Source organism: Xyrauchen texanus, chromosome 29, assembly GCF_025860055.1.
Source record: "Xyrauchen texanus isolate HMW12.3.18 chromosome 29, RBS_HiC_50CHRs, whole genome shotgun sequence".
NCBI lineage: Eukaryota > Metazoa > Chordata > Actinopteri > Cypriniformes > Catostomidae > Xyrauchen > Xyrauchen texanus.
Window position 1 is genome coordinate 77,746 of NC_068304.1, and position 72,089 is coordinate 149,834.

The following is a 72,089-nucleotide window of genomic DNA, read 5'->3' on the forward strand; positions in this document are numbered from 1 at the left end:
TATGAAATCTTCAGTTTTCTTGGCAATTTCAAGCATTGTATAGCCCTCATTCCTCAAAACAATAATTGACTGATGCCATTTCTTTTTAGCCATTTTTTACCTAATATTGACCTTAAGACATGCAAGCCTATTGAATACTGTGGCGACTGAAAAACAAACACAAAGACAATGTTAAGCTTAATTTAACAGACCAAATAGTTTTCAACTGTGTTTAATATAAAGTGATTTTCTAACAAATTTGCAATTTAGCATGATTACACAAGGATAAGGTGTTGGAGTGTTGGCTGCTGGAAATGGGGCCTGTCTAGATTTGATCAAAACTGACTTTTTCAAATAGAGATGGCGCTGTTTTTTTTACATCAGTAATGTCTTGACTGTGATCCTTTGAATGCCACTTTGGTGAATTAAAGTACCAATTTTATTCTGAAACAGCTAAATCTGTACATTATTCCAAACTTTTGGCCGCCAATATATATATTGTTACTGTCCGATGAAAAACACAATTTTCTACTTTTGGCAATTTTGACTTTTTACCATAGACGGAATGCACCAAATTACCTCTTCCTACTGTTTTAATTGTGCATCGAAATGACCAATGAAAAGATGTTTAATCAGGCTGTCTGTTTAACAAGTATGTTGTAAGATTGTTTATGGGAAAAACAGTTTTTCAATGCTCTTGAAAAATTAGCTTTTTGGAGATACGTGTTTTTCATCAGACAGTGACGATATATACATTTGTTTCAATCATTTTGTGATTGTCCAAGACAAAGATGAATTACATCAATACTTGTTTGCTCTTCCTTGTATTCCCGGATGTCATCCTTGAATTTTGCCACCTGAATTTCTCAACAACTATTCAACAACCTGAATATTGAGACCTGAATTTCACAACCTGATTTATTTTTAGGTGAATTCACACAAAATATTTTCAAATATTATAAATGATCAGCAACATTCTTCGATAACATCAAATTACACTCAAGTCTTTTTTCAAGATCATGAATTCGGAAGCTTTTTCAAATGATATATTTTTTTCAAGATGATATAAAAAATGACACCATAGAAGTGTCTCAATGGAACCCAGATGAGTTATTTTTTATGAAAAGAAGGGACGAGTTGAAATTATATTTTGTGGTAGGCTAGGAGCAATATGCCACAAACGCTGGAGATTTATCTTAACTTGTTTTGAACCCAGCATATTCCTTGACAGATCGTGGGAAGACGCAGGTTGTGTCTGATTTTTGTCCAAAAATGTAATGCTCTCTCATTTACCTGGCTAATTTGACAGTTTCTTCTTTCGATGCGATCTCTATAATTTTAGGTTATGTTAAGCACAATACAATTTAACAGTTCTATTACTTAAGAGAAGGAAGTAAACACAAAGCAATTCCAGTGTCTCCTGTACAGGCGCTGCGTGGCTCAAACACGCTTCATTTCATATTTCAGGACCTTTTTAAGGTTCCGTAGAGACATTTGTCGCTTCAAATACGTTGTCGTTTAAGTCTATAAATAGCAGCAGTTGGTCATACACATGAATACAAGTCCGCACAAACTTTAAAAAAGGCCGTTGTTTTTGAATAGATGTCCATGGAGGAGATGCTTAAGTGTGCTGAATAAGTTACTTTTGTGAGGAAACAGCTCATCACTTAATGAATTGACCGCCTGTCCGCTAATCTTCAACATGTTTTACACTAAACAATTCCTTTAGAATGTACTAGATGGGGAGTTTACTACGATACAACTGATGTTTTATAAGAGAAGACGCAGATAATTTTACAACAGTTAGGGTCCATTTTACGGCTCTCCCTGTTCATTTTTATGGTATCCGCAAACGGTGGCGTACTGTCGTAACACGCTAGTTAACCGACTCCTTTGACAAAAATCTCAGTAAATAAAATAATGTCTAATATTTTACTCAAGTAGTCTTTAAAATTCACGAAAGTATGCGGATATTACATCCGGTTATATATTATAAAATTCGTATACATTTTATAAGAAACGAGGGGGAAAATGCAACGTATTTGCTCCGCCTACTTCGGAACATCCACTTCCGCCGAAGGTGAACGCGCTTCCTGTGGAAGTTTGTGAATGTTCTCAAGATTGTTATTGATCACTGATCAACTGAGGATCGGTCATGTCAAGTCGCGCTCTGCGCAGGCTGAAAGGCGAGCAACGCGCGCAGGCCGCATTACACCATGATGACGAAGTTCACCGGGAGGAAGAGGATGATGATGATGATGATGAAGAGCAGCAGCAGCAGAAGAAGAACATCTATGAGCTGGTAAAACACCTCACTCACTCTTAACAGTGTCCCAAAACGTGATAACACATGTTCAAAAATAGTCCTTGCCAACAAACATGTGGAACCATGATGTCAAAAATGTATAATGTACACATGTGACTTGTCAGTGATCACACACTAGTGTTGATTCATGTATCGGGGTAATTCATTAATAACATGGACATTAAGATAAGATTATTAACTATAATACAACTATTAACATTAACTAAAAGATTTATAGTTTAAATTTGATCCTCAGGTCCTGTAACTGCTCACCATTTTTTGTTTGAAAACAAAAAGGTTTGAAAAAAAAAAAAAATCAAAAGCACAAATAATTCATATATTCTCTCAAATAATATGAGCTCATAAAACCGCTGGAATACAGATCTTTAATCTAGTCAAGATTTTACGTACCTACACTGGGCATTTTTCACCCTTGAAGGGCACTTCGGGAAGGGAGTCGTTCGAAACAAAACTAAAAGTAAATTTTTTTCCACAAAGGGCCCTTTTACAAGACTTTTGTGAAGGGTACATTCAAACTGTAATGCCATGCTCTTTTTAGAGAGCCCACATCAAGAGCTTTGTCCTTTGTAATGAGTAGGGCATAGGGATGATCACTTTCAATTGGAATTCGCACATTATCTCTGGCCACTCTGCACAAAAGTGATTTTAACTGTATTATTTTCATTTTAATTGTATATGTGCCAGAGAAAAGCATTCATGTGCTGTTTGTGTGTCAGATTGGTGGAGCTGATGTCGCTGAAGGTCCGTCAGATTTGGAGACAGAGAGACCCGAGGAAGGAGTGCCACTGGAGAAACACATTGTGAAGGTGTGTAGAATCATCATCATCGTCATCACACAATAACATGACACTTCTGTTCTCTTCTATTTTCAGAGCGAAAAGTCTAGCAAGAGAAAAAAGAAGAAAAAGAAGAGAAGGGCACCGGTGGAGAATGGAAAGGTGGGATGTATTGGTTTTATTGTCAGGGCTGTGGTGATGTGCTTGAACTGTGCTGCTCTTATGGGCATGCAGGTTTGAATTATATTGCAATTGGTTCAATGGTTGGTGTTAGTCCTGGAATCTGATTGGATGTTTGCCATTCCCAGAGTGCTGATAATCAGTCCAATAACAATTGATAATTCTGTGCTGACGACTTCTGTATTGTGTCAGAAATATGAATGACTAGATCTGTTACAGAAGTGTGAGTGCGTACAGCCCAATCACAGCATGACTGCTCGTGTCATATTGATTATTTATTAGCCTGTTAATGGCTGTAACACCAGTGTGAAGGGCACGTATGTAAGCAGTTTTACACAAGTCTGCTGCCGTACTTTTATTCACAACAACAGCATGACTGTCAGTATGATACTGCTTTTGTGTGTTTTCCTAATGTGCTCTATGACATGACAGATTGATAAAAACTGTAGAAGTGTTTGATGTGTGTGTGTTTGTCAGGAGTCGATGGCTGCAGCAGATGATATCGATGCTTTATTAGAGATGCTGGAGAAAACTAAAGGCCTGTCGCATGCGAGCGCTGATGGCTGCACAGCCGAAAACAGACCTGTGCTGTATGTGGAACACAGGTGAGACAGGAAGTGTTTCTTTGAACTACCAGTGTATGATTTGGTAGTGTTGCCAGATGATCTCACATGATCTCAGTGTTGCACTTTCTCCTCTTGCTCCTGAAGGAATCTGAATCCTGAGACAGAGCTCAAGAGGTATTTTGGAGCACGAGCTGTGCTGGGAGACCAGAGGTTTGTGTTTACATTTCTACTTGTGAAGAAAACGGACTACTACAGTATAAGATTATTTTAAAATTTGATTTTTGTAGGCTGAACAGTGAAAACAATGCCTGAAATCTGCCTGAAAAACATCCAGGTTTCTGGAAATATGTTCCAGTCCGAAGCAATCAGGTCTTAGTCTTTGGCTGGCCATGTCTTTTATTAGATTTTCTTCTCACAATTGTTGGTTTATTTGTGTTTGTGTCCATTCTCAGGCCAAAACAGAGACAGCGGCAGTTTCATCGCTGCACATGGATGACCGTTCCCAAAGACACATGGCCTCGATTCAGTCGACCAGGTCAGAGCTGTTTTCCCAGACTCTTCAGATCACTTTTAACTGCTGCTGTATGTGTTGGGTTTTGGGTGGATGTACAGCGATGCTCTTTTGTATGATCAGATTTTCATCAGCTGATTTAGCCACGAGCATTAGGATCAGGGACTAAAAATGTAATGTTTTTCATTTCGATGCGTTCTAAACAAAAACAAAAAATTTTCATTCCAGTTCAGAAGTTCCGCAGTCTCGTTTCCAAAAAGTTTACCGGTTAGAACAATATAAAAGAACCGTTAATAACATTCTTTAAAAAAAAACAGCACTCTGCGCTAAGGGGTTGGTGAAATACCAATTGCAGTGTTGCCAAACTCCCAAGAGAAACAAGCAACATGGTCTGGAAAAACAAGCCCAAAATAAGCCACTTGCCTCACCAAAATAAGCTAAAATATCCCGGCAGCATCAAATCTGTATTAATGCATCAAATTCTAGCAATATTCAGTGAAGACTTTGAAACAACAGAGAAAAGTACTTTTAACCTCTAATAATGTTTTCCTTGATTTACCGTGCATGAATACTGTATTTAGTATTTATACATGATTGTTTAAAAGGTCTTCATTTAGAGAATTCTTCATCCACAATGGGTGATTAGGCAAAGAAATGTGTGATGCAGCAGTTTCCTTCAGGATCAAAGCACATGTAAATATTTTTTGGTCAACATGAAGTGGTGCATTTCCAAAAATTTACTGTGATTAAACCCTTTGGCCTTTGGTTTCATGAAAATGACTTTGTTCAGGTTTTCGGTTATGTTCTGCTAAACATTTAGTTTGTTTTTTTGGTTACGTTTTCATTCTTTGAACTGTTTTTAGTCTGTTTTTTTTTTTAATCCCAATTTGGAATGCCCAATTCCCACTACTTAGTAGGTCCTCATGGTGGCATGTTTAATCACCTCAATCCGGAAGTCTCAGTGGCTTTCGCTTCTGAGACCGTCAGTCCACGCATCTTATCGCGTGGCTCGTTGTGCATGACACTGTGGAGACTCTGCATGTGGAGGCTCATGTTACTCTCCGCAATCCACGCACAATTTACCACACACTCCATTGAGAGCGATAACCACTAATCGCGACCACGAGAAGGTTGCCCCATGTGACTCTACCCTCCCTAGCAACCGGGCCAATTTGGTTGCTTAGAAGACCTGGCTCGTGACTCCAGGGGTGATAGCCAGCATCAATACTCGCCGAGCTACCCAGGCCCCCCTTTGATATGAAGTGTAATAAAAGCCATGATGTTGGCACTCATGTCAGTGAAGGTGTGGACTAAGGATATGCTTTGAAAGACTCCATTGATGTGGCGTGCACGTGTTTGGATCTCTAGAGTCACAGCTGATACAAATAACAAACATGTCTGCATTTGAGCCTTTGAAACCCATGAAACTAGTTTCCTCATGAATCGCCTCAGACGAGGCCTTTACTGTAAAGGCAGGTACAAGTAATCAGATGTCATTGCATTTGGATCATCTTCAGAGTCATTTTGCTTCCACTAGATTCGCAGGGGGAAAATATCTGGGAATCTCTGGGAATTTTCATATTATGTTTCCAGGCTTGGAGAAGTAATGGATATTGTTGGATATATGATATTGTGAGTCGATCTGAAAGATTCGTTAGGGAATCAGTCTGAACTTGATTGGTTTTTAATAATCCTGATGAAAAGCGCTGTGAGAATGTCTGTGTCTCTCTCAGGTGTCTCCATGTGTCTCGTGGAGTCTAACGACTGTCTTCAGCACTTCACCTTTGAACACAGTCGAGACTATCAGCAGGTCCAGTTCAAGTTCTTTGATGCGGTTGAGTCTATGGACCCCAATAACATTGTGGTAATTTAATTCTACTGTGTTACTGATCATATTTGACTTGTTTCATTCACACATGAGTGACAGGTGTCTCTGCGTTCCTTCAGGTCCTCTTGCAGCTCAACCCGTATCACATTGATTCTCTGCTGCAGCTCTCTGATGTGTGTCGCATGCAGGAAGATCAAGAGACTGCCAGAGACCTCATCGGTGAGAGAACGCACTTTATAATAAGAACTTAACACTCTGAGGGTCGTTAATAGACCCTCAGACGGATCAAATCAAACTACCATGACTCGTGTTGTCTCATCTATCTCTGACTGTGTCCACAATAGGGATGTGCACGGAGAGTCAACATTCGGTTAACTACTCGACACGGCACTATTAGAATATCAAAATTACTATTCGGTTATTCTTTTTTTTTGTTTTTATATTTATTTTTTCTTGATGTTGCAAGACATAAATATACATTTGGTGATATTATACAACATTTTTATCTTGTCCTACTACATCTTTTTCCCATAAAACAAAAAGATAAATAAATAAATGAAAATAATAATAATAAAACAAAAACAAAGCAAGCAAGCAAACAAACAAACTGGTAGCAAGAACAAAAACAGGGGAGAGCCTCAGGTATTATGTTTCACACAAAGTCTGATCTTATTGGCCGAATAAATTTCAAGAATCCATTCCACAACCTCTCGAATTTATCCATTTCAAATCTACAAGTGGAAGTCAGTTTCTCCATAACGTATATATCGTGCATCACATCAACCCAATTTTCCTTTCTTGGCGCTTCCACCTTAAGCCATTTCCTAGTAATTCCCTTTTTTCCTGCTAGTAACATGATTTTAAAAATGTTACAATTCAGATTCTTTTTACCTTGCATATTAAGTCTTCCCAAATAAAGTGTGTCAAAAGTGAGTAAATTATCTCTGCTTTTTTCTTCCTAATTTCCTGATAAGTTTTGTCATTCGGCCTTTCTTTATGTTCCTGTTCTAATTTCTGTAGGTCCAATTGTAATGCATCAAGATTCCTTTGCCTCAATTTTTTTAAATAAGCAGATTTGGCAATTATTTTCCCTCTTAACACCGCCTTACACGCGTCCCATAGTACTGGTGGGGACACTTCCCCATTATCATTCTCCTCCAAATATCTTTGAATTTCCGATTCTATTTCTTCCTTAATACTTCCTTTTAATATACTGGCATTAAGTCCCCAGAATGTTGTTCTTTTTTCAGGTGTCAAAGCCAAAGTTGCATAAACCGGACTATGATCAGATAAGTCAGCCACCCCAATCTCACAATTCCCCACCATATATCTATCTTTATTGTACATTAGGATGTAATCTATTCTTGAATATATTTTGTGCGGAGAAGAGTAAAAAGTGTAGTCCTTGGTTGTAGGATTCAATTCTCTCCATACATCCATGATACCTAATTCCCCCATCATATTTCAAATTTTATTTGGAATCACATTCTTTTTTACTCCCCTCCCTGAGGTGTCTAATTGAGGGTCCAACCTTTGGTTCAAATCCCCTCCTGCGATTAAAACCCCCTCCCCCTCTGATGCCATCAAATCAAACAATTTTCTATAAAACGTCCAATCTGAGCCAGGGGGTGCATATATATTCAGAAGACTAATTAATACTCCCTCTACTCTTCCTTTAACCCAGACATATCTTCCATCTTTATCGCTTATCACTGACTGTTTCTGAAATGGGATTTGATTCGATATTAAAACCGCTACCCCTCTCCTATGGCCTGATTTATATGAAGCAGCATAATACCTGGTTATAGCCATTTCTCTTCAGTTTTTCATGTTCTTTTTCTGTCAGATTGGTTTCCTGCAGGAAAACTATCCCCGCCCTATCTTTCTTCAGTTTACTTAGAATTTTACTTCTTTTAATTGGGTTGAGAACACCATTCACGTTATAGGAAACCACTTTAATTAAGTTTTTTTTGTATAGCCATATTTTAGGTCTAATTGTTCTTATTACTATCCCCAGTACTCCCCCTATGCCACCGTAAAAACACACAACCATGAGCCTAACAGAACAAGCTCTAGAACAATTTTGTATCAAATCACTAAAAAACAAAAAGACTTCCAATATTAAGGTCGTTCTCTCGACATTATCTGAGACTAGATAAGACTCGGAGGGATAGCCTCTGGCCCTAATGGCCAGAGGGCCCTCTCTGCAACAAGAATCTAACCAAAAATACATACCATAACGACAACTCGGAGAATACAGTACCGACAATTGTACCTTAATTTGAGGGCGTTCTTCTTATACATCTCACCCTAAAACACTGAAAGAAAAGAAGGGAAAAAAAAGAAAGAAAAAAGTCCTGAAAACTTCTGGATCAGTCATTTGCCTCCGGCATCCTCCTAAAAGCCTGCAGTCTCTGCTTATACCCGGGTCTAGCATCTGCCTGTCGTCCACCGTTCGCGGCTCCGTCACGGCGCCACGTCAGGTGCTTTATCTTCTCCATTACGTCCTCCGTGGGCTCCACGACCTTCACCTGGAAGCCCCTGTCAGCCATATCTTTCGTCGCCTCCTCCGCTGACTCATACGTGCATGTCCCACCATTGTAAAATACCCGGAGACGTGCAGGAAATGGCGTTTGGAAACGTATCTTCTTATCCCTAAGCACTTTCTTTGCCTCCCCATATTTTTTCCGCTGTTTCAAAATCTCTGGTGCATAGTCATGATCTATAATTATCTTCCTGCCTTCGTACTCAAATCCCTTTTTCTGCCACACCGTCTTCATGATTTCTTCTTTGCATCTGTAACTGAGAAACTTCACCACTACTGATCTCGGTGGAGCGTCATTTGGGGGTGGCGCAGCCAACGACCGGTGAGCTCGTTCAATGGTGAGTTCTAGGGACGGCGGTAATTCAAGCTTCTCTCTCAGGAGGGACTCGATGAATGCGACCATCGACTGGGCCTAGGGCTGGGATAAACGATTATTTTTTAAACGATTAATCTAAAGATTCGTTTTTTTCAGTCCAATTCGATTTCGATTAATTGACTTGTGACAACACTGGTAATACCGGTTTCATCGGGGGTGGGGGTGTATTAAATGTAAAAAAAAAAACATTTGCCGGGAGTTTGATTGACTGGCGATCTGATCAATCAGTCAGAATACTCAATTTGTGTCCGATAAAGTAGTCAGGAGAGAGAAGATTAACGTCGGTGGATTTGAATTTGAATAATGGATTGTAGGCTACTGTACTGACGTCTTTCCGCGGTTAAAACAACAGTCCTTCTGATGTAGGCTACATTCATGTTTAGCCTATTTGATGCTATAAATTAACCAAGGAAAAGATGATCGGTTCACGAGCAGCTTTAACTGAGGCAATCTGTCATGACACATTAAAGAGCCACAAAATAGTAGGCCTATTTCTGGTTTCATTTTCTTTGAATGACCAAATTTGAAAGTTGAGACTTTATTAAATGTTACCTGCTTGGTCCTGTCTGTCAGCGCGTTGTCGGTGTCCTCTATGTATTTTTCTCGACATTCATAGCTATAAGCGCATTATTAATAGCTATAAGCGAAAACTTTAGGTGTCGACAACGTATTATAGCCTACTCCAACATCGAGTGCAAAGTGGGGAGTTGAAAAAAAACTTGCGGTGCTCTGTCATCTGCAGCTGCAACCGGGTGGCGCCTCTTAAGGTGCTGGTGCATTGCCGTGGTGCTAGAATGGAAGGCCATCTCCATTTTGCAAACACGACATATCACGGAATTGTTTCCTTTTAAATTAAAGAATTCCCATACTTTAGAGGAACGAGTGCATGCTGCCTTGCGCTTCTGATAGTCTGAGGAGCCACTCGTGTTGCTACTACTTGCCGGCGCCGCCATCTTTGTTTTGGGTCCGACGAATCGACGCGCATATTTTGTGTCGATGTCAATGATGACGTCGACGCGTTGTCCCAGCCCTAACTGGGCCCCATCTTCTGCTCCTTTTAAGCCGTGAATCCTGATATTGTCCCGTCTTAAGCGACCCTCTTGATCCGTCAATTTAGCTGCAACTTGATTTTGTAACTCCAAAAGTTCCAAAGTGGCGTCTTCAATATTTTGAATCCGGTCTTCTGACTCCATTATGCACCGCTCAGCCTCGTCCAACCTGCTATCTATTTTTTGAATGTCCTCCTGAATTACTTTGAGGCATTCCCCGTTCTCACTGCGAAAATCTCTGAGCTCTTGCAGCACAATGTCCAAAGTTGCCATCTTTTTAGATGAATCGTCTGCTTCGTCCTCGGCTAACATTGGCTTCACTGCTAGTCCTGACTGACTTTCGACGTCTTGCAAATTTCCAGTGTTGTTTCCAGTTTTCTTTGCTTTCCCTCTTGTCATGATACCCCCTTACTATAATGTCCTAATTTTGATGCTTACAATCCGAGAAAAGGGAAATTTTAAAACTTTAGTTGGGGAGCTGTTCCTCTATGCTGCCATCATTATCAGCGTCCAACCGGAAGTCCTACTATTCGGTTATTCTACACGTGCAATAAAGGTCTGCAACATGACGAGCTTGACAAGTTCCGACAAACCGTCGAGTTTTCTGGCTGGGTTTGGGTCAGTTTTTCATGTAGGGTGGGTTAGGGGCTTTTCAAACATGCTTTTGTGTGCATCTGCGCTGTTTTTCTGTTATAGATCAGTGCTACTGACATGGGCTGGATGGATGTCTTTGACTTTTGCACTGAATCTCACTGTTTTTTTCTTTCAGCACCTCCCGCAGGATCGTGGCATTTTTAGACACAGTGTAAAGTAAAAAATTATAAAATTTGTATAAATGCATCTCGAAACACCTGCGTTGTGGTTTATTCATTGTGCTGCTTACAGAAGGTTAATATTCTACTAAGTGACTGTAATTAGTGTTATCAAAAAAAATTTTGCGATACCAGAATTACTGAAGGTACCGGGTCTACCCGTTACACATGCAGAGACGTGAACTTCTGAATGCTCACAACAAAGCAAAAGATAGCGACAAGCAAAGCTGCTGCGGTGTCTCAACTGAATCTTGTCGAAAAGAAAAGTGGAAAAAGCCAGGTTTGGAAATTCTTTGTATTTGAGGCTGATGAAAAGGGAAACTTCATAGATCAGCAAAAACTTATTTGTAAACGGTGCTTTGCAATTTTCTGACGAAAAGAGGAAACATATCAAACTTAATAAAGCAACTGAAAGACAAGACACCCGAATTAATTCAAGCAACCAAAGCAGGTTAGTTTAAAAGCATATCATTTGCATTAGGGCTGAAACGATTAGTCAACATTATCGACAACGTCGAAAATAAAAAAAATGACGAGAGACATTTTCATTGTCGAATAGTCGTTTGATCTTATTTAACGTAAAATGAAATTATAACTAATGACGCGCGAGAGCAGCATTGCAGTTCAGAAAAAAATTATAAAAAAAAGTAAATTCAGAAGCAGTCTCGTTGTGGAATAAGCGGAGCCGGAGCTCTTTAAAGGAAACATCCCGGCGATATAAATGCAGTTATATTTAATGTGTTATAGCTTTATTTAAGTTCAAATAATACAGAAGCAGGTCATGTTAATAACTTTAAACTCAGAAACTGGCATTTCTCTGTGTGGTAAGCATCTCTTCAAGGAGTTGTGCGATCTAAGGGGGAGAGATTGAAACTGCACCCGGCTGAGAGAGACTCTGCCTCGGGGACGCTCATCCTTCGAGCGCGCACCCTTAATGCAGCTAGATTAGAACGAGATTGCTCGCGACTTATTTTATCATAATATATGTCAATGTGCATTTCTAATCGTGAAGAAAAATAGCAATATGCAGCTTTATTAATATGAGAGCACTTTGCACATTAGTTTGGAAATAGTTTTTTACTCATTTTATTGTATACTTGTTTATTTAGTTTTTTTTTTTTAGTACTTGGTAAAAATTTTAAGTAAAAGTTTCAAAAGTTTAAGCAAATCTTATATAAGTGTTCAAAAATACTTTAAGCATACATTTGTACAGTTTTGTTATAATTCAAAAATACTATTTAAATAATATATTTAAATGAAAGTGTTGCTCAATGGCATATTTCTGTTCTTAGTTCTGGTGCTAATGTTTTGTTAACTTTGTTAATAAAAGAGTGTTGTTTAGTAACCTGTTTTTGCTTTGGTACCGAAAATGGTATCGAGTACCGTGAAATTTCAATGGTATTGGTACCGACTACTGAAATTTTTGTACCGTGATGACACTAACTGTAATACCATTAAACTTGATTCCAGTTTGTTTTTCACAGAGCAATGTTTCAGCGCTTGATAAACAGTAAGACCTTTTGCTCTGGTGTGCATAATAATTGGACAGGTTTAATTTAATTTGATTTTAAACTTTTAAAAATTCAAAGCACCCTGAAGAGTTTATTTAACCACAGCACTATGACACCACGCACGTGATAATATTTGCGTTTGTTGCCTCACGGATGTGTGAACCTGCCCGGGCAGAGTGCTTATACAGGTAGTGCCAGTTTGATTATTTTGTTTGAATTTCATGTGAGATTTTAGAATTTGAAGATGTATGTATTATGCTATTTAGACTCATAACTCACTGTGCACTTTATTTGCTGTTTGAGTTGTGTTTATGGAAAGTTTATAACAATAAACATCCTTTATTCCCACATCCAGATGAAAAACTGATTAACCATGTCCATTTGTGATCTGATCCACATGTAACCCCATTTAAGCACTTTACAGATATGAATGCATTATATTAACATATTAATGGCTGTCCTGCCATTTACACGTGTATTATTCAGCGAATAGTTCAGTTGAGCAGAGTAATGCTGTCAACTTTTGGCAATTTGTAGAGTTTTCATAAGCAGGATCAAAGATCACTGAGTTAAAGATTTGATTAGTAGGTTAATTTAATAAATATAGCTGAACAGCTCTGATTATAATAAAAGTCAAAGTGATCTTGCTTATTTTCATATCAAACTGCATTAGCATGTTGAATTAATGTTTACATTTGAAACATTGCCTACCGGTAGTTAAATTTAGTATTTTGAGATACTGAGCAGCTCATGATTTCCAGCCATGTGTATAACCAGATTTAACAACGTTTATTGTGTTTCATCAGTACTTCATATCTAAAGGTGGAGAAAAAAAATAGAGCGAAAAAGCGTTTTTATTTTATTTTTTATTATGCATACAAATCTAGCACACGGTGTCTACGCTACATGGATGGAGATCATGAGAGAGAAGGATTTTCAGTCGTATAGAAAGAAGCTATTGATTTCTTGTGTTCCTACAGTATGTGTGCATTACTCATTTTCAACGATATGTTAAAACGAAATATTTGGAAATTTCCCGCACTTTGAACATGGAATATTGAACAGGGATACTTAAAATGTTGCGGGGATAATTAAAATGTGGAAAATTGTGTAAGACGTGCAGTCCAGCTCAGAAATTCATCAAGTTGGTTTTATTGTCTACTCATTGGTAATAGATGTGGCATAGACACTTGGAACAGAGTGAGAACAGTTCTAGTAGAGCACGCTATGCTCTTTCCTGACTGTGTGTGGATGTGTGCGTGTGCTTTAGGACTGCAACTAATGATTATTTTGATAATCGATAATATAACGATTATTAGAGCAATTATTTGACTATTTGGGGGATTATTGCAATGATTAATCATTAGCTTTTAACCGACTATTCAGCTTGTGCTTTGACTTAAAAGGTTGTATTAAATGTGCTTGCAAACAATAAAGAGAACAAAATCATCTTTTAAAAATACCTTTAAATGACATTCACTGAATTAAAGGGAAAAAATACTTTTTCTTTTATATTAAGTTTAATTCCGTAAAGAAATTCACTGCAAAAAATCGAATTGTTATCAAGTGTTTTTGTCTTGTTTACCATTTAAAAGGATCTAAAAATCCTTAAAACAAGATACATTTACTTGAGAAGCAACATATAAAATATTTAGACTTGCTTTCAATGAATATATCTTGAATATAGCTGTATTTAAGTGTATTTCTTTATTTCTTCATACTTCGGCCTGTTCAGTTAAGACAAAATATTCTTATATTCAAGATATATTCTCTTAAAGCAAGTCTAAACATAGTATATGTTGCTTCTTAGGTAAGTGTATCTTGTTTTAAATATTTTTAGATTTAAATTTTTAAATATGAAATATTGTATTCAACATTCTCCAATAATTATTTTTTCTTCTGCAGTATAGCTCCCAAAGTTAATGTACATAAGGATTTTTAGATATTTATATTTGAAACAAACATTTCATTGCATTGTATAATAGGCCAAGACTACACCCACTCACATTTTTGTTCACTTGATTTCGATTTATCTTTAACTCACAAAAAGCAAACTCACTCTTCTCGCATATTATGTTTCACTACATTGTGAGCCATCATGTTATAATCTAGCTACAGCAAGCGTGCATACTTACTAGATTATAACTAGATGAGCATCTCCGCACGAGAAGTGCTCTCTTGCTATGGAGAAATGCCAGTTTCGGAATACTTATGTACATGTGATTTTTTTTTTTTATTTTATTTTTTTTTTCAAACAAACTTCTTTCACCTAGTCATTATGGGGTATTGTTTGTAGAATTTTTAGAAAAATAATGAATTTAATCAATTTTGGAATAAGGCTGTAACATACGAAAATGTCGACGTGCTGTGAATACTTTCCAGATGCTCTGTACTTCCGGAACCAAAATAGCTAAAAAGATTGTTGGGCACTGTTGCGCTCAATTACCCCACTCAAATACATAATACAAGAGATTAATCAATATATCCAGGATGTAATATTACATCTGCACAATGAAGCCAATGACCCGCTGAACTTGAACTAAGGTTCGTCCTAGTCAGATTGTGTAAATTGTATTGTGAATACTTAATTTCTGAAAAACACGCAATGCAGTATTCTGAAGTAGCTAAAAGACAGAAAATTAATAACAGTCTCTGAAGCATGAAGAATTCAGAAATTAAAAAGTAACTTATACGCTTATGTTGATTTTATGCTATTATTTCAGGAGTGCAGGTTTTCACAACAAAAACACTTATATTTTGCTGTCTGTTATATGTCTGTATATCAGTATTAAGACCAGAACTATAATTTTATAATATAATAACAAAATTTGGAAATAAAACGGTACAGTCAGAATTAGATTTGATATCCGATAAATTTGTTAACTGAGGATGAATTGAGAGTGATGTCACCGTTCACATACAGTGAAAGAGAGAACTGATCTCAAACCAGCAATCAAAGCAGATCATTCCCATGTCAAGACTGTAATGACTTCTCAAACTAACTGCAACTAGATGTCTGATCCAACTCCTCTTCTCGCAGCGTCAGCTTTATATCTAATCCGTCACCACATATGAACTTTTACCTGTACTTTGATATGTTAATTTAATATAGTCTTGATGAGAGTGTCTCTTACAAGTGTTTCTGTGTGTGTTTGGACAGTACATCTCTTCTTGTGTTTTAACTTGTATGATGATGGTTTGTGTTGTTGTCTCTGCAGAAAGAGCGTTGTATTGTTTTGAGTGTGCGTTTCACCCTGTGTTCAGCCTGACGTCAGGAACCAGTCGACTGGATTACAGGAGACCAGAGAACAGGTGACACTCATTGCTCATCATCAGATGAAGTCTGAACACAAACAGCCCTGTCACATTATTACACTGAACACGAAAGTTGACTTGGATGCTTGGATCCTCTCAGATGAAGGAATGCTTGTGTGCATACGCAAAACAAGTGAAAATTAAAACAAAATATGTATTAGAATGGTTAGTTAGGGCTGTCTTTTGTTGAAAGGGGTTATGACACGAGTCAAGTGATTTTTATTTGTATAGTGCTTTTCACAACACACAATTTCAAAGCAGCTTTATAGAAAATCATGCTTTAACAGAAAATGAAACTGTAATATCTATGGAGTTATCTAGAGATGTAGTTTGATTAAATACAATTGTAAATTCTGTATAAATTTTTTATAAATAAATAATAATTGTATTTAGAACCACAGTGAGCAAGCTGAAGGAGACTATGGCAAGGAACACTCCATAAGATGTTTGTTAATGGAGAAAAATTACCTTGGGAGAAACCAGACGTGTGGGCCAGTTCCCAGACTAAACAACATGAATATAATATCAATATTAGTTATTTATGTGCAGTGTAAGTCATGGTTTAAAATTAGTAAATTAAGTTTTAAGGGCCAGTGTTTAAACAAAGATTTTGTATGAACTGTAAGATTAATGATTTATGACTTTGAAGTTCATCCTGGATTAACTGCAGAAGTTCACATAGATGCATTGTCCTTTGTTAGTTGGTTGATGAAGGCTTTTGTTGGCCAGTAATTGATAGTCTGTGTATTCCATTTTAAGAGTGTAGTTCATCATTAGACCAAGGTGATGCAGGCAGAGATCAGTGAGGTGCATCACAGTTCAACCGGCAGGTCATTTCGGTGAGGTCTCCTAAGGTTCAGGGAGTGGCATATGAAGTATCCAATGTCTTTGGTTGGAGTTGGCATCAGTTCATCCTCTGAAGTCCATCGTAATAGACTGAAGTGATGTCTGGCTAGCACCAGCTGCATTTTGTCATCATTGCTCAGAGACACATGGCAGTGGAGTCCGACACCAAGCAAGAACGGATCTGGATCTGGCTAGCTCTGGTAAACAAATACAATAATATTGGCATAGATGCCATTCAATTTTATCATGATAAATGTTTATGGTTCTGGCAGACCTAAATAAAGCAGCCTAATTGTAAGTTGATTTATAAATTAGGTGTATGCCTGGCTAAAGACACTTAGGTTGAAGTCATTTAAACACATTTTTTAACCACTCTGCAGATTTCTTATTAGCAAACTATAGTTTTGGCAAGTCGTTTAGTATATCCACTTTTTGCATGACACAAGTCATTTTCCAACAAAGATTGTTTCACTTTTAATTGACTATCACAATTCCAGTGAGTCAGAAGTTCATGGTACATATACTAAGTTAACTGTGCCTATAAGCAGCTTGGACAATTGCAGAAAATGATGTCAAGCCTTTAGACAATTAGCCAATTAGCTTCTGTTAGGCTAATTGGAGTCAATTTGAGGTGTACCTGTGAACTAACTTCAGTGCCTCTTTGTTTGACAACATGGGAAAATCAAAAGAAATCAGCCAAGACCTCAGAAAAAAAATTGTGGACCTCCACAAGTCTGTTTCATCCTTTGGAGCAATTTCCAAACGCCTGAAGGTACCACGTTCATCTGTACAAACAATAATACGCAAGTATAAACACCATGTGACCACACAGCCATCATACCGCTCAGGAAGGAGATGCATTCTGTCTCATAAAGATGAAGGTAGTTTGGTGCGAAAAGTGCAAATCAATCCCAGAACAACAGCATATAGGCTAGTGACAAATGGTCAAAAAGTGCTTTAGTTTTTGAGATACCCCTACCGGAGGTAGAACTAAACCCAACAATGTTTTTCATCATCTCTAAGGTTTCCCATACATGAAATGGATTCTTGGCTCAAAATATTTTACCGCTAAGATTGTTAAATTAACAAATATTCTTATAAACCCCAAAACCAAAAAAGGACTGAAATACAGCCTGTCCGTATGGGAGTTAAGGCATATAAACTAGTGCAGATCAAACACACAAGCTCTAAGAGCTTTGAAACTTGGCATGTTTGTAGTCAGGAAGTTGCTTTAACTACTAGAAAAGACTGAATGTGAATATCTTGATGTATGGAATAAATAGAGACATAGAGACATACCTAAAATAAGCGGACATGCACAAATTGAATATCTATGCAGAATGTTTTAATTTACTTTATGGTTGCTTTGCCAGGGATTATCATAGAAACACATATGATAGCTTGTTGGAAAGGTGGGGTTGTGCTGAATCCAGAAATACCAAATATGTAAATATAGCATGACAAATCAGAGTGTTCTGTTACTCAATGTATGAGGTGTACAAAATGAATGAAAACGAAACACTGACAAAATAGTCTCAAGTCCAAATCACATTATCAGTGGTGAGAAGAATGTTGAGAAATTCAAATATAAGATACATTTAATTATGAAACATTGCATATGGCACCTTGTACTATATGGAAACAAAGATTGAAATCGAAAGATAACACCTTACCATAGCACAAACAGGAGACCAGGAGTCAAGATTGCAGTTTGACCTTAATGAGCCTTTTAATAAAACTATAACTTAACTTCACAAAATACAAATTAAATTACTGTCTTAAATCAAACAAATGGCAATCAAACAAAACAAACACTCTGAGGGGGAATGACCCCTCTCAGGCTGTTTTTTTTTTTTTTGCAGCAACCATTTGGAACATGAACTGCTTTTACTTTGGTAGCCATTCTGTGGTCAGCCCCCCATGATGTTACAACTGCAACACACCACTGTCACTCATCCACATTGTCATCAGTGACAAAGTGGGTCATATTTGGACAGTCTGGGAAAGGGCAAGAGTAAAACTCTGTGCAAGTCAAGCCCACTGAAAGACACTGGCATTTGGTGGCATCGTTGCAGTTTCCGTCTTTACAGTAGAGGTGGGTGATGTCTCTAACTTCTTTAGGTGCTGGTGCCTTCTGGAACATCACAGGTTCAATGCACCCATCTTCTCGGAGCCTCCATCCTCTACCAACCGGGTTCCAGAGAAGAGGTTTGGCCAGGTGGCTGTGACGCCACACTGCTGTTTGGTACAAGGCTCTCAGCACATGTTGCTGGAAGGCATCTTCTGTTGGAGGTAGATTTGCTGCTGACAAATCTGTGGTAGATGCTAGTGTGTACCTCAGCTCATCCAGGTTGGTGAAAGGATGCCCATCCATCTTTTTCTTTTGGCCATACAGGAGGAGGGCATACCTTCTTGCCACAGGCAAAGTCACTTCCAGGCTACCAGAGAGTCCAAATTTGGTCATTTCCTGTAACTCACAAAATGGGTCTTCAGTCTTGTGAGGGCAGTGGCCTTCCCAATTCTGTACAAACTGCTTGTGGTGTCACAACCCGTGAGGGCGTGGCATGCAGGTAAAGACTCACAAAGCACTGCTCCAAGATTCTGAGCGATCAAACAGATAGGGACGAATCTTTCCTTAAGGCCATGTCCAGAGAGCATAAACACTGCTGAGGATCCAAACATCCCTTTGCTTGAATAGTACAGAAGCAAAACTAGTACATCTGTATCATCACATTTGACAATTAGACGAGAATGTGACTGTGCAAGGTGTATTGCATGTAACACCATCCTCGTGTCAGCCTCCTCCTGGTCACTGTAAAGATCTTTCAAGCAGTCAATGCCTGACTTGCTAACTCTCTTAACCTCCTGACCATTTTCAAAGCCACCTGCCAAGATGACATTGTTCTCTGAAGAAATTCTCGTTGGCCCAGTACTGGCGATGTAGGTGCTGACAAAGCTACATAGAGCAGCCTTGTTTCCGCTGATCCTGAGGTATTTTCTGTAGTTTGGAACACTTGTTTCTCCTGTGATGATATGTGTTCGTCTGCTGGTGTGAATGGTGCCTCTTCTTTGTCTTTCAAGATCTTTGACTGAGTGTTGGTGGTCATATCTATCAAACACTATAACGACACAGCTGTTACCTTCCTTTCCCATTAAAGTTGCAATCTTTTTCCAGACACACTCACCCAGGTCATTGAACGTTTGAAAGGCTGAATCATTGAGACTCTGTAGAAGAGCCATGCCATCAATGATATATGCTGATGGTTCTTTTATCATTTGGCAGCTGCTCTGATTCTTCAACAACAGCCTCGAGTTTCTTGGCCAGGTCAGCTTTTGTTGTCTTCCTCATGCTTCCATCCAGTCCATGTGAACCTTTCTAAATATGCTGACTCCAACTGATGTTTTCATGTCCTCGAAGGTTGCACACTGGTTTCTTTTCTCTGGCTTCCAGAAGCTCTTTGTTCTTTTTGATTTTGCCAGACTTTGTTCAATAAAGATGGCTGCTTTGCACCATCTTTGAGGAAGCTTGAGAGCTCTTTTGCAACTTTCTCAGATGCAACCTGACCACTTGCAATGTTGATCAGTTCCTCAGGAATGCTATCAAGATCAAAGGGATTCTGCCTCTGCTCCACAGCTTCCATTATCTTCTGTATGTCTCGGTCCATTCTGGATGCTCCATGCTCCTTGTGTGCTTTCGGGCTCTGATCATCAGTGTCACAAAGCTCTTTCATGGCATCAACATATGCTGTGGTCACATGTCTTGTCATCAACCATCTTGTGAGAGCTCCTTTTCGTAATGTGAAGCCAAAAACTCCACCCTGACTCTTGCCTTCTCGATTAATGGTTTGCTCCAGTGCCTGATCAGTAGCCACACAGTTGAAGCTTCGATGCTCAGACCGTCGAACAACAAACCCACCTTGCTGCATGAATGTGTATGCTTCTGGTTGTTCATGTTCAAGTGCTTTCATTTCTGCAACATAGACTGGCATGTACTTTCCATAATTGGTCCTGCCAGCAGCTCTGAACCAAGGCATCACTTCACACATGCAATTCAGGTGAAGTTGAAAGTCAGCTTCACGCTCCGAACGAAGAATCCTTAGCAATAGATCAGCACCACTGAGGAACATTAACCAGTATCCAAAGGTTGCTGATTGCTTAACTCCCTCATTTATGAACATCTGGATTCTCTTCTGGATCTCAGGAAGTTCAGTGTCCATCTCACTGATGAGCTGTTGAGCAGTGGCCTTGTCATTACCATGAAATGCATGCTGTACATCTTGTAGGATTTGCTCTTGTGCTTCAGTCATTGAACATTGGCCTTGTTTTTCAAGCCATGATTGCATGGCTTGCCAGAGAAGCCTGAACAGAGCCTCAGAGGCTAGCTTTATGCTTCTTACTCCTCTTGCCAGCTGTTTCCCTTGAAGCAACTGTTGAGCTGTTCCCTCTGCATACACATCTGACTCAGTTAGTATGTCAAAGAGTCCACCATCGCCATATAGCTTTCCAATGCTTGCTAGGTAAGCCATCGTGATATGCATACCTCCCAGTCTCATTGTGATCTTTCCTTGTAAGGGCGATGGTTTGCTCCACAAGATTTGTTGTGCTTTACTATAAATAGCAAGGTCTGCTGTTACAAGAATATGGTGCTGTCCCAGTTCTGCAGCAAGCTATACAAGTCGTATCATAGATGTGTAGATGGTGGACAATTCTGAGGGTGATTCTCTTATGAAGGGTAGGTAGAGTACACTGGCTACTGAACAAGCAGTGTCTGACGTGAAGGCATTAAATGCAGACCAAGCAGGGACATGCTGCTGTTTCTCAATTACATTTCGGGACAGCTTCCATACCAGATCTCTGTCTTCAGCTGCTTTAGAGATTGTTGTGTTTGTGTGCAGTAACTCAGGTTGGGCAAGTTCAGGTGGTTCGGGTCGCTTTGTAGATTTGATGTATCTGTAATCACAATTGAAATGAGAGGATAAGCTTATGATCATATGCATTGAATATCAAATCACTTCAAAACCTCACAACATACATTCATATTGAACATTACTTTGTATTAATCTTTAGCAGTTCATGTGACTAAGCGAATACCATAACAAAACAACATAAAAATAGATTTCAGAGAAAAAAGAATGGACAAAATGTACCTGTAAAGTTTATCTCCATTAATATCAAATGTGTTTATGGTGGTGAGGGACCTCTGTGGAACCCGTACTAGGCATGTATCTGCTGTGGAGACTTGGCCTCTCGTGAACACAACAGAGGCCATAGCATGAGTTGTACGCTTCCCATCCAGGGTGTCTTCATTTTGGTCAAAGTTGTCGATGGCTGCATCAACAATTCCATGTTCAGCGACTCCAGTGAGGCCAGTTGGGATGTAGACACCACTCTCTGTGCTTGATATCTGGTCTGCTGCCACAGATGTGAGGAAGTGCCTAACCTCTGTATAGGAAACACAGTGGCCCATTGCACTGATCTCATTGATGAGTGTCTTACTACCAAACTCATGATGTATCAAAATGGCAAGTCCCAGTGTGATTGGCGTATGGATGTGACAGCTCTGTCCAATGAGATAATGACAGATTGCGATAACACACAGATTGTCCTTTGAAGCTGGATCATCATCACATGTTTGGTAATCTCTGTGGGCATGTGAATCAACACACCAGTTGACAAAGTCATACAGGATGTTGGGTACATACTTGCTGCATTGGAGACGTGATAGACGGTCACTGCTGACATATGATTGACTGTCATGCTCTACTTGATCCATGCTATTCCTCAATATGTCTGCAGCCCTGTGTAATATTTGGATTTCGGACTCTGACTTGTCTGTGGAAGTGTTGTCTCAAAGTCTACTGTTATTTTTGTGAGTTTAGCAGCTTCCCTCAGTGCACAACCTATGGTCATACTATCTGAGCAGATCAGATCTGACTGTCCTGGATGTGGAACAAATACAAGCCTGTCTTTGTAATGCTGTATCAGCTTTTCCTTTAGTTTCCAGGATCTATATTTCTTGTGTTGAACTATGGACACACCTTCTTCCTCAGCAATGGTCTTTAGTAAGTTGTCATAGCTATCAGTCAAAGAGTTGAGAGTCCTCACTTTCTAATATTTGAACAATACTGTTTTATCAATGTCTTCAGTGAGCTTAATAAAGTCTTTGTCATAGACATTGGTCTGCTTTTCTGATTCTTTTCTTCGTCTGGCAGCTTCTATATTTCGTTCAGAGATGTAGTTTGCAAGGCACATTTTTATGGTATTTGGCATCATATGCAAAGAGATCTTGGCATGAAAGTATTCAAAGATGAACATCTTCATCAAGCCTTTCAGAAGCTGCCCGAAGGACCTTGTCTCTGGTACTTGTGCCTGTACCAGTCGAAATGGCTGTCAGAGGTTCTGGTCTAGAGCTGGCCTTCCTACAAATTAAACAATTTCTCCGTATTTTAAATGATGTTGTATCAGCCCTACTCAGCCTTCGTGGTGCAGATGCGCTTTCACTCGCAACATATTCAACTTGGTCTTACTGCAGTAATTCGCTCTACATGATACATGATATGAAACTTTGATTTTGGAGGAAAGTATGTCATCTGTATATGGAGCCAGAGTTTTATGGACATCATCTCTCTGCTGAGCAAGAGTGAGTATGCGTTGGAGGCCTTCTACTGTGGGGTTTTGAACATAGGGATCTTTTTTTTTGCCCTTTTCAAAATGTTTCCCACAAATTATACAAAGCTTTGGATCCAATGTCTGTAAGACATTCTCCATAATTCAAGAGACTAGTGAAAAGGAAAAATTATATACATTTCAGAATTTTCATTGAAATGCAAATCAAGTTGAATTACACATGCAGCAACATTAGTCAGAGGGCTAAGTAATTTCTTAAATAGCTTAGTTTCTACAACTAGCTATTTAGCTACTTGTATTAGGCTAGGTCAGCCTTTTCATATGACATAATATTTGTAATGATTTACCTGTCTGGTTAGGAAGATATCAATAAAGACAATTAAGTAGCTAGCTACAGCTGGATCCAACCATTAGCCTAACAGTAGTCAACTCACTAGACCACAATACGCTTATCAAATGAAAAATATCTACTATCTTATTCTTATCTAATAAAAGATCACACCAATGGGGTGAAGTAAGCAGTGTAGGCTCTACTGCCCACTGCTGGTCTTGACAGACAAAAGCTAACAATATTATTTTTCATTATTCAGTAATAACTTGACCAAAACAAAATTCAAGTGGATATACATATTTTAATAAAGGTGTTCCGTTCCAATGCTAACCTGAATCAATTGGATCTGTGTTTAATATGAATTGTAAAGTATAATGTGCCTTAAGAAATGTATGATAAATGTATCATAAATATAGATCAGCACGTACCTAATGTAACTTACTTTCAGTAACTTACTTCAGTAACACTGAATTTCTCAACATTCTTCTCACCACTGATAATGTGATTTGGACTTGAGACTATTTTGTCAGTGTTTCTTTTCATTCATTTTGTACACCTCATACATTGAGTAACAGAACACTCTGATTTGTCATGCTATATTTACATATTTGGTATTTCTGGATTCAGCACAACCCCACCTTTCCAACAAGCCATCATATGTGTTTCTATGATAATCCCTGGCAAAGCAACCATAAAGTAAATTAAAACATTCTGCATAGATATTTAATTTGTGCGTGTCCGCTTATTTTAGGTATGTGTTTATATGTCTCTATTTATTCCATACATCAAGATATTCACATCCAGTCTTTTCTAGTAGTTAAAGCAACTTCCTGACTACAAACATGCCAAGTTTTAAAGCTCTCAGAGCTTGTGTGTTTGATCTGCACTAGTTTATATGCCTTAACTCTCATACGGACAGGCTGTATTTCAGTCCTTTTTTGGTTTTGGGGTTTATAAGAATATTTGTTAATTTAACAATCTTAGCAGTAAAATATTTTGAGCCAAGAATCCATTTCATGTATGGGAGACCTTAGAGATGATGAAAAACATTGTTGGGTTTAGTTCTACCTCTGGTGGGGTATCTCAAAAATTCAGGGGCATTGTCACTAGCCTAATAGGACCTTGTCAAGATTCTGGAGGAAACGGGTAAACAAGTCCTATATCAACATGACTTGAAAGGCTTCTTAGCAAGGAAGCGTTCACTGCTCCAAAACCACCATAAAAAAAACAGACTACGTTTTTCAAGTGCACATGGGGACAAAGATCTTACTTTTTTGAAAAATGTCCTCCGGTCTGATGAAACAAAAATTTAACTGTTTGTCCATAATGACCATCGTTATGTTTGGAGGAAAAAGAGTGAGGCTTGCAAGCCAAAGAACACTATCCCAACCGTGAAGCATGGGGGTGGCCGCATGATGTTGTGAGGGTGCTTTGCTTTAGCAGGGACTGGTGCACTTCACAAAATAGATAGCATCATGAGGAAGGAAAATTATGTGGATATATTTAAGCAACATCGCATGAGGAAGGAAAAGGATGTGGATATATTGAAGCAACATCTCAAGACATCAGCCACAAAGATAAAGCTTGTTCGCAAATGGGTCTTCCAAATGGACAATGACCCCAAGCATGCCTCTAAAGATGTGGCAAAATGGCTTAAGGACAACAAAGTCAAGGTATTGGAGTGGTCATCACAAAGCCCTGACCTCAATCCGATAAAAATTTGTGGGTAGAACTGAAAAAGTGTGTGTGAGCATGGAGGCCTACAAAGCTGACTCCAGTTCTGTCTGGAGGAATTGACCAATATTCCAGCAACTTATTGTGAGAAGCTTGTGGAAGGCTACACAAAATGTTTGACCCAAGTTAAACAATTTAAAGGCAATGCTACCAAATATTAACAAAGTGTGTATGTAAACTTCTGACCCACTGGGAATGTGATGAAAGAAATAAGTTGAAATAAATCATTCTCTCTACTATTATTCTGACATTTCACATTCTTAATATAAAGTAGTGATCCTAACTTGCCTAAGACAGGGAAGGTTTTCTACTGATTAAATGTCAGGATTGTGAAAAACTGAGTTTAAATGTATTTGGCTAAGGTGTATGTAAACTTCTGGCTTCAACTGTAAATTAGTCTTTACTCTAGACTTAAACTGAGTGAGTGTGTCTGCATCCCGAACAGTGTTAGGGAGACTATTCCATTGGTTAGCTGCCAAAGAGGAAAAGGATCTTCCTCCTTTTGTGGATTTTGTTATTCTTGGAACTATTAGAATTTTGCAATTTGTAATGAACGTGATGGAATATGGCATAGTAGAAGGTCACTTAAGTACTGCAAAGCTATATCATTCAAAGCTTTGCACTAGGGATGCAACGATACCACTTTTTCTCTTCCGATTTAGGAAATCTCAGTATCGGCCGATCCGATACCTGTGTAATCAGTTTAGAATATTTTTACATTATTGTGTGGAAATAATTGGGGGTACTATTTAATATGTAACATAACACAAACTTCTAACTACACATTATTTCAATATAAATGTATAGCTTATTAAGAAAATTTTATTTTTAACTAGTTTACTGGATAATGTAGCAGCAAAATTACAGTAATTCCAGTATAAGTCATCAGCAGAAAATATATTTTTTTTTTTGCAAATATTTTTCAACTTGTATCTAGACTTTAACACAAGAAGCGCCGAGCCACTATAACCTACGAATAGTGCGAATTCAGAGGTCAGATGACCGGCTAGTCTTCTGCTACTGACACATAATTATCGCTAGATGGTACCTCTTGCTCGTAGCCAATGGATTTGTCTTAAAAATGTCACTGCGAGTTAGGCAGGAGTTGGCCTATAAATGCTTATAGACTGAATTTACGGTTGATCCAGATCCATTTTTGCTGGCAACATTGTCTTACAATTATTTTAGGATATGCTCCTATATTTAGTTTGTATAATTTCGTTCTCGTTTGGCATAAATTACATTGGGATTGAAGGCTTGTAACTGAAGCGCGAGTTTATGTTTATATTCATTTTTAGCAAAGGCGTGCTTTGTCTTGCTATAAAAATTATTATAATATAATCAATAATAATTGTAGTGTATATAGTATAAATAATAATAATTTTAATGCTGTTATTCGTAATTAAATCATTGAATTCTCGACATCTTAACATGTATTTGCATGGAAATAAGGTGAAATAAATGCTTTCATTTCCGTGCATGTGTTTACATGTGCTATTGAATCAGTAATTTGAACTGTGACTAAAAAAAAATTAAATAAAAAATTGTCCTTGACACCAGGACCTACCGTGGAGCTGATCTGCCCACTGACCATTGACTTGTCATCTGTAAGATGTGCCTGCCATTCTTCCACTCCGGTAGTGGGTGTAAACCCAGGACCCCTTTCAAACCCATAGTGGCCTGGTCTAGGCTAGCTGATGAAAGTTGCAAGCGAGAATTTCAGCATCGCTTGCAGCTGGGGTTGGCATCATCCCCCACTCCTCTGGATGTCGAGGGGAAATGGGCGAGGTTTAGGACTGTGGCTCATGTAACTGCAATGTCAGTTTTGGGCACATGGTCCAGACCTCCTCAGAAACCCTGGCTGGCTGAGAAAAATCGACAGGCCCACTCTCATCGTCTACAGCATCCCACGTCAGAGAATGAGGAGGCTTACCGCAGCCTTCGCTCAGAGGTTTGGAGAGCCGTGAGGCGCTGTAAGGATGGTTGGTGGTTGCGAGTTGCTGAGGAGATGGAGTCTGCCTCAGTGGCCCACGATCACAAATCGCTCTTTAATTCCATCAAAAAAGTTACTTACAGCGCCACACCTATTACCATCATTAGAGGAATGAACGGTGATCCAATATCCGACCCCCAGAAACAGGTTTGCAGATTTGCTGAGCATTTCTGTGAGGTCCTGCTCACAGAAAGGACCGCTCAGATTGTAATAACTATAGGGGCATCTCACTCCTCAGTGTGCCAGGAAAGGTCCTGGCAAGGATTATTCAACATCGCCTTGCCAGGCACGCTGAGGAGAAACTTGCGGAGCCCCAGTGTGGTTTCAGGAAGGGGCGTTCTTGCACAGATGCCATATTCTCTGTCTGTCTGCTACAGCAAAGGTGTAGGGAATTCCAACAAGACCTACATCTCTGCTTTATTGACCTGGTCAAGGCCTATGATACCATCAGTAGGCCTGGGCTCTGGGTTGTTCTTCGTGCTTTCGGAGTCCCAGACCTGCCGCTCGCGATCATTAAGGACCTTCATGATGGCGAGCGGGCCCGGGTAAAACTACGTGGTCGGGAGTCTGAGCCATTCCCTGTTCACCTTGGAGTGGGACAGGGATGTCCTCTGGCTCCCACATTATTTAATATCTATTTCGACCACGTGGTTCATGAAGCCTTTGGCTGTACTGGAGGAATTTCCATCTGGTACAGATATAATGGGAGGTTGATCGATGCCCGGGTGCGGTCAAGGGATGGCTCCCTATTGGTCAACCACATTATGTATGCTGATGATCTGGTGATTGCTGCTCACTCAGAGGAGGAATTGGGGGCGCTGCTGATGAACCTGGAGCTTGCCACTAAGAGATGGGGCCTTACCATCAGCCCAACCAAAACTAAGCACCTTCCTAGGTATTATGTACCATCGGACACTCCACCCCCACAGCTCCCAATTGGTGATGGGGCAGTTGTGAAGAGAGTGGAGTGTTTTCCATACCTGGGAAGTGTGCTTATGACCAGCTCCATTTTGACAGCAGACGTCTCACTCCGAATCATTCGAGCGGCATTATCTTTTCATCGGTTGCGTAACGCTGTGTGGAAGCTACCCGGTTTGTCGCTCCGCACAAAGCTTCAGGTATTCTCGGCCACAGTCATTCCCTCCCTTCTCTATGCTTGCGAAACGTGGACCCCCCCCCCCAATGGAACATCATCGCCGGTTAGAAACATTTAGGCTGGCCTGCCTAAGATCCATCCTGGGTTTAACCAGTCTGGATTGTGTGAGGAGCTCACAAATCTTTGAAAGATGTGGACAAAGTCCCATCGGTGAGCTCCTCCGGCAGGCAAGGTTGCGTTGGCTGGGTCATGTAGCCCGCATGCCTGGCCACCGCATGCCTAAACAGTTTTTTTTCGGCCGGATTGAGGGGGCTAAGCGGGCGCAGCACAGGCTGGAGAAGAGATGGAGTGATGTGGTACAAGAGGATGTAGAGCTGAGTGGACTTGCTGATGACTGGTACCAGCAGTGTCGAGATCGGTCTCTTTGGAGGAGGTTTATGAAGGATGCTGCTTGCTTATAGAATAAATACTTATAGTGCATACACACACACACACACACATAAATATATACATTATATATATATATATATATATATATATATATATATATATATATATATATATATATATATATATATATATATATATATATATATATATACACCCATTATCCCACACATTATTCACAGCTTCACTTTTTCCACGTTTTGTTATGTTACAGCCTTATTCCAAAATTGATTCAATTCATTATTTTCCTCAAAATTCTACAAACAATACCCCATAATGACAATGTGAAAGAAGTTTGTTTGAAATCTTTGCAAATTTATTAAAAATATAAAAAAAAAAAAATCACATGTACATAAGTATTCAAAGCCTTTGCTCAATACCTTGTTGAAGCACATTTGGCACCAATTACAGCCTTAAGTCTTTTTTTGTATGATGCTACAAGCTTAGCACACCTATTTTTGGGCAGTTTCTCCCATTCTTCTTTGCAGGACCTCTCAAGCTCCATCAGGTTGGATGGGGAGCGTCGGTGCACAGCCATTTTCAGATCTCTCCAGAGATGTTCAAGTCTGGGCTCTGGACATTCACGGAGTTGTCCCGTAGCCACTCCTTTGTTATCTTGGCTGTGTGCTTAGGGTTGTTGTCCTGTTGGAAGATGAACCTTCACCCCAGTCTGAGATCCAGAGCGCTCTGGAGCAGGTTTTCATCAAGGGTGTCTCTGTACATTGCTGCATTCAGCTTTCCCTCGATCCTGACTAGTCTCCCTGTTCCTGCCGCTGAAAAACATCCCCACAGCATGATGCTGCCACCACCATGCTTCACTGTAGGGATGGTATTGGCCAGGTGATGAGGTTTCCTTCAGACATGACGCTTGCATTCAAGCCAAAGAGATCAATCTTTGTTTCATCAGACCAGAGAATTTTGTTTCTCATGGTCTGAGAGTCCTTTAAATGCCTTTTTGCAAACTCCAGAAGAGCTGTCGTGTGCCTTTTTTACTGAGGAGTGGCTTCCATCTGGCCACTCTACCATACAGGCCTGATTGGTGGAGTGCTGCAGAGATGGTTGTTCTTCTGGAAGTTTCTCCTATCTCCGCAGAGAAATGCTGGAGCTCTGTCAGAATGACCATCAGGTTCTTGGTCACCTCCCTGACTAAGGCACTTCTTCCTCGATCGCTCAGTTTGGCCGGGCGGCCAGCTCTAGAAAGAGTTCCGGTGGTTCCAAACTTCCATTTACGGATGATGGCGGCGACTGTGCTCAATGGGACCTTCAATGCTGCAGAAATGTTTCTGTACCCTGCCCCAGATTTGTGCCACGATACAATCCTGTCTCGGAGGTCTGCAGACAATTCCTTCGTCTTTATAGCTCTGTTTGTGCTCATGCACTGTTAACTGTGGAAGCTTGTATAGACAGGTGTGTGCCTTTCCAAATCTTGTCCAATCAACTGAATTTACCACAGGTAGACTCCAAGTTGTAGAAACATCTCAAGGATGATCAGTGGAAACAGGATGCACCTGAGCTCAATTTTGAGTGTCATGGCAAAGGCTGTGAATATTATGTACATTTTTTTTTTCTTTTTTTTTTTAACAGATTTGCAAAGATTTCAAACAAACTTCTTTCGAGTTGTCATTATGGGGTGTCGTTTGTAGAATTTTGAGGAAAATAATGAATATAATCCATTTTGGAATGAGGCTTTCAGGATGCATATGAATATTTATCACCATTATACAAGCCACAATATGATTGAGTAAATATTACAATTTCATCATGGAAACTTTTTTATTGAGCACTGAGAAATCTTTCACGATTTCTGCTCATTTATTTGCGTTAACTTAAGCAAATGGGTTGTTTTTCAACTCAAAGAATGGTTACATTTTTACAAAAACCCTGGGTTAATTTTATATAAAAAATGGGTTAATATTTTCAGGGTTATTTTTATCCTTTCAAAATGTCAAATATACCACATTATAAACAAATATGTCAACATGGTATCTCCTTTTATTCTACAACAATTATATTATTAAAATAAAAAGGAGTACTTCTACTGTTATATGACTTCATAACATTTTCAACATGAGATCACATAAAACTAAATTGATGACACGCGAGACGAGAGGAGAGCTGCAGCTCGAGTGTCTGATAGAATCACAGATCGGCGATATATCTTTTATTTCATCCTTCAGTTCATATAATGCGGGAGCGAAAAATGTAAAAAAGCACAAACTCCAAAACTGTCCTTCTCTGCGGTCAGAGCCACACATATGTGTGTGTGTGTGTGTGTGTGTGTGTGTGTGTATATATATATATATATATATATATATATATATATATATATATATATATATATATATATATATATATATATATACTTCCATGTATGTATATGTGTGTGTGTATATATGTATATGTGTGTGTGTGTGTATATATATATATATATATATATATATATATATTACACATATATATAATATATATATACACACATATGTATAATATATATATTACACACACACACACACATACTCACCTAAAGGATTATTAGGAACACCTGTTCAATTTCTCATTAATGCAATTATCTAATCAACCAATTACATGGCAGTTGCTTCAGTGCATTTAGGGGTGTGGTCCTGGTCAAGACAATCTCCTGAACTCCAAACTGAATGTCAGAATGGGAAAGAAAGGTGATTTAAGCAATTTTGAGCGTGGCATGATTGTTGGTGCCAGACGGGCCGGTCTGAGTATTTCACAATCTGCTCCGTTACTAGGATTTTCACGCACAACCATTTCTAGGGTTTACAAAGAATGGTGTGAAAAGGGGAAAACATCCAGAATGCGGCAGTCCTGTGGGCGAAAATGCCTTGTTGATGCTAGAGGTCAGAGGAGAATGGGCCGACTGATTCAAGCTGATAGAAGAGCAACATTGCCTGAAATAACCACTCGTTACAACCGAGGTATGCAGCAAAGCATTTGTGAAGCCACAACACGCACAACCTTGAGGCGGATGGGCTACAACAGCAGAAGACCCCACCGGGTACCACTCATCTCCACTACAAATAGGAAAAAGAGGCTACAATTTGCAAGAGCTCACCAAAATTGGACAGTTGAAGACTGGAAAAATGTTGCCTGGTCTGATGAGTCTCGATTTCTGTTGAGACATTCAGATGGTAGAGTCAGAATTTGGCGTAAACAGAATGAGAACATGGATCCATGCCTTGTTACCACAGTGCAGGCTGGTGGTGGTGGTGTAATGGTGTGGGGGATGTTTTCTTGGCACACTTTAGGACCCTTAGTGCCAATTGGGCATCGTTTAAATGCCACGGCCTACCTGAGCATTGTTTCTGACCATGTCCATCCCTTTATGGCCACCATGTACCCATCCTCTGATGGCTACTTCCAGCAGGATAATGCACCATGTCACAAAGCTCTAATCATTTCAAATTGGTTTCTTGAACATGACAATGAGTTCACTGTACTAAAATGGCCCCCACAGTCACCAGATCTCAACCCAATTGAGCATCTTTGGGATGTGGTGGAACGGGAGCTTCGTGCCCTGGATGTGCATCCCACAAATCTCCATCAACTGCAAGATGCTATCCTATCAATATGGGCCAACATTTCTAAAGAATGCTTTCAGCACCTTGTTGAATCAATGCCACGTAGAATTAAGGCAGTTCTGAAGGCGAAAAGGGGTGAAACACCGTGTTAGTATGGTGTTCCTAATAATCCTTTAGGTGAGTGTGTGTGTGTATATATATATGTGTGTGTGTGTGTGTGTGTGTGTGTGTGTGTGTGTGTGTGTGTGTGTGTATATGTATGTGTGTATATATACACATTATAAACACACACACACACACATATATACATATGTATATATATATATATGTGTGTGTGTCTGTGTTTATAATGTGTGTATATATACACACATACATATACACACACACACACACACACACACACACACATACATATACACACACACACACACACGTGTGTGTGTGTGTATATGTATATATATATATGTATGTATGTGTGTGTGTATATATACACATATACATATGTGTATGTGTGTGTGTGTGTGTGTGTGTAATGTGTATATATATTCTGTGATTACATTAAGTTCTTCTAGACTTTTTGCTTACTGAGTATATGAAATAAATTTGGAAGATTATTAGTGAAGCCAGCTTTAGTGGTTGAAAGAATAGTTCTACCTGAATGATAGTGTGGTGTAGATTTAGTAACATTATCTTATTGCCGCATACAAGAGACGATGTAATGATCTGAGATATCATTGCTCTGTGGCAGAATTTCTATAGTATCAACATCAACTCTGTATGACAGAAATAAATCCATCATATGATTATGGCGATGAGTCGGTCCTGTCACATTTTGTCTGACTCAAAGAGAGTTGAGAATATCGCTAAATGTTAATCCCAATGTGCCATTTTCATGATCTATGTGAATGTTGAAGTCACCAATAATTAAAGATCTATCCACAGAAACTACTAGATCTAGGGCTGGGCGAAATGTCTTTAAAGAAAATTATATCTCTCTATTTTTCAGCCTATTGATGATATTCAATATACAGTACATCATGATATTTATGTATTTGCTCTAAAATAGCTCAAAAGTGGTGTGTTTTTTTTTATTAGAGGTACCATCATTTCATCCAAACAGCCATTGTAGCCAAGTAGATTAAATATTTTAAAGACATTAAATAATAATCTAATAATTCGTTTTTCATTAAATAAACACAAGGGAGAATGAAATTCAATCATTTTAATTGATATGAACTTTATATTTCATACACAATGATGCATAGTAGCTTAATAAAAAGCATTATTTATCTTCAAATGTTTTAACTGTGTAAAGCTTCTTCACTGACTTATTTTTGAAACCCCAGTTTAACATTACATAATACTAAATTATTACTGTGGGACATGGTAATCACAGGTTGATTATTATTATAAATGCTGAATTTTCATTATTATTCTGATTATTAGATTGGCATTATAATATATTAGCATTGTAATATTTCTTTCCTGTTTACTTAATCTTCACCTGGGGGCTTTTATTTTGATACCACAAAGATAATATGTATTTGACAGTTTTTTTTAGTGTTTCAGTTGACAGTGTTCTATATTCTGTGCTGTTTTTGTAGATTTGTAAAATAACTTGTAACTTTTACTAATGTTTGGAATAGCACGAATGCTTGAACCTGCTTTAATCTGATTTCACAATGCACGTGAACTGATCTGAGAGCGCCGCCATGTGCATGCACACAGATCATTGCATCACTGGTTTGTTCTGAATCAAATACAGACCATGTTTATCTGTCTTTAAATCTCAGCCATTTGTGGATTAATAATCACATACGACCAACTCGCCATGTTGATGTTATTTTGATTAATTAGTCTACTGATACGCTCTTTATGAAACTTGATGGCCAAATGAAAGCATATTAAAATCATTGCGATATTCCCGATATTGGTCAATTTTACAAAATTTACAAAATTATCTCAATTATATCGTTAATATTCTATATATTGCCCATCTTAAATAGATCGGATAGAAACTTTGCAAATTAACCAAGGAAATCAGAATACGGCCCTATAATCTATATACTGTAGCAAGTGCAAAATATTAATTTATATCTGATGGTGTCACATTAAGCGTTATTAGTTCAAAAGACTTAGTTCAGTTTTGCCGGAAAAATTCAAAGGATGTGACCTTTTATGCGTGCTCACGAGAGCCTTGCCTCAGTAATAGCTTCTCTTCTGATATTCAACAGTGACAACAGACAGTCTGCAACACTAGGTAATGTTATCTTAGAGATCGAATCCAGCAAGCGTCTGCCTCCCAGCACCACACCGACTCCTACACAAACTCAGAGTAAGCCAAAAAATGTAAATAAAAAATGTTTCTACTGAATCCCGTCTGGCTAAGCGGGAACGTGATCATGGTCGAGTGAAAACTAGAGTGAACATCAGCAGGGATTTTTAATTCCTGGAGGGGCCTTCGTTCAGTTTTGGGGATCAAATCCGACCCTGAATTGGTGTTCTTATTGGATAGGTAAGCTTACATAACTGCAAAGCATGTGAAATATAGTGCCATAAGGATTGATCTGTGTAATTTATCTAACTTGATCTTGCCTGCTAATGCTGACGAATTGCAAGCTACCTTGCTTCATAACGATCTTCTCTTTATACTGAACGTCAGGTATACAGGATAATTTTAAGCAAATACGCTGGTTTCTTGATCGTAGTACAACAGATGACATATAAAACATACAATAGTGCAACATAACAGTGCAGTTCAACAGTAATATGTCTGGTATATTTCGGTAGAATGTTGCTGTATGTGTATCTGTATACTATGTTAGCTGATAAGTAGTTTTAATTTAGTCTCAAAGTTTGTAGTAAAACAATCATAACTGTATAATTTTAATTATGCTACCTCATCTGTCAGCATGATGCCAGTGAATCACATTCAATCTCTTTGTACATTACGTAATTGTTTTGGCCGATGCTCGCTCGCTTGCACGAGCATGAAAAACAGGTAGCTGGCTGCAGTTCACTTAACGGCCACAGGTATCATTACTAACAAGGGTTTCTAAATCTTACATACTGAACCTTTTAATATATATATATTTTTTAATGATTTAGTGAGCGGTTTGTGTTTAGTTCGGGGAACCGGCACCGTCTCTGTGATATCTAGGTTATACAGTGTTGTATTTTATGTGACCTGTGTGATGTCTCAAGGCAGCTAGCAGATGTTCGAATTAGAGGATAGGGTCACATGGGGTAACCTCCTCGTGGTTGCTATAATGTGGTATGATCTCGGTGGTGCGCATGATGATAAGATGCGTGGGTTGACTGTCTCTGACATTTGTCCTCCGCCACCCGGATTGAGGTGGAGTTACTACACCACCACGAGGACTTAGAGCGCATTGGGAATTTGGGAGAAAAGGGGAGAGGAAAAAAAAACATTATCTCTGGTGATCTCCGACTGGCGAAGATGGACATTGTTAGTGCCACAGTATATACTGGCTTCTCTTTCTCACTGACCTCACCAATGTTCGGATGCATGCCTCTAACTCATTAACCTTCTCCATCAGCCTGACTAATTCCTTACAGTTATCACATATCCCTCACTGCTGATGGAAGAATCTGTAGTAAACATGTGGCATGCAATCAGAATCAGTATGAGCTTTATTGCCTAGTATGCTTACACAAGGAAGGATTTTGTCATGGTGACAGAAGCTTCCAGTGCGTAGAGAATGCAACCATATACATTTAAACTTATTTACATATTGTGACATAAAAATTTAAAATAAGATATAATGGATAAATAAAAAGATAAATATACAATACAACAATAATGTTGTTTGAATATTTTATTTACAGATGTACAGTTATGTGCAGGTGATGTAATGTATTGAAGAAGAGGTAGGATATGCTCAGTGCTTTGTAGCGCTAGCCAGAGGACAACAGTTCAAAAAGAAAGTGTGCTGAGCCAGCAGGGTCAAGAGTGATTTCACCTGCACTATTCGTTACTTTAGATGTGTACAGTTCTGGCAGGGTGGGTAGGGGAGCACCAATAATTCTCTCAGTAGTCTGAACTATCCTTTGATATCTTTTGATGTCTGATTTGGTAGCTGAATCTAACAAGACAGTTATAGAAGAGCAGAGGACAGATTAAATGACTGCTGAGTAGAACTGTATCACCGACCTGCTCGATTCTACCGATGGCCAGTCCTCTCCTGATCAGCCCCAAAGTGCGTCAGACCACCGGGAAAATGCCCGGTATGCCAGATTACCAGTCCAGCCTTGCTCGTTTGTCAGGACAGTGCACACACCTGATGATAAAGGTTTTATCTTCTACTCGCAGAGCAAACCAATAGAACAGTGCAATAGGGATGCTTGATTAATTTCTGAAGCAACATCTGCACTATTTAAACCGCTTTGCTATGACCTATGCAGGTGTGGAGAGGAGAAGTTGACAGCTGCACTCTCATCGAAGCAGATATATCTCTCATCCTGGACCAGCAAAATTTATATTAAAATTAATAGCATTGCATAGATTGATTTTAAATAATAATTAAGTTATTTGCAATGCTTAAAATGATAATATTATTATTTTTGTTTAAGTAATAGTATCCAGTGTGTTTTGAGGAGAACCAATATTTTTTTTTGTGTGTGATTTTAAGAATTTTTTTATAAAGAAAGAAACTTAAAAACTGAGAATCTTTTAAACTATAGAACCATTTATTTAATCTTGTAGATGTTCCATGTTTTGTTCACAGCTCGTACTGAATGTAAAAGGCCAGTTTATGTAATGTGACATGTTCTGATTTTTAAAACGGCTGTTAAATAAAAGGCTGAAATGGAAAAAATGGAGAGTAAAAATAAATTGTGAAGAAACTGAAAAGGAAAGATATTGAAGGACAAGATGCATCATGATCCATCGAGAATCGTTTTATAATCGAATTGTTATCGAAAAATGAGGCCAGCAGCCTCAAAAACACTGAAATCAGTGCAGGCTAAACAGGCTTGTAGTTCCAGCTCTGCTTCATTGGTCCATCTTTTTATAGTCTTCACTACAGGTTTAGCTGATTTTAGTTTCTGCCTGTAGATCAGAATGATGATGAACCAGACAGTGATAAGAGTCACAAAGCTGCTCTGGGGACAGGGCGATATGCATCCTTTATTGTTGTGTAGCAGTGATCCAGTGTATTGCTGTCTCTGGTGGGGCATGTAATGTGCTGTCTTTATTTGGGCAGTCAACGTGTGAGATTTGCCTTGTTAAAATCTCCAAGAATAATAAAAAGTGAGTCCGGGTGTTGTTGCTCTGTGTCTGTGATCTGATCAGCCAGCTGTTGCAGTGCTGCGTCACACGCTTGTGAAGGAATATAAACACTCACAAGAATACACGAGGAAACTCCTACAGTGAATAGGTGTACAGTTAATGAAGAGCGCCTCTAAATTAGGACAGCACATCTTCTTCAGCGTTGTTACTTCTGTACACCAACATTCGTTGATGTAAAAACACATTCCACCTCTCGTTTTCCCCATTAACGCCACGATGCTATATGCTCTGAACAGCTGGAAGCCCGGTAGATGTAATGCCCTATCCAGAATGGATCCACTCAGTCAGGCTTCCATGAAGCACTGAGCAGCAGAATTTATTAAGTCCTTGTTTTTGTGGGTGGAGAGAAGTAATTTTTCAGTTTTGTTAGGTAGAGAGCAGAGATTTGCTAGATCAGGGGTGCCCACACTTTTTTGTGTGATGATCTACTTTTAAATGATCAATTCAATAAGATCTACCAACTAAAAAAAACACAGTTTCATTTAAAATAAGAAAATGCTTGTTGGGACTACTGCATGTATCCCTACATGGAATTCATCTTCTAATTAATAAACAAAATGTATAATAATGTTCAATGTTGATATCATTCAGTTTTAAAACTAAACCCAAAACACCTACAGCACAGTAGATTACAATAGCCAGGGCATTTACCTTATTCTGATGACTTGCACTGAATGGAATCAGACAGTTTTGCCTAATCCGGGCAGTAGCATAGCAATTTCGCGCTCTGTTCTCAGAAGTCTTGGAATAAACAAAACCTCGCCTGGTCAATATTTACTCGTCAAGTGCAAGTCAGACAGAAACTAAAAGAAGGAAAGACATTATATTTATTTTTATTAAAATGTATCGAAAGTACATTTAAATTTTGTGCGATCTACCAGCATTGCCTTTGCGATCGACTGGTAGATCGCGATCAACGTATTGGGCACCCCTGTGCTAGATGGATGCTTGGCAGCACAGAACACAGGACAAACAAACAAAATGGCAAAAGAACTGGAGAGCTCCATTCCGAGGCAGCCATCCGTGGTGGCATATTATTTTTAATGCAGGAAGCAATAACATGAGCGGATGCCATGACTTACTGCAATTGTTTGTTGTTGTTATGTTTGTTCTCAAGCGGCGAGGGCTTGAGATCGATGTGAATCCCTCCCGTAATTGTTTGATATTGTTGTGGTGGTTTCTGATCAGCAGAGGATAAGATTGATGCAATAATCTGTGTAAAACAAGGAATAACATTTCTTGATCTTTTGATTTAGAACATATTAAAATTATAAAAAAGGCATGTCATGACCCCTTTAAAATAATGAAGCACAGCAAGTCTTTTTTGAAGTGAACACAGTTCCTTTGAAATAGAACAAAACAGTTTTGTGTTTGACACACTGGTAGGAAATGTTTGTGCATTATTAATATTAAGATGGCAGAAAATGCTGGATTAAAGCAAGAACACTGTTTAGTCATCAAACCTGCAATAATTAAATAATTCAACTAGTGTGTGTGTGTGTGTGTGTGTGTGTGTGTGTGTGTGTGTGTGATCATTAGGGCGTTTTATTTGGCTCTGTTCAAGCATGTGATGTTTCTGGAGAAGAGAGGATGTCCCCGCACGGCTCTGGAGTACTGCAAACTCATCCTGAGGTACCACATGCACACATCGCTTTCAGAATAGTAAATATACAAAGGACATTATGTCAAAAGTACTTAATGTCCAAAAGAAATACAAAATAAGTTTTTTGAAATGGTCTCACTGTGCTTTCTGTGAATTGAACGAGTACACATGACAATGTCCCTGCATGCCTTTGTTTTGACATATACGTTAGACCTGTGAGAGTTTTGCATTCATAATGCACATAATTTTGTTTGCAGTCTAGATCCAGATGATGATCCTCTGTGCATGCTGCTGTTCTTTGACTTCCTGTGTCTGCGCTGTCGCGAGTACAACACCCTCATCAGACTCTATGAGGAATGGGAGGTAAACACTCACCCTCACTATAGTATAGTCACTCATGTTTTTATTGGTATGTGCTCTATTGATTTGCTTGGAAAATTCACAAATCCCAGACTGATCTTGCATCAGCATTCACTTTCATTATATGGAGGACAAAAAACAAAGGAAGTGAATGGTGACTTCGGCTAACATTCTGCATTATTCTCTTGTCGTGTTCCATGAAAGACAGAAAGTGATTTGGGTTTGGATCTACCTGAATGATGGGTAAATAATGAGAGAACTGTGCCTTTAAAGATGACAGGACTTACACATACACTTAGATCTTCACAGAGCACCTGTGTTTCATAATATTAGCAGATGTTTGTGAAAGTGTCTTTGTTTATATTTTAATGTGCATTCATTTGAAGAGGTCTTCTGTTTGAAGCTCTGGATTCATGGGGATCTTTCATGCTTCCGTTTTCCATTTCACAAACATAAATTCAGAATGATTGTGTTCTTACTGCAGTCAACCTCCAAATGTCTCACTTATATTTGTCTCTGTATTTTAACCCAGGTTTGTAGAAATAATTTAAACACTGCAAATACATTCAACTTTAAACTCAATGGCCAAGTTTGGTTTTAATGGGACTATTTTAACAGTACTACGACTGAGTCATAGGATATTAATAAAACCTAAAAGGTCATGAAACTCTTTGCATGAACCCTTCTGTAGATGTTTCTTTGATTACAAGATGACAGGTACATTTGTAAGTAAATAATGTTCTGATTGCCTCTGGTCTCCTCTACAGCTACCACCTGATCTTCATGAAATATCCTCTGAGTTCAAATTCATAAATTGGCATTTAAATATTTGAAAATGAACAGCTTGAGATATTGTGAGGAAATGTAGATCCTTTGGGCTACAAACCAAATACAGAGAAGTTGTGATTTTTTTTAGATAACGTCATCTATAGCTACCTAACAAGAAACGGAATTACAGTGACTAATTGTACATTTGAGTCATCAATAACAGGGAGTGTTTTTGTGTTGATTCAGGTGCATCGTAATCTGTCCCAGCTGCCCAACTTTGCCTTTTCCATTGCTCTGTCCTACTATCAGCTGAGCCAGCAGGAGGATGTCTCACCTGAGGAGCAGCAGCAGCTCAAGCACAAATCTGATGATCTCCTGCAGGACGCTCTCATCATGTTTCCTGGAGGTGAGATTCAGAGCTTTCAGATCCTCTGGCACATTCACAGTAGGAGATGTAATGGAGGAATAGTAATGTAAACTATGAATGTGCTGTTTTAGTTATGGTTTGAATTTAATTTTCGTTTTTCATTTGGAGATCTAATTTGTAATGTTTTACATTATCTATTTAGTGCCAAGTGTCATGTTTCACGTTTCAAGTTGTATTTTCAGTTCTGCTGTGCAAGTATAATAGTATGGATCATACTTTTTCACAAGGTAGGGTTTTATTCTTCCCAAGGGGAGGAATTTTTGAGTTCTTGTAGTGTTTTTATAGTACAATAAGCAATTATATCTCAAAAGATAAAGGATTTTCTCAAGGAAGATTAAAAACATGATTCCTCAAGATATATGTTTTAAATTATAAATATTTATAATAAATAAATATTTGTGAGCTCCGTCGGATTAGTGTGAGCTCCATCGGATTAGTGTTTGAGTTCTGCTAGAGGTGGGCGATATGACCAAAATCTTATATCATGATATGTTTAATTTTATATCATGATAAATAAATATATATATATATATATATATATATATATATATATATATATCTCATGATATAGTACATTTTGGGGGAAAATCAAGAAAAATTGGCTTATGTATTTAAAAAAAATCAATATTGTAAATTCTATTTTGTAATTCTGTCAGTGAATTAAATACTTTCAAATATTTCCTCTTTATTTAGAGCTTGTATTTAAATAATTTTTACCATAACGCTAAAAACATTTTGCAACATTTCAGTTTAATATGTTGAGGACCAATATTATTATAAACTTTCCTCAAGAAACTCTTCCCAAAGCAATGCAGCATGGTGAATGATACATAAGTAAAAAATAATGAAACGAAAATAAACACTTCTTGCAGAAAATAAGTACAAAATAAATATAAACACGTTTAGCAAAAAAAAAAAATATATATATATATATATATATATGTATATATATATATATATATATGTATATATATGTATATATATATATATATATATATATATATATATATATATGTATATGTATATGTATATGTACAAAATCTTTATTGATTGACATTTTGTATCTTCGCCACGATACATATTGTCATATGCCCAGCCATTAAGTCCTGCTTTAGGCTACATATTTCTGTATATTTGAAGTGTACAGTATGTGAGTTTGTGTGTGGATGTGTTTCGCAGCACTGATGCCGCTGTTGGACTTGTGTACTGTGCAGCCTGATGCAGCAGTGTCCTCTCACGCCTTCTTTGGGCCCAAAAGCCAAATTGGGTAATTCTTTCCATCTCTCCCTTACAGACACGCACACACAGGTTTGTTTCACTGTATTAGTGAGGACATTTTCAAATATTTGTCACTCACAAATATAGTGAAACCTGTACACACACACACCAGGGTTGGACACAAGTCTGAATATAAGGATTGACTTTATTCAGTTTCGTGAGTTGTATATAGAGTTGAACTGTGCACAGGATGTTGAATTGCATTGACAGGAAGAGGTTTTTATTGAATTGCCATTCAAAGAAATTTAACAGAATTTAATTAGTTCATTAGTCCAACACAACAACAAAATGTGCAAGAGCTGATCACTGCTTCAGCCCTTTTTACACCTGTATTAACTGAGTTTCAGATGTGTGTCACTGCATGATGATTTCAGACACACTGAAGAAGATCCCTGATTGTGCATGTAAATATATGCACTAATTTCCTTTTAAAGCCGCATTTAACTGGCAAAGTTTAAAACCCTTGTTTTAAGACAGTGTTTGATTGAAGGGTGAGTGGGCAGCACTTCACTGCTGTCTGGTATGCTTCTGGACAGATAAGCGTTGATACTTCAAGTGTGATATTGTCAAATGTGTTTTTGACCACCACCAATCCGATCTTAAAACCCTGTGGATAACGTTTACACCTGTATTTACCACTAAACACCTGTGATCTGATCACCTGTAAACTGGAACTTCAGTTCAAGGATTCCATCTTGCGAGCTGTTTCATGTTGTTTGGCTCCATTTTAAAAACGAAGTTCAAGCGTGCTGGGAAATGTGTGCTTTACTGCCACGATCCATACAATTTTTGTAAAATTTTTCTTTATTATTTTTATATGTACTTAAATTCAAATTACAATATTGCATTCTGTTTTTAACCTCATGCAACCCTGTGTACACATGCGTGTACATATTGTTTTGTCTTCACTATATGCAACACATTATTTAAATTAATTTAAACTGACTGATCTCAGTTCAGAAGACTCTTAAGTTGTCAGTAAAGGGTTAAAGTTTCGACTCACCGAGTTATGTGACAAAACAACTTGTCCCCATCACAGCAGAGTTTGTATTTGGGAGAAATGCCAACAAAACTACATCTGGTAAAAAACCTCATTGAGTTTTTACATTGAAACCTGTTTGAGTCAGGGGTAACAGCTCTAGTTTTGTCCAATATGCAAGTTTTTTTATTTCAGTGATTTATCATGAAGCCACTGTTAAACAAGATGACCTCCTGCAAGGACAATAAGCCTTAGTTACTGAAGAAATTTGTGTTTTCACAATGTGATTCAATGGATGTATCCAAAAGCTGGAAAATTTTGCTTTCAGAGGCTGTATACAGGGTTAGGATGAAAATAAGGTGGTTAAGTCCTTGGAGCAAGGGAACATCCGTAGCTTTCTATGTAGCTAAGCGAATTCACTCCAAAGTTCTGGTCAAAAGTTCAGTTTGAAGTTGCAGATGAAGTTTGTCCACATATATGGACATACATTTTTAGGAAAACTATTTGCTCTAGAAATGTACTATTATTGTTGCATGTTTATTAGGTTCTACTAGTTACATATCAAAAAGGGAAATTCAAAATGGTCTCGGCAGTCACACTCGGGTCTCAGGAAGTTAAACCAGTGAAACTGAGAGATTTGATTGATCTGATTAGTGGTGTATTTGTGTGTGCTCTCAGGCAGCCTCCTGCTCTGTCACAGTTGTTGTGTCTGTATGTGGGCCGCTCTCACACACTGTGGAAAGAGTCTGGACTCATGCTGTGGCTGGAGGAGAACGTCAGGACAGTGCTGAAGAGAGTTGACACGCATGACCCCTATGTGGAGGATTGTCAAAACAAGTAAGTAACGCTTGTTTACTGATGTGTATGTGCGTTGATTCAGCCATTAACACTTCTACAATTGAGTCGCACCTTCTGCAGGTCATCGATTTACACACCCTCTGGACTTTTATCCCATGATGAAATACAAAAAATTGACTGGTACAGTGTAATCATGACCTCATGGCTGCAGTTGTGTCACATCTCAGTGTGTATCGTGGCCTGTTTCTGCTGTCTGTGCACATCTCTCTGTGTTTTGGGTTCATGTGTGAACATGTGGATCTCTTCTGGACAGGAGGAAGCAGAGATATCAGAGCGCTCCCAGAAACATTCACAGACATGTGCTGATGTCGGAGATTAAAGAGGCCACAGCGACACTTCCTCTGGTGAGACACACACCTCACTTCACACAGCCACTATTGAATATTATATCACAATACAAGGCTCCTGTTTTTAATACATAATAAATCAATTAAAACAAATTCATAAAAAAAACATTCTGGAGGTTAAGGTCTAATATGTACTCAAATTGGATAAGTTTTCACATGTCAGAAGTCACAAAACTACTGGAAGATGAACTGATTTATTTTATTGTCATTTGAAATCAGTCACTATTGAAAATAAAATCATCTGTGTGTACACACTTCCTCATGCACTGAACAATGTCAATGTCAGTGTTGTTCTCTCTTTTTCAAGTTCAATGATTTAATGATCTTTAGAAACGTCTGAGGCTGAATGGATTTGTTCATGCCTTGTTTGTTAGTTTCTCAAGGTTCCTCTCTTACAGGAAGTGACAACACAACCAGGAATGGCTTTTGACCCGCTGCCTCCTCTGGACTCTATTGCGTCATATAGCAGACCAGAAAGGTAGTGCTCCGTTACACTGTTAACCTCTCTACTTTCATCAGTTTAATGATTCATTAAAATCAGTTTAAATCTGACGTTGTTGTGTAGTTGACTCTCGCCTGATTGAATGTAAGTTGGGTGAATTATTAACCTATTTGAAAAATATGATGAGGACAAGGGAAATGTAGTTTGAAGGATAAACTTCACAAAGTGAAAGACTAAATTGAGGGTTTTTAACGAGGTGTTTCAAATCAACACAGAAACTCAGGAGAAGTTTAGTTCTCAAAAATACACGTGCTTGGGGGCCTGGGTAGCTCAGCAAGTAAAGACTCTGACTACCACACCTGGATTCGCAAGTTCAAATCCAGGGCATGCTGAGGGACTCCAGTCAGGTCTCCTAAGCAACCAATTGGCCCAGCTGTTAGGGTGGGTAGAGTCACGTTGGGTTAACCTCTTTGTGGTCACTATAATGTGGTTTTCGCTCTCTGTGGTGCACATTGTTGTGCCTGGATGCCGTGGAGAATAGCGTGAAACCTCCACATGTTATATGTCTCCGTGGTAACGTGCTCAACAAGCCATGTGATAAGTTGCGCGGACTGACGGTCTCAGATTGAGTTAAGTCACTATGCCACCACGAGGACTTAGAGTGCATTGGGCATTCCAAATTGGGGAGAAAATACAAATAAATAAATACACATGCTCATGTCCTTGCTGAGGTGGACTGTAGAGGTTTCAGGGCCGAACGGTCACTGCATTTAACCAACCCCAAAATTAAGCTAAAGCTCTGTCTTTTCTTAACATGATATGAATCAAACAGCCTTTTCTCACCAGTAAATCAGTACAAATTTGACCAATATTTGCCATGGTTTTTGAAGAGTCAAGAGTTCATGTGTTTCAGGCAGAATGCCGGAGTGGGAAGTGAAAGCACACTGTCTCTGTTTTTTCGTTCACTGCTGCCAAACTTCAACCTGCAGGTGAGTAGATGTGTCTCTGTAGGCAAAGAAATTCCTTCCAATGAGAGGAAAAAAAAAAAAAAAAAAAACCTCACAGAGAACCGCTTTTGGTTTTAGATGTTGTGCATTATAATACTATTCAAACTGTCAGAATGTAAAAGTTGCTTTTTATATATACAAATTATCACTTTTCTTCTATTTTTGTCCATGGCACCAGAAATAATTTCTAGTTACGTTAAAATTTAAAATTGTTTATATAAAAATGATCAACCAAGTGAATGAATGTTTGTAGCATTGAGATTGAGAAATTGGAACAAAACATTTAAAGTAATCTAGTGCATATTAAAACTACTTAAATTATTGACATACTGTGTGATTATTAACTGTAATGCATTAATCCTGATTTGATGCCGCCAGAATTTGGGTTGTACATTGTTTTTGCTTTAGTGTAACTTAGTTCATATTGGGTTTTGTTGGACTTACTAACTACAAAGCAGCAACTCCTTGTCTGTTTTTTGTTTTGTTTTTTTGTCAGTGTTGTATTTTAGGCTGTATTTCCACATCGCATAGGTCCAATATTTTGATGTATCACAGTTTTTCTCCCATCAGACTCAAGTTAATGTTGGTTACATTAATGTTGGTGTTTACGTTATTAGGCATCAAGCAGATGGCATTTTGACCAAGAATTAGAAAATAACGCAGTTCATACATGCAGCAGCATTCACCTCAAGACACGCAGACAGACGCATGTGATCCGACTGTATGTCAGAAAGCATGAGAAAGCCAATTGAGTGGGTTCTGCAGAAATATATGTGTATTTACTATTAATGTGATACCAAAGAATGTACTTTGGACATGCAGAGCAGATTGTGTGGCTCCCAGTTCAGGAAGTTCACTGTACTACAGGAAGCTGTCCTTCTTCGCCACATCAGTGCAGAGGAGTTGTGAAGTCTTACGTAGCGTCAGAATGATCTTAAGAGGCCCAAATATGTTTTGAACAGCCTTTTTGATGTTTTCTTTCATTTAGAGGCCTGAAGATGGACAGGAAGTGGCCCGTGCTGGCCGAGAGTTGAACCAGGAAGTGAATCGACTGATGGTGGCCATGCGAGACATGCTGGCGAATATCCAGTTTCAAGAACCGCAGTGGGAGGACAATCCCGACAGAGATGAGGAAGAGTGGGACTGACAAACATTAGGATGAATGAATCATCTGTTAATGATCTTCTTAAGATTAAAAGTTACTTTAAATCCTACATATTCCAAAAAATTTTAAGTTTCTTGGAAATAAATGTCATCTGATTCGGTATGTTCTTATAATGCTGACAGATTCACACTTGAAGTGGGGCTCAAGTGTCTTTACAGTCTTTGTTGAGATGTATTGTTTAGTTGAGATGTATTGTTTAGTACACCACAACAGTCAGTGAACATGAGAACAGTGAACATTACTTAGATTTTCATTCTGGAACATTTAACTTGAGTTACATTAATTAATATTAATTAGTTAAAATTAATCAGCACTGCTAGCTTTGGGTTGAGGGTTTTGAGTGATAATATATCCTGCCAGACTGGATGTGCTACACATGTTGTATGTTAAATATGCACTCAGTGATTCCTGTGAAGCACTATTGATATTCTAACTTAACTGCCAAAACAAACACACCTCTCCCTTCTTTGCACCTTTGGAAGCACAAAAAGTGTATTGGATTAGAATTAGTGAGTGCACCTTTAAAGGTTTTTTCTGGTAAGAATCCTGATGCATAACATCCTAAGATGATCACTGGTCCACATAGAAAAATGTCCCATCATTTATTTAACAATAAAGGACTACAGTTCTCTATTGGAGATAAGAGTTGGTTTGATCTTGTTAGTTAGATGCAGTTTATTATTCAGTGCCAACAAAACATTACACCAAAACAATACTCGACTAGAGAACATGAGGGCTATTAATACACAGACTAGTTAAACAAGTAAACAAGACAATTAAACATGAACCAATAAAAGGACTAAACTAATAACAGTCTCCGGCAATAACCATATGAACCAATGACATAACAGAACTGATAACGACTCATGTACGCAAACCAATGAGGACACAGGACTAATAAACATAGTGGAACAACAGTATGACAGTAACATGACAAGGAAACAATAAGAACTAAACACATGAAAACATGGCAGGAACAGGAAGTCACATGACACATACTTTTCAAAATAAAAGACATGAACAAAAATGTGTATGGGAGGCAGCACATTACATGGTCAGGAGGCCTGGGAGGTGGCCACCAGACATGGTCAGGAGGCCTGGGAAGCATCCACAGGACAGGAGACAGAGGCTCGGGGTGGAGCCGAGGAAGTCTCAGGGACTGGCCGCAACAGGGGAACAGTCTTGTTGGCTGTCAGCACAGGCAGTCTATGGTCGTGAGCATGGGCAGTATGGCTGGTGTAGTGATTTGGCTTGACATGGCAGACATGGCTACATGGCATGACGTAGTTGACGTGGCAACACGGCAAGGCAGGGCCTCTTGACTGGGCATGGCATGATGAGGCAGATGTGGCGGCCGAGGCTTCAGGAGCTGGCCCTAGGATGGATGAGGTTTCAGGAGCAGGGACAGACGAGGCTTCAGGCGCTGGCTCTGGGATGGACAAGGCAGTGGCAGGCATGGGCACTGGCTCAAGGACCGTGGCAGGTGTGGGTGCTGGCTCTTGGACCATGGCGGCCATGATGGGGAGCTCTGGCTTTGCGGCCGTGACGTGGAACTCTGGCTTGGCGGTCGTGACGGGGAAGTATTAAATGAAGGCATTTCAACTCCATTAATCCGCGCGTGTTATTGACATCTCATCTCATCTCATCATACATGACATATCTTGCGCACGCAATAAAAGATCTTGCACGCGAACACATGTTTGACAGCACGCGCAAGACAATTCCCCTAAGTCTCCCGCTATATCCAATCTAATCTGCTGCTTTTGCTCGCTCAAACCCTTTTATTTTTGTCAGTCATGGGGTGGGCTTTGCTCTTTTGATTATAAACTAAAATGTCATTGGTTACCTTTTTCCGGAAGTCTTTTTTATTATAATTTTTTTTTATTCTTGTATGAACATCAACAGAAAGGAAGTCATACCTGAAAAAGATTTACAAACAAAGACTGAGATTATAATTCAATTTACACATCACTTTCTCAGAGATAGAATTCTGATTCAGAACAAGCTCAACTTCACCTTTAGACATGGCTTCATCAATGGACCCGCTGCATGTCTCTGTTTGAGCAAGCAAAAGTAGCAGATGAGATCCATTAATCCGCCCTGAGACAGATAAGAGTGTGTGACTTGTCTTGCGCATGCTGTCAGGCATGTCCTTGCGTGCAAGTTCTTGTAGTGCGCACGCAGGAGATGTCTTGCACACGCGGGATCTTCTCTTTTCCTTCAATGAACTACTGTGCTCAAGTGTCAATAATGCACACGAGGGTTTAAACGCACGTGCGATTTCTTCCTTTTTCCTTGCATGGCTTTAATCTATCGTGCGTGCGAGCGTCAATAACGCGTGTGGATTAATGGCATTGAAATGCCTTCATACGGGGGTCGCCAAACTAGATCACGCAGCCTTAAAGCCCAGGGCACCCCCGGGTAGTCAAGGGCCCCTGGGCACTGGCCCCATTGGCCCGGTCGGTAATCCGTCCCTGGACAGGACTAATAAACATAGTGGAACAAGAGGGTCATATGACAGCAACATGGCAAGGAATCAATAAGAACTGAAAACATGAAAACATGGCAGGAACAGAAAATCACATGACAGGAACAAGGATCTTAATTTTCTAAATAAAAGACATGAACAAAAACACATGAAAACGTGACAAAAACCAGCCCATCTGGCACCAACAATCATGCCATGGTCCAGATCACTGAGATATTTTTTTTCCCCCATTGTGATTGTTGATTTGAACATTAATTGAAGTTCCTGACCTATATCTGAATGATTTTATGCACTGCTGCCACATGATTGGTTTATTAGATAATCACATGGATGATTGTTGGTGCCAGACAGCTGGTTTGTGTATTTCTGTAACTGCTGATCTTCTGGGATTTTCACACACAACAGTTTGACTCAGGCCAGCAAGCAGCTTTTTAGTGTCACCCTGGCAACTGGCTAGCAACCAAACAGGCTTAGCCTGGTAACCATATTGCAAAGCCCATATCTTTGCACCAAATCATAGTAGAGACTTTAACTTTTGATTAGCAAGGAGCCTTGTTAGTATCAGCCTGGCAGCTGCCTTGAAACCAGATGGGGTTACCCTAGCAACCGAGTAGCAAAACACATATCTCTGCACCAGAACATCATAGAGGGTTCATTTAACTCGAGATAGATAACTTCCCATTTATTGTTATCCTGGCAACTGTGGTGACGAGTTTTGCCACGGCAAACACCACTCACATTTTCTTCAGGAAATGTACCTATCTAGTTTGCAAAGCAAAGCATCACTATTATAATCTCACATTCTTATTAGTGGTGCTTGCGAAGCAAAGCATCACTATTATAATCTCACAAATATATTCTGCTTCTAATTCAGCACCTAACTCATCCCACACATTTGCCACCGAATGGGGTGGACCCACGAATGGAGTGTCAAATCAACCGGCCTATTGAGGACAACTGTGCCCTGACTTGGGGTTGTGGGTACAGTGCACCTCTACGGGGCACAAAACCATCCCAAAATGTCCCGTTGACTTAACATTGGAAAAAAATTGTTGGATCCTATATCCTGATTAGAAATTCATAGACACATGTGGGTGGTCTTATTTGAATCGGGCAGGCAAGCCTTCTTCGAACATACCCTGATATGATCTGACTACAAGAAAGTAGTCAGATCATATCTCCCAATCAGAATGACAGAGACATGGGGGTGGGCTCATTTTAATCTGTCTTAAATACTCTTTAAGTGTCACCTTGGAAATGGCATAGCCACACCCTAGCAACCAGCATTTATGGGAACCTAGCATAAATAGCAACCCCCCCCCCCATTAGAACAGAATGTCTTAGAGACTTGCGGATTGGCGCCTTTGAGTCAGGTTATTAAGCAGCCAATAATAATCACTCTGTTTAATGTTTAGCCACACCCTAACAACCCAGGGGTCAAGCTCACTCTAGTTTGAGGGTTACAAAAAGGAAGAAATAATGATTTTTTTTTTTAATGTAAAACAGCATGATAAATAAATACATTTTGAATATTCTAATAAAAGTGTGTAAGATATATGAAAAGAGAAGCCATTTCCTTAACATGGAGAATTTTTTAGCTGTGTATCGCGAGTATAAAAAAAAAAGACGTGGCAAAATTCCCATTGCTCATTCTAATTGTACAGTGCAACACTCAAACAACAGGGTAACTAGTCAAACAAAACGACCAAAAATGGCAAAGTGCCAGGAAGAAGAGAAAAATGTATACACTAAAAAGAAAAGGTTTTTATTTGGACAGTTATCTCAAATTTGGTTTCATTGTAGCAATGGACAAAGTGAGAATTGTGTAATCTGTGGTGAGAGACTAGGGAATGAAAGCATGAAGCCCTGGAAACTGAGGAGGCATCAGAGCACCAAGCACCCTCTGGTGCACCCGGTTGAAAAATTGTCAACTTTATCAAAACCCGTCAGGTGAACAAACCAATCTTTGTAAATGTCCTGAAAGGCAAGGAAATCATTGATTCATTTGTGCATAAAGTGGAATTCAAAAATAATAAACTGATGAAACAGGACTTACAACATTTTCCATCACTTCTCAAACTGAGTGAGGGAAATTTACCTGAATCCTTGAGAAAAGAGTTCACTCGTCACATGGAACTGCTACAGGAGGAGATTAAGTCACCATTATCAGATGTTGATGAACATGACGCCAAATGCACATGGATAATGGATTAATTCACCGCAAAGGAGGGGGACATATAGTATTTAGAAGCAGAGGACGAGCTCTTGGATGTTAAGACAAATTCTCTTCCGAAGAGATTCTTTACTGAACACGGGTACAAATGGTTCTGGCTCGTGAAAGGACCCGACATTGCGCTTAAGCTTGTGCATGCCACAAAAAGACTCATCCTGCTGTTTGCCACAACATATCTGTCGGAGACTGGTTTTAGCTCTCTGGTAACACCAAAACGAAGGCACGCAACAAGCTAGATGTGCACAATTACTTTCGTCTGGCTGTCACCAAAATCAAGCCTGCTATCCAATCTCTAACGCATGAAATGCAAATGCCTCCTTTTCTCCTTGAAAAAGGTTGGGAACCACTGATTTAGAGCACCCCAAGCAATCAGCCCCATTGACTTCCATTCAAAAAGGCTGAGAGGGATATCTTCAGATCAGAAAGTCCTAGAGAGATGTTTAACTTGGGTGAGCAATCTGTCTTCAAGTATCATCATGGAAACCCCTTAGCCATGCCCTAGCAACCATTTAGAGCACCCTAACAACCAAACTCCATTGACTTACATTCCAAATCGCTTAGATGGGTATCTCTTGATCAGAATGTCGTAGAGACTTCATTGTTGGCTTGACTCAGGACAGAAAGCAGCCTTCTAGGTATCACCCTAGCAACTGCCTAGAAACCACATGGGCTTACCCTAGCAACCAAGTAGCAAAACATATCTCTGCACCAGAACATTGTAGAAACATCCCATTTGGCACAAAGTGCTATAACATGCTAGCATCATACTAACATGTTAGCAATGCCTAGCAATGCATTCTATCTATCAATAAACTTTCAGACTAGGCTTTTTCAAGCCAACCTAAAGTTTGTCCTAACGAAATTCTCTTGTTTGAGATTGAAAGTGTAGGACAAGAGTAAAATATAAAAATATAAGACATTTGAAAAGTAGCAAAAATAAATAATGAAAACATGGAAAAGATTCAAAGACACTACTAAAGTGACATAATTAAAAAAAACTTGTTTGAACTGTGTGAGAAATATGAAATTGTACATGCTGTTCTGCTCTGTGTATGTGTTTCTGGCCTTCCATGTGTGTTCAGTTTACCCCAGATGCAGGCTCCAGTGCGCACGTTAGTGAGTCACTATATTTAGCAACTGCTGACCATTTTCTTCTCTTCCTCTTTATGATGTTCCGCATACTTATTTCTGTGAGGTGATTAGGTCATACTCGTTCTCTTGAGGTGAACAAGGTCAACCGTAAGTCTGGCGCATCTGCATATGGCCCTTTTCCTGTATTACTCCAGAGCACCCATTTCTCCCCCTTTGACCCTGGTTGTCACTTTCCTATTGGCTGATTCTTTGTTCCTTTGTCTTATGAAGAATATAAATAACATGCTTGCTGTAATAAACATTGAGTAGATTGAATACAAACCAAGTGTGTGTCATTCTTTCTATTCCCTTCGCAAAGTCTACAGAGACTCAGCCTCATGACTGCGCTTAACTGGGCACAAACATAGACAGACGGGACCGGGGGAATTGGAGATCGCGAACAGTTCGCGAACCAGATCCAGAACAGTTTGGGGGCTCGTCCGGGATACCTCACAAACAGGTATGGTCAATTTTCTGACAAACTTATGTTGACCTGTTTGTTGAGGTATCTCTGAACCGTATATTACGTGCATTTGTTGGACTCCCTAAAAAGAAAGGGAAGGTTATTGCTCTGCCAAAGCTGCAGAAAGGGAGCTGATCACTCCATTTTGAACAAATGCACATCGAAAAATTTTTATTGGAAAGGGTTTCTCTGCATCAGTGGGCCCCTGGAAAGGGAGCGTTTGCTCTGTGAGATACACAAAAAGGAGATAAAATACCTCAGATTGACTGTAGCAGTTGAACATCCTCACTAAGGTGGGAAGAGGATGGGTTAAGTAAAATAAAAAAAAAAAGAAAGGGTCATTTATTAGAAGAAGGTGCCCAGTCCAGCAGGCTTTAGAACTGAGTGTGTGGGGAAGTATATGTGTTGTTTGTTACGTGTTGGTTATAATTTGACTTTTTAATGTGCTTGTGAGAGTATCTGTATCTATAAACATGAGAATTATGACTAAAGCGTGAGCGCATATGAGAATGTGGAATGTGTGATGAGTCCTTATAGAAAGGAACACTGACTGTATGTTATACGAGCCCTGTAAATAAGGGGACAAGTGTGAATATAAGCCCTACAAGGGATATGATGAAAGTGACTGTTGTCTAATAAAGAAAAACTTTCATGTGTTGAATGAATGTTGGGAATGAAAGTTGTCTGGTGAAACTTTGAAAATAAATTTCATTGATGAAACATACAAAAACCGGTGTTGTGAATTGATCCTGTAAGTGTTAGAACTGAGTGTTTAAAAGTGTTTGTAAACTTGTGAATAACATACAAACAAAAAAATTCTAGAGTGTTTAAAAGTGTTCAAAGGTTTGTTGATAACACATAAAATTTCTAGAACAGGAATGGGGGACAAACTAAGTCATCCCCTGCTAGGGAAATTGCCAAAGGCTTTCATGTTCAGAAATAATTAGGGATAAAATACAGAACCATACCTTAGAAGGTTATACCTTATTTTATCCGCGTTTGCAAATCTGATTAAGTTATGACATTTTTAGATTACAATATATATATTTAAGCTCTGATACATACATGGGATATGTGTATGGTTACAGTCACACCTCGATGGTTCAAATTTATAAAATGTAGGTACAACTTGGCACTCAAGTAATAACATTTCCATTAGATAAATAGAATAAAAAACGCTATTGGCATGGTTGCAGATCAGAGGGCCCCTGGTTTTCAACACAATGCCTATACGCAATGAAGAACATGATAAAAGGATAGATGGTCTGAAAGGAATAAACACCTACTGACCCATTACAATTTCAGAGGGGAAATACCATCGATTGTGACTCAGCCATCAAATTACAGAAGTTGGATTACTTTTGAATTAACACTATTATGACATAGGCAAACATTTTTATTACGATCATAAAATTCCTATTGTAATTATATTTAATAATGCATACCACTGATGAAAATGTTAACCGTAATAATCGTTCCACTAACTATGACAGAGGCACTAGCAAAAAAAAAAAAAAAAATTACGACAGTCAATTGACTGGACATGATTATAGAGTCATACTATCCAAAACCTTACCTCCAGAAATAACTGAATTGATATTAATTGATAAAGTGACTTTGTTGGATACAAAATTTGATCAGCCACAAATAGTGGAAGGAAGAATGGGGAGACAATGACGCTTTTTAAAGACCTCCTCACATTGCTGCAGAGTATGGCAGCATATAGACAAGATATAAATTTTACCAGAATCTCCATTCTGCTTATTAGTTTGTGATCTGGTGCATAAAATTGGGGCTAAGATAACATTTGAATCTAACTCCCTCCCATTGCTGTTCCCATCAGTATATTCCCAGTCTGTGTATACAGGATGTTGTGGTGATGTCTGCAGTTTCACATCTGCTGAATGAGCAAAAACAGAACTGCCAAATGTCGACCAGGCACTATGGGCCGCCAACAAAGACGAGGCAGGCCTCAATGATTGCAAAACTCCTCTCTGACATGTCGGTATACTGCAAAACAATACCCACTATCCAAGGAAAAGGAGGAAGGTATAGGTCCCATAATGCAACAATGTCTGTGTAAAGGTATTATAAACTCTCCATATAACACTCCAATTAATTATGAAAGAAGGCCAACGGCACTTGGCGTCTAACTCAAGATTAATGATTTAATCATTCCACTCTCACCAGTGGTGCTTGATGTGTGTATAACTATAAATTAAATACCTGCAGATCACACTCATTTGACAGTAATCGACTTGTGTTCTGCCTTTTTCAGTGTACCAGTATCTCATGCTGCACAGCCTCTGTTCGCATTCACATATGGGGGCCAATAGTACATTGGTGCATTGATCTTTGCACAATCACATGGCGGCACCTACAGACCAGCCAAAGGCCTCCCTGCGTGTCTGCGAGCCGTGGCTGCTGCAGCATTGATGGTGCAAGATGCAGAGCGTATTGTTCCACTCATTGTGCACACATCTTACCAGGTAGGTGATCTCCGTGATACACGGTCCAGAGAGGGATTTCAAGACAGCAGAAGGAAAACCCATATCACACCAAAGACCTAGTTGCAGAATTACTCAGAGTAGCACAACTGCCAACGAAATTAGCTGTCATAAAGGTTGCAGGCCACATGGCAGGGGAGGTGAGAGGAAACAGATTGGCTGATTAAGTAGCAAAGATGGCTTCAAAGGAAGTCGTGATAAGACCAGATCTAAATCAAGCTTATTTTCTATGATGCAGAACACTTTAGTAAAAGATATTGACGTAAAACTTTTACAGGCAAACCCATCCGAATCTGATATTCAACATTGGGCCTTGAATGAAGTGAAACCAGATCAGAGTAATTTGTTAAGAGACAAGCAGGGTCGTCTGGCCCTGCCAAAACTGAATGACACCATCAAGTGTAACTAAACTCTCTCCTTTTGAGATACTAATGGGTAGGCCTTTCCCGACCCCCTGGGTCAAAGGTCGCGCTGGCTTCTTTTTCTCCACAGGTGACACAGAGTTGGTGATCGAGTTATACGTGGACTCCTAAGTGAAAAACATTGAACGGTCCTCGTTCTCAAGGCTGGGGAACCCCAGTACCAGGGTCCGGCAACGGTCATAGCCTCCCGAGTTAAGCCAGCACCAGAGGAGGGACTGACAGGTAACTGCTGAGTGCGACCCCACTGGAGGAGCTGAACATGCAGCGTCAGTGGCTAGCATAATGCAGGAGCCCTAGGTCCTGAGAAGAAACACCACATGTGGGAACAATTCAACATGTGGATTCAACCATCCACACCCAAACAAAAAGGGCATCCTCCACTCTGACACAGCCGAACTACACGCCGGAGGACCAAAGAATCTGGAACAGAGTGGACAAGTTTTTTCAATCATTATTTGCCCCCATTGGTGTAGCAAATGTTATGAATCAGGTAGAAATGAACAGGTTTGATTTAGTTACATTTATGAATGTTACAGAACAAGTGTTAGAGGGAATAAAGAAAGAGCTCCAGAACCGGATGGTATTAGACCAGCTCACTGCAGCGCAGGGAGGGGTCTGTGTAATGGTAGGTGAAGCATGATGTACGTATATCCCAGAAAAGGATGGAACAGGTGGAATCATAGAGCAAGGTATAAAACATATTTCTGAAATAGTAAAGAGGTCACAAGACCGCACCAATGGAGATGTTGATTTCTTTTCAGGTTTTTGGACATTCATTTACAAAATGGAACATTACTTAATGGTCATATTCTGCGTTTTGCATGTATTTTTCATCATCGCCTGCTTTTGGCCTTGTTTTATGGCTTTAATCAAACAAATGATTTCCAGCTCTCTTAGCTTAGTGGTAAAACCACCTCAAGTTGCTTATCGACCCCTAAGAATGAACGAAGAAGATACGAGGGTTTAAAACTCCCATCGTAAATGTTTTAGCATGGTACAATATTTGGTAAGATTGTGATCATTTTATGATCAAAGGAGGGATTGTGAGAAATATGAAATTGTACATGCTGTTCTGCTCTGTGTATGTGTTTCTGGCCTTCCACGTGTGTTCAGTTGACCCCAGATGCAGGCTGCAGTGCGCACGTTAGTGAGTCACTATATTTAGCAACTGCTGACCATTTTCTTCTCTTCCTCTTTATGATGTTCTGCATACTTATTTCTGTGAGGTGATTAGGTCATACTCGTGCTCTTGAGATGAACAAGGTCAACCGTAAGTCTGGCGCATCTGCATATGGCCCTTTTCCTGTATTACTCCAGAGCACCCATTTCTCCCCCTTTGACCCTGGTTGTCACTTTCCTATTGGCTGATTCTTTGTTCCTTTGTCTTATGAAGAATATAAATAACATGCTTGCTGTAATATACATTGAGTAGATTGAATACAAACCAAGTGTGTGTGTCATTCTTTCTATTCCCTTCGCGAAGTCTACAGAGACTCAGCCTCATGACTGCGCTTCACTGGGCACAAACATAGACAGACGGGACCGAGGGAATTGGAGATCGCGACCAGATCCGGAATATTCCTAACAAACTGAAATCTGTTAATTTCAATAAAAATCAAATCAAATTGTATTGTCACACAAATCAAGGGCTGTGTATTTAAAATAAACCTACATTTGTGTTATGAACACTGGTACTAATCAGTGTAATTTCCTTCTCATGCGGCTCTTTTTTGTATACTTGTTAGACACTTATCAGGATTAACAAGATTCCATTATATAGCCATATTTGAAAATATGCTTGAAATAATCTGATGCTAATTGTGATAAAGAAAATGTAAGTGTCATGCCCTCTTGTGGACAGAAGAACTATTTACATAAAATAAAAGTTCCAAAACTAAATTCAGGAGAAGCTTTTTCAGTTCCCTATCAAAAGCTACACTTTGAGGCTGCACTGATTTAGCGCTTTGGGAACGTCTTTAAGAGTGACCAGCTTTGAATATGTGTGCAACACATCAATGAAATTTACTAGAATTTATAGCCTCCACTGGTGACATCATCAGGATGCGCCGGTACAGGGGCTAATTAGATGCGCAGATCTAGACAGACAGGTCTTTTGTGTGTGTCTTTTGTCTTCAGACCATTTTGTGTGTGGTTTTTCTTCTCAACCCTGTTAAATATTTCTATTTTCCTCTGTTAGGAGTTAGAATATGTTTGGCAGTGCACAGAAACCTTTCTCTTAAAAAAAAAGAAAAAAGATAAAAAAAAGACTGATAAACAAAGCAAGCGGTGTGTGTTCCCATGTTTACGTTCTATGGCTGAAATGGACACACACCTTCTTGGGGGAAGGACATGCTGCTCTTGCGTTGGGGCGGGGTGGGTGCGAGAATTGCGATCTGCTTTCAGTCAAAATGCTTCGCACTCGTCTCACTTACCTCTTCCATTGTGGGGCTCTCGTATGGATCTGGCCAAGGAGCAAGAGACGGGTCCATCCCTATCTCTCTCTCCCCAGATCCAGCCGGTCCTTCTCGGTCCTTCTCGGTCCTTCTCCTCTTCAGTTCATGAGGGGGACGCCAAATCTCTTGAGTCTGCAGACTTTGAGCTACCCACCTCTGAGCATTCCTCGCATGAAAATAAAGCGGCTGAGGAATTGCTTGAGGTGGTTACTCGGGCGGTGGCCAGACTACAGCTAGACTGGCCATGCAAACAAGAGACCCCCAAACACTCCAAGCTGGAAGACAGATTTCTGTCTGGTGGCCAAAAAAAGTTAACGCTACATCAGTCCCTTCCTTTCTTTGATGACCTCCATGACGAGCTTTCTCTTTCATGGAGGAAACCTTATACTTCCCATGTCTTCGTGCCTTCAACGTCAACATATTAGACTATAGTGGGTGCTGAGGCACGGGGGTATTCCATGATGCCACGGGTAGAAGAGACATTTTATAGTATATTTTTCAATATTCTAGTATGTTTCTTATATATCAAAATACTTATATGAGTTTCCTGGCCTTTGTGTGACCCAGGAGAGAGCATATGAGGTTACTAAAAGTGTTTATGCTGCAGAGGCCACAAAGAGCACCCAGCTGTAACAAAATAATGAGACTAAGGACCTTGAAGATAGACTAAAGCCAAGTTTCTACCAGTAAAAAGATATCAAAAGGCTCTGTGAGATAATGGTGGCAAATAGTATCCATTGGTTACAAAAATAACAAAGGGGCACAGAAATGAGGTAATGCCAGATAACAAACTGTATAGAAGAGGAGGTTTTGGACTAAGACAGTCAGAACGGACAGCTGGCCGGTCTCATGTTTGTTGGTGTTCAATAAACTACAACTTTGGCATCTGGAACTCAAGACTCTGAGAGTTTTCTTACAACTTAGAGAGATTCATCGTGATATTCCACGACATATCTTTGGCGCTCAACTCGTGGGGCTGGCATTGAGGTCAAGGGGGCAGAGGTCGCTGGTGGGACGGCTTGCACGATCGCACAGAAACACCGGCGCCAGAAACTGAGGTAAGCATCTTTGCTTAAGGTGTTTTTGTGTGATCTGTGGTAGCGAGTCCTGGTAAGTGGCTTCCCTAAGACTTTTGCCAGTCCGGACATAGAATAATTTGAACTAATTGGCTAAAATAGAGGCGAGTTCCAGATTTCAAAAATAGGGGGGTGGGATTGTTTAAAGAGAGTTTAAGAAAGTTTATTTGAAGAAGGTAGAAAAAGCCTGGGGGTGAGTCGAGAAGCGACGCGCGTGAAAATTCCCGGTTAGGTGCATTTGTGACCGATCACGGAAAGTAGGGACACAAGTCGGTTTTGGGGCATTTTGAGTTATTCACAGATTCTGAAAGTGTAGTCTCCAAGCTTTCCAAGGATTTGTAACACATGGAAATCTGACAATATTTGGAGAAGTTGTGGCCATTTGAAGGTAGGCACTCAAAAAAGCTAAAAGGGGAGAAAACGGCCTCAAAAGATTGTGCAGTTCTCACCTCTCTCTGCTGCTGGGAGTGACAATAGGGCTCATTTACATCTCATTTAGATAAGCCATACCCCTGTAAAGCTCCCCCTGTAAAGCTGTAAAGCACAGGGGGAGCAAAAGGTCAGGAAAATGTGCCATCAAAGAAAAAAAAAAGTTTGCAAACAGGTAATAAATAAATGTCTCTTAGCATCTACCGATAAAACTGTATAGGCAACTCTTATGTACACTGAGTGCTTTTCATACAAGAATGTAAAACTAAATTCAGGTGGTTGGTTGATAAAGTGACATTGCAGGTGTTGTAAACAAGAAAAAAGGTCTTTGTGACACAGTCCAATGAAATTACATTCAGCATCCTCTTCTGTGGACTCTTCTGTGTTGTGACCCTTGGCTGGGCATGTGATGTCTCTTGCCTCGTCAGCACAGAATGGCCTGATTTTTTCATATAGATAGGTCTGCCTGTCAATTTTCAGTCCAGGTGGGCCAGGACAGGAAGACCGTCGACAGGGGGCAGATCTGCTCCGTCGCGCAGTAGCTGATATTCGACAGGTTGTGCATCACGGTGACTTTTTGCAAGCACCACACCTGGTCTCTTGGCTTCAAAGCTGTGACAGAAAAAGCACATAAGACATTTTAAACATGGCAAAGTATTTTCTTATAAAAAACTGTCATGTGTATGTTGTTGCTATGTTATATTGTATGTACACAATGTGAAAGTTTCAATTACCTGAAGTGCTGATAACTCTTGATCTGTGGGAGTCTACGGAAGTGGCGAGTCAGATGCTGCTGCCAGTCGAAGGTCTGGACTAAAACTTTGCCCTCTGCCGTTCCAACAAGCTGTGGGATATTGAGGTGACTCACAGGAGAGCTGTTTTCCACAACCTGATGACAAAAAAGAGAAGAGAGGAAGAAAAAAAAAGATCTTCAGTTAAATGTTTCATTGAAGCAGAACAGAAAACAGCACTGAAGTCATTAAAGCAAAGTAAAGTTAAAGTACCTCAGGGATGTCTGCCAAAGTGTTGACTCTTGTCTTCATGTAGGCTTGCTTGATGAGTCCAAAGCCACAGTCAGGGGAAAACTTGGTGTGGCCAGCAATAAGGAAGTGGATTTCAATTTTATTGTGAAGCTTGTGTCCAACCCGCCAGGCAAGGTACCAGAGCATGAAGTTGTTCTTGTTCTGCCCACTGCAGTTGTCACAATGAAGATCCACCTCTGTTTCTCCAACTCCAAAGTTGCCGAAGAAATGATGCATGTAGCTGATGACTTCATTGCTTCCCTTAGTAGATGACATGCCTTCATCAATCAGGTAATTCACCTGTTTCTGCAGCCCTTCACATGAAACACCAAATAGGCCACATTTCCGTGGGGTCAGGAAGTACATTGGTCCTGACTGGAGAGGGTTTGAGGGAAAGTGTAACTGTAGGAGACAGAGGGAGAGAGGGAACTTGGATTAGATTAAATTAAATTTGCATCTATTCATAATTGTCTAATAAAGATAAAACTTACTATATTGATGCTATTCTGCATTTGCACTATTTATTCTCATGCACCAAATCGCCCTTTAAGGGACATTAATAAAGTAAAGTGAAGTAAATGTGTGTGAAATATTACCTGCTGAGCAAAATCAAAACTGTAATGCATCCTAATCTTCTTGCTTGCTGGTAGGGATGGTCCAAAAGACAGGTTGGAGCCAGAGCAAATCTTTCTGCAGGCAGCAGTCATGTCGTTGTACACAGCCCTCTCTTTCTGCACAAGGGAAAGATGATCTTGTTGCTTCTTTACTGCTTCAGACTTTCTATCATCTGGGAGGTTTGCACTTCGTATCAGCTGCTCGTTATTGCTTTGGCACTGCCAGCAGAGATCTGTGCGTGGCCGGCAACTTTTGATGTGTGGGAGAAGTCGGTTCCACAGTGCTTTGAAGCTGGTTTTACAAACTGCACGCTCACCTGAAAAACAGATATTGCTTATGGTTAATTGTATTGTAATTGCTAATAGTGCTCCGCATTATTTCACTTTATAAGCACTCAATTTTAAATCAATGTTTACACATACCAAGCTCCTTAGCAGACTTCACGTAGAGACGCCACACTGAGGCCTTGGACACATGAGTTGGCAGCAACTTCACATGCCAATCCTTATGCCCAGGCTGTCGGCCAGGCAGCATGATGGCATTGTCTTCTGCATAGTGTTTTATGAAGTCCACAACTCTGTTGATATCCTCAGGGCTGATGAACCTGGCTGGTGGACGTGGCAATGAGTGCTTCTTCCTCAAACGTGGTCTTGCCCCATTCTCCTCATAGTGTTTGACTATATCAGCCAGGGTGTCTCTGCCAATGCTGAAAAAAGGGGAAATAAGAAAAACGTTTAACATCATGGTCTTGCTAACAGGCATCTTGTCACCTATATCAAAATGTATTGTACAAATTATAGGTACTTTTACTTTACTGAAGTAAATTTTATGATGAATACTTTTTACTTTTACTTACTTTAGAGCTTGTATCTGTACTTCCTGGTTTAGTCTTGTTTTAGTCCTGGTTTAGACCTCAGTTAGTGGTTAGACCTGGTTCGAGTCAAAGGATTAAAAAATCCTAAATTAAGTCATTAACACCAGTCAATTCAAGCAATTGAAGCATTATTCAAATTAATAGCAGAAGCTCACATTACCATCTTAAAGCTCATTATAGTAATGGGGGTTTTGGCAAGTGATATGATGCTAACGATTAGCAGCTAATGTTACAATTAAAACGACAGTCCTGAGCTAGCTAAAAACAATAGGTAGGTATTGGAAGGTCTAAACATGGACTAAACATGAGATAACGTGTACATGTTCTTAGAATGAACAAAAAACGACAAACTTTGATGTTTATGGAAACTCACCCCATAAGAAACAGAAAAGTATTCTTGCAGATCTCGTTGCCTCCAATGAAATAAGTCGTTCGGGCACACTTTCTCTTTGTCGGGGTCTTCTTTGTGGATGTAACCATCTCCGAAGTTTGCACTGTGCGTCTGTTTGCCTCTAAATGTCCAATAATTCGCATGTCCTGCCACTCTTTTTCCGCAGCTAAAGAATCCAGCCGTATGTTGTACATAATGTCTGGAGAAAGCTTCTGGCTACAAGACTGTCTCCCATGCAGAGAGTTCTCTTTTCTCCTCGTGTAACATTTACAGTCAAAGTTACGGATTTTCCCCATTTCTCTATCTATATCCCCATCAAATGTTACTATCGATATAGCCTCTGATATCTTACGGTCCAACTCGTCTGACGCCAGTCCGATACATTCTTCCTCGTCTTCATCTTCGCTCAGTTGTAGATTAGGGATATTATTCAGTCTTATCATGCCACTTTCATCGTCGCTCAGATCGTCTTCAGAATCAGTGAACGCTTGTTCATAAGCATCCGGCTTGTCGAAGAAGTACTACAAAACATTTTCGTTGTAACGGCCACGGTTCAGCTCGTCTGCGACATTCTTTGCGGCGTCCATCTTCATTGAATTTTGATATCAGATAGAGCCGGCTAGAGCGCTGCATAATAAGTAGCCACGCTGTTGGGGGGCGGGGGCAAAAGCGCCGGCGGCTATTCAGTACGGAAATACACACAGACAATGACACGCCCCTACTGCATGCTAGAATCTCCGAAAAACAAGCCGATTTCAACCTCAAAATGTACGCTTTTAAATATACCAATACTGTTATCTCAAACATGGAGAGGCTTCTTCATGATCTCAACTAACAGATTCTGCAAAAAAGCGGAAATCACCAATTTTGGAAAAAAACACTTGTTTCTCATTTTGCTCACAAGTTGTGCTGCCGACTTGTGTCACTGGTTTCCGTGACGGGTCACATTTATTCAAGGTTTTGCCAGAAGAGTGGCTGAAAATCCTGTACAGGTGAAAATCCTAACACGGGTGGAGAAGTGAAAATTCGCGCAAAATTCCTCTAGGTGTTAGATTAAGTTATTTATTGCAGTGTTTGACGGAACCCGGACTGTGCAGAAAACGGGGAATTGTTGAACTATGTGCATGTTTGAGATAATGAATAATGTGCATGACTAACTATGTATGTTGGTGCATGTGTGCTTTAATTGCGCTGTTTTTGTGTTTATTCAAATGCATGATTACAGTGTTGATGATGTATTGTGTGCAGAGGCAGAATAATACAGAGAATCAGGTGCACAAAGGAAATGCTAAATGAGAGCAAAAGTGGAAAACTAATTGAAACAGTGAATTGAATAAAACAATTGTTGAAAAAGTATAAAGACGCAAAATGGCACCGGCTTCTCTGATATCTCCCTGCCTTGCTCTCACTCACTGGTCAGCTGAACGGACAGCTCTGTGAGTGAGGGGAAGGGGAGATTCAGAAGAGAAAAATAGAATAATTGGGAAAAAGATAAAGAAAAGGCAAAACGTTTTCCATTACAGTGAACAAGACTAGAGAAAAATGCAGAGACAAGCGAGTTTTGTAAAGTTGGAGATCAATGCAGATCTGAAGAGTGGGAGAGAGAATTGGAAAGACCGCTGATAGAGTTAAAGGGAATCAGCGATCATTTTTGGAAAGAATCAGAGTACATAGATTACACAGGGCAGAAGAGAAAATTAACTGCAAAAAAGAAGGAGTTAATGAGAACCTTAACTGAAGTGGTGAATTTAGGAGAAATAGAACAGGAGTGGCCATTTGTTAACTGGTTGGATGTTGCGGTTAGGAACATAGATCCTAAATTATTTGTGGATCACATAACTACACTCTGTAAAACAGGCCATAGAGATGAGATAGATATATACAAGGGACATTTGAAAGTGTCAGTCAAGGAGGCTGAATATTCCTTACTTGAAATCTGAAGTGGCACATTATTGGGAAACGTTGTTTTAAGAGGGCAGACTTGGATAGGGAAACATAGATATGCATGATATAAAGCAGAATGCAAAACTTAAGTGTGTATTGCTAATATAGACATAGATAATGATGCATTACTTATGTGAAAGCAATGTATTGCTCATGTTGAAATAAATATGTAATCAAAAATGAAAGTAGCCTATAATGCATGATAAAGCAAATAATTAGAAAAATGAATGCATTAGTTTAAACACTTGTGACCGTGCTGTATGTGTAAGAAATAAGTAATGTATAATCATGTTATCCAGTTTAGACTTTGTACCCAAGATGTATGTATAAGTAGTATGTGAGGTATAACCATGTTTTCAGAAAAGTTTTGTAAATCACAAAATAAGATTATATTAACAAACATAAAGCATGAATAAACAAATAGTTGGTTTTGAGAAGAAATAAAGTGAAACCATATAAGCAATAAAAGAAGGAACATAAGCAAATAATAAAATAAAAGAATAAGAGAAAATATAAGTTAAGAAAATAAAGAGGATAACAAAAAGAGTAAAAAGAAAGAAATAAAAGATAATAAATAAATATAAGGGGAAGAGATAAGAAATAAAAATAAGTATAATAAATATATAAATAAGTATTAGTAGTAATAAATATTTAGTTTATTTAGTTGGATGTTATCCAGAAGTATAGTTGATAAGACTCGGATAAATGAGCACAGTTGTTGATTTTTTCATTCTCTCTCTCACAGTACGCTGGAGACTGAGTGCTGGGAAAGAGAGAAGGGAGGGGCTGCTAGAGTGAGAATAGGGAGCTGTAAAGGGAGGGCTTTGAGCACCCACAGAGAAACAGAACAATACTTTTTTTTTCCTTGTCTCAGTTTTCCTCCTGAAACAGAAATCATAATGTGGAAATAAGATGTTACTGAATTTGAGAGGAGACTAACTGAGAGGAGAAAAGAAATCGAATTAAAAAGATTAATAATAGAAACACAGGGAATTAGTGATCATTTCTGGAGTTATGAACAAATTAAATACAGTCAAAAATGTTAAGGTGATTTTTAATAGGGAGAGTAAAGGAGAATTAGCACCAATGTAGAAATTGTCTTGAACAGAGACCCAAAATGGATGTGACCTCTGTGGGTGGAAGTACATGAGTTTTAATATAAAAAGAAGTAACAGATATAGCAATCAACCACTGTAAATAATGAGTGTTTTTTATGGAAATAAAGGAGAGGGATAAAAAGAGGACAGCAAAAGGAGGGGCAGAAGTAATAGGTTTGTTTTAGTATAATATTTTTTGAGAGCTCTGTGTTTATAAAGGCCTTGTGTTTGTAAAAAGTGTGAAAGGTTCTGTGTCTGTGAGAGAATCTGTGTTTTAAAGTATGGGAAGTATGACTGAAGTGTGATTGCGTATGGAAGTGTATGTTATATGACCCTATAAATATCCATCCAGATAGAGAGGTTGATCCTTTGCTGCAGAACTAATGAGGAGTATGTATGCAATTTACATAAAAGAAAATCTATTTAGACTATTTTCATCAATATAAGAGGCAGAAGAGATCTGATGATTAAAAACAAAGAGGGCACTTAATAAATATTATGATTGTAGAATTAAAACCAATGATAAAAATTATATTTGTATGTCTGTGTAAATGTGTGTATGTATATGTATATGTATGTATGTATGTATAAGGATAAATATAATACAGTATAAACAAACAAATAGCTTTAAAACAAAAATGTGCATGAAATCAAAAAGTTAACTCTTAGCGGACTGGACAATGTTTATTATTGGGCTGTTCTTTTCATGTCATGTATGAAGCCTGATATAAGATTAACTAAACTGAGAGAGAGCAGCTGTTGAATGGACATGTGTCAGATCATAACTCCTTTTATATCAAAGTGATGAGTAAGAATATTTAGATTATAAAAAAGTGATAACTTTAAAGTGATTGAATTGCATTTGGGAAATCACATTATCTGGACAAACAATAAAGCTTTGAGTCGAGTGTATTGCGTTAAACTAAAGTCAAATAAGTTATTGGATTTTAAACCAAGGTTGTATTTAAGATAAGTGTTGTTATATTCAAGCAAATGGCAAAAGAGGGCCAATGATATGATGATAAAATAAATAATAAGAAAATTATATTTTGTATCTTATTAAGTTAAACCTTAAATGTGAAAACTTCACATTCATGTGTCCATTTTATGTTCTGTCTGGTCCAGTTTATGAGAGAATACTATTTTAACACTATTAAATTAAACACTAGAAAGTTGTTTTGATTTTTCTATGATTTTAAAAATGTCTGGAGAACAATTTAAATGTGAGTGCAGCGTTATCGGTGTAAACTTGATCAACCAACAAAAGATAGGCAGAGATTTTTTATTTTTGTTAGGAACTGTCTGATGAAGGCATTGAGGATGACTTTGAGGGGAAACAGGCCTCTCTTGATGTCTTCAGACAGACAGAAAGGGGCCCCGACTTTAGAAAAAGATAGAAAGCAGATAGATAGCTATTTTATTTTATTTTTATTTTATTTATTTTTTGTTTGGTATACACAGAATAGGTCTTGGTTGATCGTGGATACACTGAGAAGCTGCATTTGAGACTAAAATTAAAGGAAAATAAATTTAAGAATGATTTGGATCATTTCAAAATTAGTCTTTGGGGCAGGTGAAGCCCATGGAGAAAGGTTAAGATTAAATTGAACATCATAACTTCCTCATATATGAACGTTAATAAGTTCATATTCATGTGTCTATTCTGTGTTTCTTTTGTCATCATTATGTGTATGTTGTTTCACTAACTCATTCTGGAACTAGTTTCTCCCCATTGCAGACGGCTGAGAAAGATGATTTTATAGAAGTTACTAATGCTGCAGGAGGAAATCCGGACACAAAGAAGACTGAAAATGATGTGATTGATCTGATTGATCTTCCTGCGCTCATTACTGCTGGTAATCATTATTGATTTGCCATTTATGATATGGATTAAAATTTCTCTGGAAAAGTTGATTTCAGTCTTATACGATCACTTTATGATTTTCCAGAATGCCATCAATGGGTTCAATGCCCGTGTCTAAATTGTTCTGAGGGTCTAAATTTAAATCCAGCAGCTAACCACTGATTTATTGATTTGAAGAGTAAATATTACAAATATGTGGCAAAGTTATAGAGTTACCTATTGAATGGGTTACTCCCCCAAATTTTCCAGAGAGTACCCTCATAATAAAGAAAAAAAAAAAAAAAAAAAAAAGGAGCTTAGTGTGTGCTATAAAGTGCTGATTGAGTGTCTATTTCTATTACTACTATTTTAGTTTGCCATAGTTAATACATGAAAGTGTAATTTTAGAGGTATAATAGTGATAACTGTTAAAAGATGATGAAACATTTGGATAAAAAAATAAATAAATAAATAAATAATGTAAGAGTCATGAGAAATTAAAAGTACGTAGTGTATCTTACTGAGCAATTATTTCAAAACACAAGAAAAGAGATATGTTTTTAGATATGTTTGTCTTTAAGACTTTATTATGTTTAAACTTTTACTTTTCTGTTAGTTTAAAAACTTGATTTATATTATTTTATTAGATAGAATGGAAGTTCCTTCACCTGAGAAAGTGTAAGAAATGGAGAAAGTAGTAATAATAAATTATTACTTAACAATAAAAAAGGGATTATAATATATTAATAATAAGATAGGTGTTGTAAATGTAAAGCTCTGCATGAACAGAAGGCTAAACTTAAGTTGAATTGATTATATAGAGAATGTCGAAAAAGACATTGTGTTCTGTTTTATTAAAGATTTGAAGGTTCTATGTATGTTGTTTGAATGGACAGAATAAAGTAAGTTGAGAGTAGTCTTTTGTTTTTAACTGGTGTGAGATGAGAAAGTTTGAAAGCAGTTAATATAATCAGTTATTATAAATATCACTATTTTTACTGTTGAAGAATAAATTAAATGTATTATTGTGAAACAGTGTAATGCCCCACTCCTCACTCTCAGTCTAAAATTGATAAGTGTCTGCTTGAAACAGAAACACAAGAGCAGAATTTGAAGAAATATTCATAAGTGTTTTATTTCATTTTATTTTGGTTTGATTGTATTTTTATATGTAAAATTATGTGCCTTGACACTAATGTTAGATAGAGTGATATGAAGGAGTTCAAACAGCTCTCCTCATCAATAATTAAAGATTTTATATATTAAGAGGGCAATCTAAAGTTAAGGGTTTATACTAAAGAAAACAGATTAAGTTGAAAATTCATCTGAAAGAATAAATGTAGGTTCAAAAACTATCTAGAGACTATTATTGAATTGAGGTGATGTTTTTAATTAAGCTTCCTAGAAGCTTGAGAGGCTTTGTTCTGATGTTAGTCCCCACATAGATTTGTGTAACATTTGCTGAAGTAGCAGAAATAAAACCTGAATGGAAATGAATGATCTTTAAATGAGTTAAATTTTAGCATATTTTACTTTTACTTTGGACAATTTTAATAGATTGATGAATTTTTAATAATGCTTTTTTGAATTTAACCATGTTTTGAATTGTCTCCATATTTAAGCATTTGTAGATGTTCCATTGGCTGTGTCGGTTCTCTGGTGATACTCCCTGAAAAAGAAAATGTCTGTTTACTGATACCAAATTATTACGGATTGAGGACTGAGCAGTATCAAGACCAGGGGCAAGAGGTGACGACCCAATGACGGTTAAGACTTGACAATGGCGTCACCGCCCAAGAATGTTTGAAAGGGTTTTAAGGGGTGGATAAATACTGCATTTTAATAACCGCTTTACTAAAATAACTTATCACAGTGTTAAATACCAAGCATTCTGTCACTGTGTTGTCAGGGGATCATACCCTGTGTAGAGGAATATTTATAGATTGGTTTTGGGGGTAAAGTTTTGAGAACCGTTGCAGACAAAGGAGTGCTTGACTTTATATAGAAGTATTAAACAAACATGGGGAATGTTTGTATGATAATGAATTTAGACTGGAACATGATTTATTACTTTTACGTATGCTTTAATTGAGCTCATGTACATTGTAAAAGTAATGAAGAATGGAAAAGATACATGGTGGTGACTAAAGATTAAGATTGCTTGTCTTGTTTGTTTGTAACAATATAAATGGAATTAATTAAGAAATAGGGTGCAGGGTTGGCTACAATTGGTATAATAATTGAAACAACAATTTGTGAGAGGGGAATAATATTATATTGTGTGTTACCACTGATTAAATAATTATGTAAAAAAAACAGATGAAGTACTGATCAATGTAAATGGCCCAATGCAACAGAAAGACCAAACTGGGAGGAAATTGATTCCTCCAATGATATGTTATATATTTGATAATTTTTTTATTGATTTAATACTCTGAATTACTCTGATATAGTCTGAAACTATGAAAAACAGCTTAGCTTTCAGGGAAAATTAATTAATGTGATACAGACATTGAGAGTCCTTGGGAAACAGGAGGAAATGAAATGTATGTGATAAGTGAATGAGTAGGGAGTTTTAAGATAAGGAACACCTGTGGTAGTTTAACTCCTCTGTGGAGAATTATAGCCTTTTTGTGAATTACCCTTTCTGTGAATGACCATGAAAAATGTTGTGTATAGATACTAAAGGGATGATCTAATGTTTTTAATTGGAACAAAGTCAGGCTATGCCTGGCTCCTGCCTGGAGGAGGCAGAGGACCCATGTGTTATTTAGTGCTAGAAATGAGATGCAACAAATGTGTGTGTAGCAAATGACTCTAATAAGGGAAATCATTTAATATATTAATCAAATGAATGCAGAAAGTAATGATTGTTAGTTAATATAAAACATGTAACCATATGAGGTGATTACAGTGTTCTTTATGCATATAAAATGAAATAGTCATGCTGTTGCCATCATTGAAGCAAGTTAGGACAGGATGACCAGCTGAAGGAGAGAAGGTGGAAAACAATTGCAGCCTACAATACCAATGAATAAGAAAGACATATTAATATGGATGTTATTACTGACATACTTGGGACAATTGTTGCCCCCAATGATGGGGCCTACCAGAGAAACGTCCCAAGAAGGACCAGGATCACCAGATGAACAATTCTAAGAAAGCATACTGCAGAGTGGGTTCCCTACAATCAGCCTTGGGGATCTTGGATGGCCTTTCCAATGAAGCTGACCTAAAACAAAATACTCCAGAATGTGAATTAAGAAAGTACAGAGCACTTGACGGACTGTATTGAAGAAACTATGAATATGGACTTTCCAACGATGAATACGAGGCAAGATTCAGACAAAGAAGAGCAGCAAGCACAAAACTAAGAACCCGAGGAAGAAGATCAGCAGGAACCGGCTACAGAATCTGAGGAAAGAGAAGAGGAAGTAGAAGGACAAGCGAAAGTAGGGGAAGAGCACGCTGCGGCAGAAAAAGGGATTGAAGTGCCGCAGTAGAGCAGGAAAGCATATAAAGTGAGACGGAAGTACATGTCACAGAAGAACAGGACCAAGAAGGTGAAGAAGGAGAAAGACAAGAAGAAAGTGATCGTCCTGCTGAAACAGATTCAGAAGCAACTGAAGGAAATGAAACAGGCCAACAAGCGCAGTTGTTCGAGGAAGAGTTGTGGCACATGGAGAAAGAATGGAAGCTCAAGGAGGTATTAGTGTTGATGATGCTGTTACTAACATATTTGGGACAGGTATTGCCTCCTATACAGGGCCTACAGGACAGGCGATCAATTAAGGCCCAGACTCCCCAGGCGAGGGACCATCACAACGACCATGGTATGATGAATTTCCTACAATTGACATCTCAGACCTTCAATATTATTCTCCCTAATAAGCAGAGACTAGATAACATAGCACGAGAAATCAGAAAGAAGCGAACGCCTGGATCACTAAACAAAGGTGAACCCGAAAAGCAAAGAATCTGGATAAGCAATTTGGCTAAGCAGAACAAACCGAAGAATCGGCCTCAAAAGACACCTGTCAAAATAATCACCCAAAGACTGAAAAAGCAAATAAATGTAGAAAATGATATGGAACCCATAGAGTCAGCAGGAACAGAGGAACTATTACAATATGCAAATCAAAATGACTGGTATAAATGGG

General features: G+C 38.7%; 2 protein-coding genes across 3 annotated transcripts; one reads left to right on the forward strand and one right to left on the reverse strand.

Annotated features, from left to right (window-relative positions):
- Positions 1 to 2,049: 2,049 nt before the first annotated feature.
- On the forward strand, positions 2,050 to 47,694 carry tcf25 (transcription factor 25 (basic helix-loop-helix)). 2 transcript variants are annotated; one of them, XM_052097696.1, is made up of 18 exons: positions 2,050 to 2,281; positions 3,022 to 3,111; positions 3,178 to 3,243; positions 3,739 to 3,866; positions 3,972 to 4,037; positions 4,280 to 4,362; positions 6,072 to 6,202; positions 6,286 to 6,385; positions 15,678 to 15,771; positions 39,247 to 39,339; positions 39,568 to 39,673; positions 40,685 to 40,844; positions 42,045 to 42,132; positions 43,801 to 43,959; positions 44,234 to 44,324; positions 44,726 to 44,805; positions 45,687 to 45,758; positions 46,765 to 47,694. In XM_052097696.1, exons 1-18 carry the CDS (start codon positions 2,135 to 2,137, stop codon positions 46,808 to 46,810), a joined length of 1,800 nt encoding a protein of 599 aa, XP_051953656.1. In that variant the 5' UTR covers positions 2,050 to 2,134; the 3' UTR covers positions 46,811 to 47,694. The 2 variants fall into 2 exon arrangements, with proteins under 2 accessions (XP_051953656.1, XP_051953655.1); XM_052097695.1 differs by having other exon boundaries at positions 45,683 to 45,758; positions 46,765 to 47,673.
- Positions 47,695 to 61,138: 13,444 nt separating this feature from the next.
- On the reverse strand, positions 61,139 to 63,966 carry LOC127622784 (uncharacterized). Its single transcript, XM_052096872.1, has 5 exons — positions 63,028 to 63,966; positions 62,637 to 62,710; positions 62,203 to 62,486; positions 61,762 to 62,096; positions 61,139 to 61,567 (listed from the first exon to the last, which is right to left on the reverse strand). The coding sequence occupies exons 3-5, from the start codon at positions 62,312 to 62,314 to the stop codon at positions 61,139 to 61,141; spliced, it is 876 nt and encodes a 291-aa protein (XP_051952832.1). The 5' UTR covers positions 62,315 to 62,486; positions 62,637 to 62,710; positions 63,028 to 63,966.
- Between the last annotated feature and the right edge of the window lie 8,123 nt (positions 63,967 to 72,089).

What these genes read in the sequence shown, in the direction of transcription:
- LOC127622784 (XM_052096872.1), bottom strand. Translation starts at nt 62,314, where the DNA reads ATGCTGCCTGGCCGACAGCCTGGGCATAAGGATTGGCATGTGAAGTTG. An exon ending in GAAGTCTGCTAAGGAGCTTG is followed by an intron (nt 62,097 to 62,202) that starts GTATGTGTAAAC and finishes TCTGTTTTTCAG; the next exon opens with GTGAGCGTGCAGTTTGTAAA. An exon ending in GTTTTGATTTTGCTCAGCAG is followed by an intron (nt 61,568 to 61,761) that starts GTAATATTTCAC and finishes TGTCTCCTACAG; the next exon opens with TTACACTTTCCCTCAAACCC.
- tcf25 (XM_052097695.1), top strand. Translation starts at nt 2,135, where the DNA reads ATGTCAAGTCGCGCTCTGCGCAGGCTGAAAGGCGAGCAACGCGCGCAG. An exon ending in TACAGGAGACCAGAGAACAG is followed by an intron (nt 15,772 to 39,246) that starts GTGACACTCATT and finishes TGTGATCATTAG; the next exon opens with GGCGTTTTATTTGGCTCTGT. An exon ending in TCATATAGCAGACCAGAAAG is followed by an intron (nt 44,806 to 45,682) that starts GTAGTGCTCCGT and finishes CATGTGTTTCAG; the next exon opens with GCAGAATGCCGGAGTGGGAA.